The following is a 71,939-nucleotide window of genomic DNA, read 5'->3' as shown; positions in this document are numbered from 1 at the left end:
TGTTTTTCGCAGTCTAAAACCTAGAATATAAATAACATATTTATATCCCCGTTCAGAAAACGTGTTTCTGCGTTTACCGGGCAGCCGCCCTATCGGGTCGGGCGACATCCGCCCGATCGGGCGGTTTTTACTTCTCCCAGTTTAGTTACGCGCCCGGTCGGGCGAAGTTCGCCCGAGTCGTTGTTCGGTACTTCGTCCGATCGGGCAACCAAGCACGATGACATCGGGAGATCTCCCTTAAACTCAATTCTTCAGCTCGTCCCGGGCTCGATCGGGCGGCCTCGTCCGACCCGATCGGGCGGTACTCCAGAAGTGCTTTTCGACGCATTTCATCGAACACATTCAAGGCATAAACTCTTACAGATGGTTGGAGCTAGGGGAGGTCGGTGTGTTTCACTTGATCTTAACCCGACCAATTTTCATCATTACGCCAACTTGACTATTGCCATCAATACTTACTATCACATTTTACTAATAATTAGCAAATTAAAATAAGAATGTCATTTAGATAAATATTAATCTAAATAGCCAAAATTTGGGAAAATACAATCGCAACGAATTGATTATATGTAGCACTACGATATTTCATTGACAATTATCTTATTAAAAAAAAGAGGTTTCTACATAATAGACCTATGTTTCTTTAATTTCTAGTTGTACCTCAACCTTTTCAAATTCTACATTTACTTTTAAATTTATCTTTTTAAAAACACAATGTCTCCACCGTTATTAGAAGTCATTAATTTTGTTTACTTTTATTTAAGCTAGTGGAATTTATTTTATTTTTCATAGTTTGACTCTTGGAGGGAATAGTTATAAGCTAAATTAGTTCTGTTAAATTACAAATTATAAACAATATTGATGATACATAGTTAATGGTTGGAGTGTTTTGCATTAAATAAGGTAACTTAAGGTATTGGGTGTAAGTTTAAAATGATTGCAAGCAACATAGTAATTAGAAACTGAATAAACACAAAGATATGACATAAAAAAATCAAAAAAAAAACATTGACAAATAGTTGACTCTCAAATTGTAACCACCAAACACACCATGACCAAGGACTCTCAAATATTAATCACGAAACAAATCTCATGAGTAATGGGATGGCAATGGGTAGGATCCGGACAGGGTCCTCTAGACTCTAAATTCATATTCATTTTTAGGCAAGGATCCAGATCCTACCCGGATCTATTGGGTAATAAGAATGAGGATCCAAATCCATATTCAAATTCATATGGATCCGGGTCCGAAACGGATCAAAAACATATTCTTGCCTATTTTGTTCAAACTACTCTAATTTTCACAATAGTTAAAGATTTTAAACAATTAATTCATCTAATATCAACCAAAAATTACATTTAATTTTCTGAAAATAATCATTTACAACTATTTAGTTATCAAACTGTAGATTAATCAACTATCTCTGAAAGATATAACAATTATCAACCGATTTTTTGAACTCAATAATCCAGTAAATTGCACATTAATTAGAACAATAACTCGAAATTCAAGCAAAAATTCATTATTAAATGTAATAACTAATATTATAATATTAAATAATAATAATATCCTGGCAAAAAAAATTATATAAAAGGATAAACAGATCTGGATTCGAGTACTAATTTAGGATCCGATTCAGATCCGTTTTTTCCAAGGAGGATCCAGATCCTACCCGGATCCATAGGGTCCAAAATATGAGGATTCATATCCGTAAAAAATGAATCTGGATTTACGAATTCGAAAAGGGGTCATTACCCACTGCCATCTCTAAGAAACTCATATCCCCTTCCCTTCTCCCCCCAACACCCTTTATTGCAACACTAATTGTCTTTTTTTTTTTTTTTGAAGAATTGAAGTTTGGGTTCCTGAAAGTATTTAGCAAGGAACAAAAGGCAAAGAAGAAGAGAATGATGATCATGTGGTTGTTGGTGGATTGGGACTAATTTTGAAAACAAACTAGTTATTAGGCCCGGGCTATGCCCTGGGTAAGAAAAAATTCATTTATTAATATTGTACTTTGATCTAATAGCACTAAATACAACTTGGTCTAGTGGTTAAAACTTTAGTATATGAACTTGAGGTCACGGGATCAAAACCTATACTATGCAATTTCTAATTTTTTTATTGTACATGGATTATTACATGAACTAAAACTCCTTAGGAAGAGCGCCACGTGGCACCGTTCCTGATTTACGCATGCCTTTTAATATATTAGTATAGATTACAAACTTGTGGTTATTCGTAAACATAGATGGGATCAATAACAAAAGACATCCCATACTTGTAGTTGTTCTTGACAAAGTTTTCCGAAAGTTAATAATAGGTCCCTTAATCTGAGCAGAATAACATTAATATACATAGATAAGTTGAAACAAAGTTTCCTTTTATAATTTTTCCTTTCTTTAATAAGGTAAGTTGAAGTTCCTTAAAAGTAGGAGAAAATATAGAGTCCGTTTTTGGAGAGACGGTCTCACGTTAGTGTTAACGTGAGACTGCTGGTGTCATGCTGACATTACGCGCGTGCATCAAACCAGCATTAAAATTAGTTAAGCGCTTGCACTTATTAATTATGCTAGCCTTAAATTGCTTCTGGATGAATTAGTTTAGCATTGAAGTATAATTAGTTAAACGCTGGAGATTATTAGTTAAGCTCTGGAGTATATTAGTTATATCATATATTCCAGATTATAATGCATTTTATTGACCCTAACTTCAGTATCACACATATTCTCTCTTTCTTTTCTAATCCATTCGAGATGTCCTAAAACCTGTATTGTTTTCCTCCTCCATTCTCTGCATACAACCTGCATTGGATGTTTAATTTGGTTTTAAGTAAGATATTTGAGCACGAGTTTGCAATGACAATATCCACAAACACTTACTTTGTTTTTTTTCACTTGATAAGATGTTTATCATGTTTAAAGTGAAAAAAGAGTTTGACACATATTCATCACAAAGGTAATATATACTGCCCATTGTTAGATGATAACTTCACTTGCAAAAACTTTGAAGAAACAAATTAGATCATTTTTGGTACCGAATTAACTTTTGCATTTGAAAGTTTAACTTTTTATTTGAAATACATAACTAATACTTAAATGTTATTAGTTATTAATTTATTCGTAATAGTTAAATAATATGAAGTAATAGTTATGCTGCTAGGATTGTTATATTTTCATGCCTTAAGAATCATGCGCATGCGTTCAATCACAAAAATACTACATAAGTAATGTGCAAAAGGTTGATTAGATATGTAAAGTGAAAAGTGTGGAAAAGAGAAATGAATAAATAAACCAATGTAACCCCAGGGCGATATGAAACCGCGAGAAAATTAGTTTTACAATCTCATTCTCAAAAATCAAGATAATGAAGATGCAAGAAAGACACTCCAAGAAATCTACGAAAATACTACTGCAATTATAAACAAAGTCTTAACTACAAAACAAATCGTAGAAGAACGATGTTCATCAAGTACAACTACATTGGTTATTTTATACTCGTATTGTTCAAAAACAAAGAGAGAAAGTGTAAGAAAGAAAAGTTATTTTGAAAAGACTAAAAAAGTAAATTCCAAGAACCAAACTGAAATTGGTACAATAATTACTCCAAATGCTAGGTTGTTTTCAGTTATTTTTTCAGGTTGTCTTTTTTATTTGATATTTTAGATTTGTAAAAAAGTTATTTCTTCGTTTATATTAGAAACCAAAATAATGCTCATCAATTAATCTTAACTAATTATAGAAAAACACTAACTAATGTATTGAATATGTTAACTAAAAAACAATGAAAGTCTACATAAAGATTACCGGCTCTAAACTATTGTGCTAAAATACTTAACTAATTCGCCAAAAGTATTAACTAATTCGCCAAAATATTATCGTGAGAATTTGTAAGACGCGGTCCGTTTTCTAAAAATATATATCTCTTGGTTGGTCAGATCTCACGTTAAGACTGACGTGAGACCGTCTTTTTTAAGACTTTGTGATTTGGAAATCACCTGCTACTCAGTTCTCTTTATATTTTTTTTAATTTTTTTTTAAGAAGCTCAGTTCACTTTTATGATTGTTCATGAAGAAAAGTGATAATATTCCTTATCCTGTTATGAGACAGATTAAAGGTAATATTACCTTGCTTCAAAGTGCATTTTTTACCATGTTTTCAACAGTATTTGGCGAATGTTTAAAACCAGTATTTGGCGAATGTTTAAAACCAGAGAAAAAGAGAAGTTGGTACGATTTATACCTACAAGTATAAAATCCTAACAGCTAAGACATGAACACGCTCAACAATCATCATACTTCTGGCAAGCAATAGGCACGCCTTCAAAGACAGAACGAAACCTTCCATTAGCAGTAATTTGGTAGATCAAGAACTATTTAAATCTCAAGAACCTCAGTATCAAAGCCAATAAACACACAACGCAGCAATTCGTAGATGGCGTTTCAAAAATGAGATTTGCAAAAGGACAAGAAAAACAGTAGTCACTTTCATCATATTTATAACAGCAGCAAATTAGTCACTCACTGTGAGGGCAAAAGAAATAAGTTTGGGATACTACATTATTAGTACCCTATAAGAAGGCAGCAAACAAATTTGTGCTGCCAGCAAGGGATTGAATTGATGTCCTCAAAAGTAACACATGAACACAATGGCTCACCAAACTTCAGGGCGAAGCTCACCAGTTGCTGGAGGCATCCATCTTCCAGAGTGGTATACATTCTCACCTACCTTCCAGCCCGGTACATTCTTCATAATTCTGGCCTCGTCTTCTAGGTACTTTTTCCATTCTATGACAAATCTGGGGATTATGGTGAACAAAAAGTCACTTAGAATGATGTATAACAACAATTGTAATGTTAAAAATACAAACCGTAACATATCACACACAGAATGAAGCTTACTTACCTTTCATCCTCTTCTGCCTGCAGCAAAGGCAGTATAGCTCGACGAGCAGCATATTTCTCTTCCTTGATTACCCTATGTAGACATAAGTGCAAGTACATATTACATCAATCAACAGCTTTTCAAGGTAATTTATGTAGATGCATATTTTCATTCCAAAACTAGTAATTAGGCCCGGGTTATTTCCCGGGTAAGAAATTTATTAAAATAATATTTCATGATAATAACACTAAATACAACTTAGCCTAGTGGTTACAACTTTAGTATATGTACTTGAGGTCTCGAGATCAAACCCTATACTATGCAATTTCTTAATTTTTTTATTGTACATGGATTACATGAACTAAAACTCCCTAGGGAGAGCGCCACGTGGCACAGTTTCTTGTTTTCGCAAGCCTTTTAATATATTTGTATAGATAGATAGGTACTACTTGTCTTTGTGGTTGTGTATAAAGTGCTTTAAACTTCTACTTTCTATATAACTGGTGATTGGAATATCCTTTTGACATCAAAGTGCTAAACCCAAATATCAGCACCCAATTATACACACGTTTGCAAGGAGGAAAAAGAAGAATAGTGGGACCAGGGGAACTGAGGTCATTAACCAAGGAGCTACAGATGGCAATCAAGGAGTGGACTGAGATAACAGAATCAGTTAGGGGAATCATCACTTGTCAGAGTAGTGGGAGTAAAGGGTTGTAATTAGAATAAATAGGAAAATTGAGGTGAGAGAAAGTTTATCCAGAAATTGAGTAGTTGTTTTGGGAAAGTTGGAGACCCCTTACTTCTCGAAGTGTAAGGATTGTATTGAGAGTTTTGCTGGGTTTGCTGTGTTATACAATTACTATCCACTGGTTTGCCTATTTTCTCTTGTTCACTTTGTTTACTGTCAGCTAGAATACCTGAGTACCTAGCAGTTGGTATCAGAGCGGAAGATTCCGGCGAGTGAAAGTATGGTGACCACCAACACTCAGCGCATCGAACAGCTAGAACAGGGGATAGCAGAAATGCGCGCGTCTCTCGCAGAAGAGGTGGCGAAGGCGGTGGATTCTGCAGTTGGAGCTTTACAACAAACTCTGGCCACGCAAATCGCCACAAGTTTGGAGAAAGCCACCAAACAATTGGGCGACGAAATGGCGAAGCTCCATGAAAGGGGAGATCGGAGATTTGAGGACGGCGAAAGAAGTCGGGGTGCTGCGAGAGAGGGACCCGATCTGCGCGATATGGGCTGGGGAAACGTGAGAAGGAGGAGAAATCGCGATCGGAACCATGGAGAGGCGTCGGAAGGGGAAGAAGAGGAAGTGGGATTTGGGGGTGGATTTCAGGGGAGTGAAATTAGCGGGCTAAAAAGTTGGATCTACCCATATTTTCGGGAAATAACCCCGATGGGTGGATAATCCGAGCCGAGAGGTTCTTTAATTTCTACCACCTTAACGAGGAGCAAGTGGAGGCTGCGGTGGTGTCTATGGACGATGATGCACTTTTGTGGTTCCAGTGGGAAAATCGCCGGCGACCGATCATGCGGTGGTCGGAGATGAAGGCGATGCTCTTGCGTCAGTGCACTTTGCACGAGCAGTGGCTGAGCCACCAGCAAACTGAAGGTGTGGTGGAGTATAGGAGGAGATTTAGTGAACTGCTAGCCCCCTTTGAAGGAATACCTGAACCAGTAGCCCAAGCCCAATTCATCAGCAGGTTGAAAGAGGAAATAAAAAATGAAATGAGACTCATTGGGCCTATGTCTTTAGACCATGCCATGGAGTTAGCTCTTCAGATTGAGGCTAAACTTAATTTTGGGCCTAAAAAGAAATGGGAGCCCAGAGGAAGCTATGTATCCTACGGTGGGCCGAGTCAGAATTATAACCCCCCCCCCCTTTACTCACAAAAATTCCACAACACCCCTCCTTATCAAACCCAAACACATCCAGCACCTTTATCCACCCACGTTAGTTCAACAGCTTCTTCAAAATTCCAGAACTCCACAAACTCAACCACAAAACAGTCCAACTCAATACCAGTAGCCAGACCTTTTGGAGAGATAAGGAGAGTCAGTGAGAAAGAGCTGCAATTCAAGAGAGAACGGGGTCTTTGCTTCTGTTGTGATGAGAAATGGGTCGTCGGTCACAAATGCAAGAGGAAGGAGCTCAGTATCCTCTTAGGAATGGAGGAGGGAGAGGTCGAGTATGGCTCTTTCGAAGATTTGTCACAGTTAGAATCCCCCATAGCCCGATTTCGGAACCCCCAACCCAACCCGAAATATCCCTAAATTCTGTAATGGGAATTTAATGGAGGAGGGAGAGGTCGAGTATGGCTCTTTCGAAGATTTGTCACAGTTAGAATCCCCCATAGCCCGATTTCGGAACCCCCAACCCAACCCGAAATATCCCTAAATTCTGTAATGGGAATTTCTAGCCCGAAAACGCTGAAGATGAGGGGTATAATTCATGGGTCAGCCGGTGATTGTGATGGTTGACCCAGGTGCTACCCATAAAATTGTGTCAACAGAAACGGTGCAGCGTTTACAACTCCCGGTGTCTCACTCCAAGTCTTTCGGAGTCTCCTTAGGCACGGGAACAGAGGTTTTTGGAGAGGGGGAGTGCAAGGAGGTGCCGCTAGTAATTCAAGGAGTACAGGTGGTGGAGGACTATTTACCGCTGCCCTTGGGACACTCGGATTTAATCCTAGGCATCCAATGGCTGGAGAAATTAGGGACGATGGTTACAAACTGGAAAACTCAAACTCTGCAATTTAAGGCAGTGGAAAATACAGTCACCTTACAGGGGGATCCGTCCTTAAACCGAGCTGAAATCTCATTCAAAGCCATGATGCGAACTCTGAGGAAGGAAGGAGGGGGCTATTGGGTGGAGTTTGGGCAGTTAGAGAGCAGGACTACAGAGACCCAGGAGACAACGTTGGTGCCCCCTTGTTTACAGCCGATTTTAGCAGCCTATGATTAGGTATTCCACTTACCTCATGGCCTTCCTCCTAGTAGGGGACATGAACATGCAATAGTGTTGAAGCATGGTACAAACCCACTGAGTGTTAGGCCGTACCGTTACCCTCAATCACAAAAAGATGAGATTGAAAGACTTGTTCATGACATGTTGGGGGCAGGGATAATTCAAACATCACATAGTGCTTTCTCAAGTCCAGTTCTGCTAGTTAAAAAGAAGGATGCCTCATGGAGATTTTGTGTGGATTATAGGGCCTTAAACAACGTTACGGTCCCAGATAAATACCCCATTCCTGTTCTTGATGAACTGTTAGACGAGTTGCATGGTTCTGTGGTATTTTCCAAGTTGGACTTGAAATCGGGGTATCATCAGATACGGATGAGGGACGAAGATGTGCCCAAAACCGCCTTCCGCACTCACGAAGGGCATTATGAGTTTCTAATGATGCCATTTGGGCTCACTAACGCACCGGCAACGTTCCAAGCCCTTATGAATGAGGTTTTCAAGCCGTTTTTGAGGAAATTTGTTCTGGTCTTCTTCGATGACATATTGGTTTATAGTAGTAGTATGGAGCAGCATGTGCAGCACCTAGATGTAGTTCTGGGGGTGTTAGCTACCCACCAATTGTATGCCAATCGGAAGAAGTGCGAGTTTGGCAAGAGGGAGGTGGCGTATTTAGGCCACGTAATTTCTCAAAGAGGGGTAGCAATGGATGACTCCAAAGTTCAAGCAATGCTGGATTGGCAGGTTCCTAATACCTTGCGAGAATTGAGAGGGTTTTTGGGATTGACAGGGTACTACCGGAGGTTTATTCGAGGCTATGCTAACATAGCGCAACCATTGACACAGCAACTTAGGAAAGATGCTTTCAAATGGTCACCGGCAGCTACCTTGGCTTTCGAACAGTTGAAAAAAGCTCTAACTACAGCGCCGGTTTTACACATGCCAGATTTTACACTTCCTTTTGTGGTAGAGGCGGATGCCTCGGGGTTTGGGTTAGGAGTTGTCCTCTTGCAGCAGCGACATCCTATTGCATACTACAGCAAAACTTTAGGCGTTCGAGCTCAGTCGAAGTCTATTTACGAGAAGGAATTGATGGCGGTAGTACTTCCAATTCCGAAGTGGCGCCACTACTTGCTAGGGAGGCATTTTGTAATCCACTCAGATCAGCAAAGCTTGAAGTATTTGTTGCAACAACGGGAACTTGCACCCGAATACCAAAAATGGGTGGGGAAATTGTTTGGGTTTGACTGTGAGATCAAGTACAAAACGGGGGCGAGTAATAGGGTGGCGGATGCGTTGTCAAGAAAATCTAGTACCACTCTCGAATATGAGGCGTTGGTATCATCCCACGCTCCTCCTTGGAATGAATTCCAACTTGTTGTTGCGCAAGATGATGAATTGCAACGTTGGATAGCTGTAGGAACACTCCTTTACAAGGGTTGACAGTTGAGCATGGGGTATTAAAGTACAAGGGGAGGCTGGTTGTTCCTAGGGGCTCTTCCATTCCATCCACTCTCATGAGAGAGTATCACTCCACACCCATGGGAGGGCACTCAGGGGTGTTCAAAACTTATCAGCGCATTTATGCCGAATGGTTTCGGAGGGGAATGAAGAAGGATATCACTGAGTTTGTTCAGAGTTGTCAGACCTGCCAGCAGAATAAAACGTCAACTTTAAGTCCAGCAAGGTTGCTTCAACCCCTTCCTATTCCGTCATTGGTGTGGGAGGACATCTCCATGGATTTTGTGGAGGGGCTGCCCAAATCTTTGGGGTTGGATACGGTGTAAGTAGTCGTGGATAGGTTAACAAAGTATGGTCATTTCATAGGCTTAAAACATCCTTTCACAGCTCCATCTGTAGCGGCTGTATTCATCAAGGAGATTGTGCGTATTCATGGGTTCCTTCTACTATAGTCTCAGATAGGGACCGGATTTTTATGAGTCTTTTCTGGCGAGAGTTGTTCAAGTTAAAGGGTACCAATCTTCACAGGAGTATCGCCTACCATCCTCAGTCCAACGGCCAAACGGAGGTGGTAAATAAATCTCTGGAGGCGTATCTGAGATGCTTCATTAATGGGCAGCCGAAGTATTGGGCCACTTGGCTTCTGTGGGTGGAGTATTGGTACAACACATCCACACATGCTTCAACCAAGTGCACACCCTTCAAGGCCGTGTATGGGAGGGACCCACCTCCGCTGTTTCGTTTCGAGAGGGGAAGCACATCTGTGTGTTCTCTCGAAGAGCAACTTCTGGAGAGTGATGCCGTTCTGGATGAATTAAAATTCCATTTACTAGCAGCACAAAATTCTATGAAGATGCAGGAAGATAAGAAGCGGAGGGATATCAATTTGGCTGTGGGTGATCCGGTGTATTTAAGGTTGCAACCTTATCGACAACGGTCCTTGGCTCAACGGAAGCATGAGAAACTTTCCCCCAGCTTCTATGGACCCTTTCCCATCAGTAAAAAAAATCGGCTCGATAGCTTATCAGTTGGAACTTCCCCCCAGAAGCCAAGATACATCCAGTGTTCCATGTATCTCAGCTCAAAAAAATGGTGGGTCAAGCTCACATTTCTTCTACTCTACCCCCTCAGTTGACTGCTGACTTGGTGCTAGCCACTAAACCTGAGGAAATCTTGGGTCTGCGTACCAGTGCTCCCCACACAACTGCAGCTACAGAGGTCCTAGTCAAGTTGCAGAATTTACCAGACTATGAAGCCACATGGGAGTCCATACCCTTACTTGCAGCTAGGTTCCCAGACTTCCACCTTGAGGACAAGGTGGTTAATTGGCCCGGGGGTATTGCTAAACCCAAATATCAGCACCCAATTATACACACGTATGCAAGGAGGAAAAAGAAGAATAGTGGGACCAGGGGCACTGAGGTCATTAACCAAGGAGCTACATATGGCAATCAAGGAGTGGACTGAGATAACAGAATCAGTTAGGGGAATCATCACTTGTCAGAGTAGTGGGAGTAAAGGGTTGTAATTAGAATAAATAGGAAACTTGAGGTGAGAGAAAGTTTATCCAGAAATTGAGTAGTTGTTTTGGGAAAGTTTTGGAGACCCCTTACTTCTCGAAGTGTAAGGATTGTATTGAGAGTTTTGCTAGGTTTGCTCACTTATACAATTACTATCCACTGGTTTGCCTATTTTCTCTTGTTCACTTTGTTTAGTGTCAGCTAGAATACCTGAGTACCTAGCACAAAGCCTCAGTTTCATCTTACATCAAAAGATTACTATATTAAGAGGTCACAACTTTTGAAAACATAGCAAATTGGAATTCAATAGCTTTAAACACCATTAAAAATGACCAACACAAAAAAAAAAAAAAAAGAATTCTTGGCACTTGCTTGAATCCTATCTAGACTAAATATGTAAACCTTACTGGAAAGATTAATCAAAAGAAGTGGATGCCTAGTCTTCATTCAGTTCCCAACATGTGACATAAGGCAATGTCTCTATGTGGGTTTGCGAAGTGCTTTTATCCTCATTTGTGCAGATAAATACAAAGGAAACAAAGAGAAAGATGAAAACGAGGCAGAGGCATGTCATCAGGATCTCCATCTGCTGGCAGGTTGACTATGTCATCCACATTCTTCCAACAGGCCACCCATTTTTTTCATATCAAAATCTGGATAGCATCATACTATGGGGTGGTAACACGTTGAAACCAAAATAGGCTTGTCCATATTAATATATGCCCACTTTCCCTAGTTTCATTATGACAAAAAAATATGCCAGATAGCTTTTTTGGCATTTCCTTAGTTTCATTAAGATGCCAAATTACACGGACTCATTATGATCCGGATGTCTAATGCTTGGTCTCTAAACATTATTGCGGAAGATAAAAATACTCATATATAAGCAAATATAAAGTTACTTTCCAATATGTCATAGCAGGAACTATATAATTAGGTTTGTATGGGATAATTTCTCCTATCTCCCTAATTTCAGATCATTACTTATTTTCATGTCATCTCAACTTTGTAGATAATTAAGGATCTAGTGGTTGGGATCTTAAACTCTGGTTCCAGTCCTGATTTGAACTATGCCTATCTCAGAACTCCTAAGACCTATGTCACTCAGGGGATTTAAAGGGCATGTGGTTTGAAAGCTAAAAGCTTTTATATAAAGGATCACACTTAAGTATCCATATCCATCTGGGAAAAGTATATATGTTGGACATGGGTACCTGGGCTGACTGGAACTCACTTATATCATAGAAATGGTCCGTTAATTTTCCATCTCCGTCTTTTGGTTAGCCAAGTTGACCAGAGTAGAAAGTAGAAACTAAGGAAGTGACTAGTTTGTAATGGAGAGAGAATTATAAATCAAGCTATGAGCATATAGTATTCAAACCTCTGACTCAGCTAATTGGGCAACTGGCCAACCCATCACAACAATACAGACAACACAAGTGTCCAGGTTTAGTATTTCTACTAACCAAGCACTTAAAGTTCATTAAGATTCATCTATTTAGTTTAAAGTTATAACAATTAACTACGAGGCCTTTCTGACACAAACAAGATCAAGAATCTCTTCAAAAATTCATGACTTCACTTCATTAGGATAAACAAATTTGACAAAATATTATGCATATAAGATAATCCAAAGAGATAAGTAATCACATCTCTCAGTTTTCCCCTTCTCTCGTTTCATTTTTTTTTTTTTGGGGGGGGGGGGTTACTGGTAACTTTAAAATTTTCATATAGTGGCAATGAAGCCAACAAGCAAATTTATTCTTCATACCGTCATACTTTACTATATTACATAATTCTTGACGCGTAAAATAAATACTGTATGATTTACTTGCCTTACTTTATAGAGGGACAAGGATTTTCCAAGTATCAAAAATTCAAAACCTAGCGAATCTATTACACTTTATACGCAGATATTAGATTCCACTAGTGTGTATAAGTATGAAAATGAGAAAGATGTTGCTATCTTGATCCTTCAACATACACATTCTCATGATGAATACACATAAAAAATTGACAGAGTAGAAATCTTTTAGCTAGAAAAACTTCATCAGATGAACAATTAACAAAAAGAATAATCTCCCGTAATCAATGTCAAACCCTCTATTCCCTATATGAGCTATGATGGAGACTATATCAGATGAACAATTAGCACAAAGAACATACTTCAATGAGCCCATTTCATGAGCAACAAATCCATTAGGTTGGCAGCTTCAATAAAACCATTATCCACACCGCGGATTTTACACAGGTTAGCATTCCTTGTATCAGCAGCAAGCAACCCTAAATTAACTCCACCACAAGTACCTCAATCGACTCGAAAGTCGAAATCCAATCACCTCACCTCCCATTAGCTCTTAACAAAATTCCAAATTCCCAAACCACCATTTGACAAAAACATCAAAACCCATGTAATTATGAGCCTATCAAAGGCATTTACACTGCATTTTCCAATCCTCCAAGATAACCCACCAAAACCCGTCTCACTATCTATCTTAAAGGAACCACTTATTATTGACGCTACTTTTCAAGCGACCCCTTTAGCTCAAATAGAGACATAAGAAAGGTTATTTGTAGACCAAAAAACCCACCAAACGAATTACAATCGAATGCCAAAGAAACAAAAATCAACGAGATCTGAGTTCATCGACATATAGGAAAGAAAATAATAAGAATAAGAAGAGAGAGAAAGAGAAATTACCGACGTTTCTTGTTACCCTCGCCAACCTGGTACATACCCCAAGCAAAAGCGCCGAAAGTAGTGAGGAAAATGGCCATAGCACTGGGACCCTTAGTGGGGATCCGACGAGCGTAACGGACGGGTGCGAAACCACCGGGTGGAGGACCATCTTGAAGGAGAGGCATGTCCTTCACACTGGCCATTCCTGGCTTATTCCTGATTACTGCTTCTGTCATTTTTTTCTCTCTCTTCTTTCGCTTACGATCCTCGTCTCTTTGATTTTCGAAACTACGCCAAGACGGAGTAATAGGCTAATAGCTGATGCCTGATGAATGATGATGAGGGCCGAGGGGGGGAGACAAAAAGGGGAATACTGACTAGGTGGAGAGGAAGATTAGATCCATTAACCCATCTTTGTTTACTTTCTCTTCTTATTCACTTTGGGTTGGGTGCGTTTGGTTGGGACTTGAGACTTGGGAGTAGAGATGTCTAATCCTGCGGGCCAATCCACCCCATCCAGCCCAGCCCACCTTGTGGATCGTGTCGGTTGGGCCAGTAAAAAATCCGGTCCAACCCAGCTCAAACCGTGAAATTGGTGGGTGGGTCGTGGGCTAGATTTCTTGAGCCCAACACACTAAAGTCCGCTACTAAAACCACCCATTTCAGATCACGAAACCGGTCCATTCCGGCCCATGAACCAGACCAGTCCAATCCAAGTAAATATTGAACCAAATTGTGTATATTTTATTCAAATTGTATATATTTTAATCAAATTGCATATATTATAATTCAATCAAATTTAAAAATGATGAAATTATTCATTAATATTAATATTTGCATATATTTTGATTCAGTTTAATGATTTTATGTAACAATAATGAATAATTTCAATGATTAAATAATTTTGAAAAAATAATTTCATGTCGGCCCGCCAGCCCGGTCCAGCCCACCAGACCCACGAACCGCTTCCCGAACCGTGAAAACCGATAACAAACCGGTGTGGGTCAAGATTTTTCAGCCAGCCCATCCAACCCATGAATTTCACGGTCCGGTCCTGGACCGTGAAATCTCAGCCTAGTCCGCTACGATCCACGGTCCGGCCTGCACCAATGGCCATCACTACTTGGGAGGAAAGTGTTTTGCTCATTTTCCTCTATTTGGTTTGGATCTGATTAAGGAAGAGAAAATTTGGATGAGAATTCATTTTTCTTTTTAGGGAGGTAAATGAAGTCACACTTTCTCCCATCCTATAAAACGATAACAAAACACAAACAAATGAAAATAGGTTCATAGAAAAGTTACTTTTCTTGCAACCAAACAAAGGAGAATCAATCTATAATTGAGTTTTCCTCTAAAAAATGATTTTCATGGAAAAACACTTACCATTGGAAATATTTTCCATCCAACCAAACAAAGGAGAAATGTTTTTATTTTTATTTTTATCTTTCTCACTTTCTTGTGCACATCTCTCAATGCACAACTTTGAACTTAAATATCTTTCATTATATATTAGTAAAAATTATAATGATTGAATATTAATAATGTACTGATTGAGACAAGTCAAACAAGATCACATATGACTATATTTTTTCTTATAAATTGAGAAGATTCTCTCTAAGTATGAATAGTGTCAAGATTCTAAGTGAGAACGATAAAAAAAAAGGGAGTACTTAACAAATTTAGCTCACGCAATGATATGAAAACACTAAATGAAATTGATTTTACTTTCATTCAGAATAAATTACAAGAAAATGCATAGTAAATTGCTTCCTAAACTACTATTGTGTCTAAAATTGTTCTCAATAATGAGTCTAAAACTAGAATTTGGGGAATACATTTGATGTTTCTCATTCTTCTAATGTGTGTCCAACTTTAGAAATTGAAAATGTGAATGCTTTCTGCGATATTCTTGTCAGCCCTAAAGGAAATGTGAACCTTTTTCATCAACATATAACGAGGGAATAGACCATCTAAACTTCAGATATAGACATAAATCATGATTTTCCGAAGCAAATCCTGGACCTTTTGTCCCACACAATCCACCGTACTTATTATCTAGCCCTTCACTAAAAGACTTGGTGAAATAACTAATCTAACTATCTATATAAAATAAGACCACACTCAAGGTGCCTAAATCCCAGTATCAAAATAAAAATGGTTGCATAATTACAACAATTTAATCGGTGTTTGCTATCTCTAGTATCTCCATTAAATCACACGCCTGACTTTTAATTAGTCAAAAAAATACACAATAATTTTGTACACAAGAAAATTTGATTACCAATCATGATTTTCCAAAGTTACCAAGCAAGACTTGGCCTAGTGGTAAAGGTTTGGTCTCATGACTTTAAAATCATGGGATCAAATTTCACTATTGGAAGTGAGATTTCTGTTGAAACCCATTAAGTGCCCACTTGTGAGTGTCCCACATTGAAGAAAGAGGAGAGAATAAACCACTTTATAAGATAAGGAGTTACTCCTCCTATCACCAATTGGTTTTAGGATGGAACCTCCTAACTTGTAAGTGGGCCAAACTCTCCTCCTTCTTATTGGGTTACTCAGGTCCATTTTCATAAAATCTGAAAATTAACAGGCTATCATAGCCCGGGCTGTGGGTCTACTCCTAACTTGTAAGTGGTTATATGCACAGTGCCAGTCCAGCAGGATCTTTCATCCTACAACTTAAAAAAAACGAGATTTTCCAAAACAAAGGGTTTACCAATGAGAATATAACGGCCCTGGCCCCTGACGTTAAATTAGATTTAGACTAAACCCTCTCTAAGTCTCTGTTCTTTGTTCTCTTTTCTCCATTCTCCCTCTCGACTCTCGAAAATGGAGGTGGTTATGGCATCATCTTCTACAGACGGCGGCGTAGGTTGCTGGGACCTACAAACAGGCGTCGAGCAACTCCGCTACAAATCGTGCTTGTCTCCCCCACACGGTCTTGTTTCCGTCGGCGGCCGCTTCTTCGCCTCCGCTCAGCTCCGCCAATTCTCCACTTTCGGCTCCATTCTCTACTGGTCTTGGCATAAGGTTCTCCCTCTCTCTCTCTCCTCTGACTTCAATTTGACCGTTTCTCTGTAAATTTTGCCTTTTCAAGTTATTTACTTGTGTTGTGAATTTTTTCAATTGTGCAGCCTCAGCCTGAAGTTAAGAGTTTTCCGGCCGAGCCGATAAAACCTTTGGTGTCGAATCGTGAGGGAACTTACCTCATTGGAGGTGGCGCTTCTGGCGATGTTATTGTTTGGGAGGTAGTATTTTTTGATCAATTAGTAACTAGCTATGTACTTCATCTGTTCTAAAATAAATGAAACTTAGGGGCCTAGGGGAGGCACGGGGACTAAGGGGAGGTGTGGGATAGAGAAAAATTAAAAGATCGAAGAGAACTAATGTCAAATAAAGTAACGTTTTACTTGTTATGAAACGATCTAAAATGGTGAGTGTTTATGTTTTTTATATTAGAATAGAGGAAGTATTATTTTTGGTTTAATAATTTTTACTCGTATGCAAATTGGGAACATTTCAAGCTCTGAATTCATGTTATATGTAAATTCATGAGACGTTCCTAATTTATAGCCGTTATGAATGCCTTTTTGTTCATGACATTTTGTTGTGGTATATATAACACAAATGCTGTATATTGAGTCATGAATGTTGTATGCGGAATGACAAATGTTCGAGATGAAATTTAAGGTATCAACATTATCTATGGGCTATGATAAGATGGTGAAATTTTGATGTCAATGTACAACAATTGTGATCTAATATAAAACATTTTGTGATCTATTATCCAATAATCATGACATGTTTAGTTATATTTAAGATCAATTGTTGTATATTGAGTCATGAATGTTGTATGTGGACTGACAAATGTTGGAGATGAAAACAGAATTGGAACATTATTTATGGGCTTCGTTGATGGTAAAATTTTGATGTTGATGTACAACAATTGTTATCTAATTTAGAATAATTTTAATTGATTATCCAATAAATAAATGTTATGGACAGAAATATATAATAATATTTGTTTTTTAGGTCATTAAAATTTGAGTTGGGAGGACTGATTAATGAAAAGACACCAATTTGATCGAAAGTTGGAAGTTTTATGCATCGTTAAGTGTGCATTATTTCTATCATGGTGATGTAACATTAGTATAACAGATGGTGAACTTATTAATTTGTCTTTCTTTTTGTCTCTGTGTGTTCGTTGATTAGGTTTTCACTGGTAGATTACTCAAGAAGTGGCATGCGCATTATGGGGCAGTCACTTGTTTGGCATTGTCAGATGATGAATCGCTGCTTATTTCTGGCGCAGAAGATGGAGGTGTTAGAGTTTGGTCGCTCTTCATGTACTGTTTGAATTTGCTCTTTATCTAATTAATTGAGTTCACTTGTGATTGTTTTAATTGCTCTCTTCCTGATATTTGAGAATCATGATAGTGCCACAAATTAACTTTATCTTGTGGTTTTTTAGGATGTTTGATGATGCCAGAAGAAAGGAAGCTAGGCATGATTACGTGCATAGTTTCAGGGATCATACTTTACGTGTTACAGATGTTAAATCGGGTCATGGAGGATCTAATGCTATCATTATTTCTGCTTCAGAGGATCAAACCTGTAAGGTTAGTTTTTTTTGTAGTAAATTTTTTATTCTCAAGAAAACTCTTAATTAAAGAAGTAAAATGAAGAGGAGAAAGCTAGTTTTGTATGAAGGGGGCATAAAAAGTTAGCTTGATTTCCTAGGGAACAAAATGTGTTGTGAACCAATTATGCCTAATTTATGCAAAGTTCGACTCATTATTATACTGGATGTGGAATTTCTTGTGGCATTCATTTGCGGACCAATTTTGTTGTGGCATTGACGATGTAATTTTAGGCATAGGGATGATTTCAAATGATTATTTATTTTACAAGTGATTTTGAGAATTTGACCTTCACTTAAGTGTGGTTATTGGTTAGAAAGCCTTTTTCTCAACTAAGATTCATGCCACACCATCATTTTGATAGAACTTCCTACTTTCAGTTAAGTAGCATATTCTTTTTGATGCGATTGCGGAAGCTTTGAAACAAAAACAATACAAAGAACACTTAAAGATTGAAACTTTGTACAGAAATGGTCTAAAGGTTCGAACTTGGTAACAAAATAATATAAAGATTGAATCTTTATAGGAATAGGCTCTATATGTTCCCTCGAGAACTAGAGGATCTCTACCTAACCTCGATTAGGAGATGCACACAAACCACGATTTATGTGTTCTTGGTATGACAACCAAATTCACTGAACAAGCACTTGACGTTCTTTAATCAAAAGCAAACAACAACCCAGTTTTATTAATGGTGCTCGTGTAGTTTATATACACGCCTAAGATAAATCCTAGCACACCCTAAATCCTAACACAAACTGACAACTAATAAGATAAACAACAACTAAGGAGATAAACCATAAAACAATAAGACTCCTAGCTAACCTTAACTTAAGCATCACACGCCTAAGTTAAGCATAGCCATGCCTAGGATAAGCATGAACATATCCTAGCTAACTTAGACTCCTAACAAGACTCAATGACAAAGGAATTAGACTCCGAAACATAATATGATTCATTTATCACTCAAACACCCAAACTAAAGAATTATAAAGCAACTAAAATACAAAGTCTACTAACAAACTAGGACACTTCATAAATAATCCTAACAGAATTAGGATTGTGCATTTTGATGCTCCACACACGCATCACTTTTTGTGCCAAACTGTCAAGTTCGTTCTACTTCTACGGATTAGAGAATCTCGTGTTATTAGTTGTTTCACTTGTTGAGTGCCAGATACTTCTTTTTACACAATACTTGTGGTAAATTGGTCTTATAAACGAGAGAAAGTAAGTGAAGTATAATAACTTGTCTTTTAGGAAGCGTCTAAGCCTGGTTGAAAAGGTATGAGTGGATTTGGTCTTTGTCTTCAAATCGCTTCATCCATTCGATACAAAGTTTAGGAGCTTCATTTGACTTATTTATTTAATTTTTGGTAGTTGGCAGTGGGTAATTTCGTTTGTGATTAGTGGAATGTGGGACCTCAACTTTTTAAAGTAAGAGTGTGGTGGTGATGAGAAATAATATAATTTGGTGGGGCCATGTCATTTTAGGAAGTGTATCAATTACCGTGGGACTGGCAAAAATATGAAGTTTATTGATTAATATGGTACGGAGGGAGTATATCACATTGATCTTTGGGCTTTGTCTCATGATACACATGATGAATGATGCTCATGATATTTCTGCTACCCTGTATGCTTGAAGGCAAGTTCAATTATGATGGGCCAGCAATTAAGAAAGGACTAGCCTTTGGGATCACCTTTGTTTTAGTCTTTCTTCATAGAATATATATGGCCTTTTGGCTTCTGTAGTTTCACTTACTGTGAAACCTGATGAAATTTTATTTGCTGATGTATTGTCAAATAAGAAAAGAAATAATTAAGTTTCTTTTGCATAACATGAATATGACTGATCTTTGTTTAATATCTTTCTCATTTTCTGTAATCTCTAGGTATGGAGCCTGGCAACAGGAAGATTATTGCGGAACATTGTATTCTCATCTGTTATCGATGCGATTGCAATTGATGTGGGCGAATATGCTTTTTATGCTGGTGGAAGAGATGGCAAGATATACATTGCTGAGCTCAATGCTTTGACTAGGTGTAGCACTGACTATGGGAAGCATATTCTCGGCTTTCTAACTGATTCAAGGTCTGTCATCTACGGTTTCATATTTGTGGTTTCGTTGGTTGGTATGTTGCTTTTATTTGTGAAATAGTCCATCAAGTATCCTCACTGTATATATATAAATTATTAAATTTGAAAGCAGTACTCCACTTAATTATGTCAAATGTGCTGGACAAGCATGATATGTGGTAAACTTTAGCTTACTGTTCATATTGCTTTGTTGTTAACTGCTCATAAGTTTCTGTTTACGGGGCTTTTTGTCTAGTGTCTATCATGTGGTTTCAAATTTCAAAGTTCTTTCTTTCTATTTCACGATCAGCACAAACACCTGGAGGCAGGGGAAAAAGTTCCAATCTGGAGAAAATACATAGTACCTTTCTACCTTATGTTTAGAACAAACAAGATGGATATCCCTCCAATAGATATAAGTGAAGCTACTTTCATGTGCTTGGAGTCTTATTGGATGGCTCATGGACTTTCTGGGTTGGAACTTGTTGGCTTCTGTCCTCAATCTTCATAAAGTTCTCCCATCACTTGGTAGTGTTAAATTTACAAGTTTACAGCACATTAAAAAGACCATATAAACAATTACATAAGTGTAGAGAAAGTGTTAGGACCCCTTGCATCTGATAACTATCCATGGCACTTGTTACTTGATGTAATCATCTGTTGCATTTCATGTTCAGCATATTTAATACATAGATTATTTCTTTGATGCCAAATATACTCGCTAGCCTTTTAGCTAATGTCCAACTAATTCTTGTCAGTTCTGTGTCTATTGTTGTCTTTCCTTTGTCTATCTTTGTCCTTTCCTTAGGGTTTATCTATGTTCTGAGGAGCAGAATTTGTGTAATTGGGCATCACTCTTACAGATGTTTATTTGCTTTTGAGCTTTTTTTCCCCCCTTCTTTTCTTGTGGTCAACAGTAGGGCTGTTACCTCTCTAGCATTCTGTGCTGATGGAATCTCCTTGGTTTCTGGATCAGAGGATGGCAAGATTCGCATATGGGATACTAGAACTCGTAATATTGTTCGCATGTTCAGACATGCTAAAGGTAATGTTACTTACCACAGACAACCTGTTCATTGACGTGATGTTCTGGAAATTTTGGATTTTGCGCTTCACTAATTTGATGCATTTATCTTATTGCATCTCTTGTCATATTCTAGTTCACCATAGTGAGGAGCACAAGCAGGTAGTTGCAACCTTTCCCTCCCTAGTTATAGGATACAACTCTAGAGGATCCCCCTCCCTTATTTATTCACTCACCAAGTTGGGGCTTTTCATGGTTAAAAGAAATAAGTCTTAGTTTTCAGGTTTGCAACCGTAGTATGCTATTTGTCCCCAAATATGTTTTAGTGTCTGATATCTCTATTACAAATTTATTGTAGTTTCCTATCCTGTAAGGTTGAGAAGTAGCCTTTCAACTGCATTTCAAAACATCAAATACTGTGGTGTACATGTGAGCATTTCTGTAGTAAAAGCTGAAGAGTTTAGAAGCTCTGGGTAGATTTCGGGATGTGGCCAGTGTTTGTATATGTAGTCTTCAAGATGTGTGAAGTTTGTGCTCAATTCTGCACTTGCCAAAATAAAGGGAAAGGTCTTGAAATAAGCAACCCTTTAAATGCAACAGTTTGACTGTGTTATTAACACACAACTTAAACTATTAACATGCTTAATCATCTATTAGTAAAAATTACAGAAAATTGATATTTTGAACATATACTTTGAGACAAATCCTATAATATCTTATATACTAACATTTGTTTTTATATATTAGTGAAAAATATGTTCAAAAGTGATGTATGTGAATGGTGCAAAAGTCAAACTGTCTCATTTATTATTTGATGGAGCGATATCAAATATTGTGTCTCATCCTTGCAAATCTAATAGTGGTAATGAGTAATGACAATATTCAAGCTATTAACATATGAGCTGTTTTGCTTGACAGGTCCAGTGACCAACATTCTGGTGACTAGGCTCTCAGAGAGCGTATTGAAGTCCCAAGCTACGGTTGGAAGGAGGACCTTATTTATGCCTCCCTCACTTGAAAAATATGCAAATTCAAGTGAGGAACTTGTGGGGATAAAGGCTTTTCTTGGTAGTGACAACTCTTCTAATCCAGTTGGTGTTTCTTACCTCACTGAACAGGTGTTAAATAAGCAAATCCAGGAAATTCAGGTTGATATTCCATTTGTTCATTTTTTGTTTATATGTGTGTAATCTGGTTTCTGGTGGTGAATTTTTTTAAAAAAACCATTGTCTCTTTTGTTTAGGAACAAGGCTCGGCTACTGCAGCAGAAATGGAAGTTGAGCGACTAAAGCAGGAAAACAAGAGGGCAATGCAGATGGTCCAGCAATGGAAGAACATGTATGACAATTTGCATCAGTTTTGTGTAAATGAGCTTGTGGATGACAGTCAAGCTAAGCTTAGTAATATCAGATCCAGTTGAGATGTTGCAAAATCATGTGAAGGTAGTCCAGCAATGGAAGAAATCTGGTGCTAATTTGCATCAGTGTTGTGTGAATGAGCTTGTGGACTAACACTCAGAGCAAAACATAGTACTAGAAAATCCGGTTTAGATATTGCCAGTATGTTTATTTCAGCAGGTTCCAAGTTTTGTAGGCTATGTTGATCTCCGCAGTATGCATTTGTAGCTTTTGAGGTATATTAAAATTTTGCTAACAGATCAAATTTAGTTTATGTTAATGTGGACTTTTTTTTAATGGTTAAATGCCGTCATTGTTGCGCATGCTTTCTAAAACTATGTAGAACTTTCAGCTCGTACTATTCTGAAAAGTACCAACAAGGGCTTGCAAGCTTTAACATGGCATCATAACTTGATAAAAAAAATAAGCTGGTTTCAGTTAAGTAGAAAGCGTTGCAAAACTTAAAAACTTGAAAATAAAAAATTAGTTGGATTTGAAACACAGCTGAAAATACAAAATAAGTTGGATTTGAAACAACTGAAAGTACAACGCTTCTTATTTTGAGCAAAAGAGGGGAAAAACCTTGAAAAAATCAGAATAACAAGACCAGAACATAATAGTGGCGATGCCACTCACAATAGAGCAGTGATAAAATGTTCATCATGAGCTTTTTATCACTACCACTCACAGCCATATATTACGAAAATAAGAGAAAAGTGAAAAAAATAGGTGCGTACCCTATAATGAAAGTGACACCTTTGTCAATTTGTAGATTTCTATTAATAAAATATTGTAGGAATATTAAAATAATATTAAGCCAAAAAGTGATATTGACAATTTTTCCTCCAAAAAGTACAATTAAGAACCCATTTTTGTGTATTTGAAACCCTGATTATTGTTAAATCAACATTTGTTTGTGCGTTTGAAACTCATGTTTTGTTAACTCAACCCCTGTTTGTGAAAAAATAAACATGTGATTTCTGTCATAAAACAAAAAATTGCATTGATTTGCGTGTCCCATTCAACTTTTCTCCCAAAAAAAGTACATTCGATTATTGATACGAACTCCTGTTTGTGTATATAAAACCCTGTTTATTGTTAAATCAAGCCATGTTTATGTGTTTAAAACTCATATTTTTGTTAACTCAACCCCTATTTGTGTATCCCTTTTTTCCCTTCCATTCTGTAGTCAATTCCCTAATACTATATTGACTTCATTTATTGTTAAATTACAACTTTTTCCCTTTTATAATTGCTAAATTATGTATTTACCCCTGTGAGTGGTAGTGATAAATTGCTCATGATGAGCATTTTATCACTACTCCTCACACTATGTCTTCTTCCATTGTCTTAACGGCTAACCGCAAGTTTGCGCCTTCCGCGGTAGGCCTTTCAAGAATAAGGCTCTTATTTGCCTCCTCTATTTCCTTATATGTCTACCAATATGCAGCTCTATTACCTTTTTCTTTTACAGTGAGCTTTATTAACTTTAATAATCATGAAATGTAACACCCCGATAATTCTCTCTTTTCCAAAATACATTTTCAATATAAAACTTCGAGAATCATCAAAGCATTAACACCCGTGTGATAATGTATCGGCTAATTCAGAATTTTGCAGCAGAAAACATAACAAATAACTTTACATTGTAACACCCCGATAATTCTCTCTTTCTAGAAAATACTTTTATAACAAATCTAGAGAATTACCCAGGCATTATCGCCCGTGTGATAACGTTTCGGCTTACTCAGAATTTTGCAGCGGAAAACAATTTACTAAAATAAATCAACTTTATTAAACTTATGAAATAAATGACAACTGTTTGGAACTAAAGCACACCAACTAAAAACCTCAAACTTAAGTAAAGATGTCCCTACGAAAACAACTTAAACTATGCTAAATATAAGCCTCTCCATTCCAGATTCCCAATGTGATGCATCTGTGAACCTGTAATGTCAATGCAATACTGACTCTGCTCACCAGAAGGATCATCACAGGATCAATAGGCAAAGCCATGATCACACACACAAACAAGCACGTAATCAGCAAAGCTGAGTACTACATATCAGGTATACATAACCCTAAACATGATACTACAAATAACTTGCAGAATAAATAATAATAAGCATATAACAAACTGCAGATGACTCTTACTGAACTAGACTCTAAACTTTTATTTCTTCTTTAAATGGAATAGTTATGGGACGAGTTGTCTATACTGAAGTAGGAGATATGGGAGCTACCACATATTCCAATTGACCTGCGATATCGAGGAACCTTTGAGCTAAAGGGGAAAGGTGATCAATCCAATCCAGGAAAGCCATGGCTACCACCATGTACTCCAACCCTTAGTGTCCAACTCTAGACGTGCACCAGTCTAAAGTCTATAACCTATCTCGTTTCACTTTACGTTGCATTCATTTTATACTTGTGTTGACACCAACCAAGCACATAACACTCACAACTAACAATCACATAAACATCACAAAACTCCTTTTTAATCTTAGAATCAACAAGTTTCACAACTTATCATTCAAGACTCCTTTAACTTCTTTTATTCTTTACTAACTTGCCTGTTGAACCTAGCCAACAGTAAACTGTACCTTTATATAGGTATAACTCATATTACCAAATAAGATCCACGGTTCTTATAAGATAAATAATAATCTCAAAGAATTTATGTAACACATGATTCCAACTTACTTACATTAATTCACTCACGAATTAATACCAAAAACTGAACTTATCTGCTTGCATCAAACTTCCATACAAACAGTCATACTCATACATATTCTTAGTTTACATGTAGCACACAGGCAAGTAACATGTAAAGCAATTCAGTAAATCATATATATGAACAACAAGGTCCTATACATGATACTAATAAATAAAAACATCCCAAAGCATGTTTCTAACCATATAGCACGTAGACTATGTACGTACCTTGTGTAAACGAAACGGTAGGCCACTTTTATCTCTAAAAGTCCCCTACTATGAATTCTCCGCCTAGAAAATAAAATAACAAAGTAAATACCTTGAACTAAAAATTTACAGCAACTTTAAAAACGTCCCAAACCCTTTTAAACGTCTTTAAAATCGTTTTTATGTATTAAACTTTCTTATTTTTAATCCCTAGTATAGTACAACTATTCTAGTGATTAAAAATCATTAAAAACCTTTAAAATACAAACTTTCTGAAATTCCAGCATTTATAAAAATTTATAAATCTTCTGAAAATATATTTAATGCATATAAAAATCATATTCTAATCAAAACTCATATTCATACTTTAAATATATAGTTTCTAGTGATTTAAAACCCTAAAAACCATATCTTTCATAATAAAAACGAAAATAATAAATCTGAAATTATTATTTTTATACATATGAAAACCGAAATATATTTTCATAAAAATAATAATTTAAACATAAACATGCTAAAAACAATAAAATAATTAAAAACTAATACTTTAATGGAATCTTAGAGAAGAAGAAAGAAAAACAACCAAAACAAGAGGAGGAAAAGAATCAAAAGGAAAAAGGAAGAAAAAGAGTAATATACCGAATTCGCGAGTGAAATATGGCAGCAGAATTGCGAAACTTGTAGAGGCCATAACTAATAGAATAAGAATCGGAATTGAGTGATTCTTGAGCCTAACTTCAATAACTTTTCGAGATATACAACTTTCAAGAAGGAAGTTTTGGCTAAAAATAAACGGAACTATGAGAAATATGGCCAATCAGATTCGGGTGAGAGAAAAAAACGAGTGAAGAGAGAAAAAGAAAGTCACGTGGAAAGAGGAGAGAGAAATAGAGTGTGTAGGGTAAAATATTTGGGTTTTAGGATATTTACATAAAGGCTAATCCTTTTAGGTTTAGGAAAAGAGATAAGATTTAAAAACATCTGATGACTAATAAGATGATCAACTTAGGACTTTAATCATCAACAGGACTCTTTTCCTTTTTATCCTTTTAGGAGTTTCGATTCCATTAAACTTCTTTTTAAATTAATACTTTTAATACTTAAAGCTTTTGTTAAGACATGCTTAATTAAAATATTTTCAATTTTATTAAGCTATGAAAATATTTTTAGTTGACTTTTAAAAATAGTCAACCCTTTTTAAAAGTCAAATCATTTTCCAAACTCATTTGGATTTAAATATAATTACATAAATACTTTAATATATTTATGAAAATCCTCTAAAATTGTGGGGGATTACATATATAATAAACTTAGTCAACTACAATGTGAACTCCGAAAGTTAAACCAACAAAGTCACTTAAAACCAAACCAACTTATAAAAATATATACTCAATGTAAGATAAATAGACTACACAAGCTCTCCAATCGCAAACCCTATGATTCATCATCTTCAAATCTGTTGATGGACAATGCACTATTGATCCTTATAGACTGCTCACCAAAATGGGTCATCACAAGATCATTAAGGCAAGTCATGATCAACATACATAAACAAAAAATATGTAATAAACAAAGTTGAGTACTACATAATAAATAAAGAAATAATCCTAACATGATACTACTACATAACAAACAAAAATAAATAATAATATAATAAACCTGCAGGTAACACTTATTAAACTAAAATTCACAGCAAACATTTTATTTACTTTAAATGGAATAGTCAATGAAACGAGTTGTCTGACTAAAAACCAACCTTCCCTTTAGAAGACGAAATACGGGTGCGACTCCGTATTTCCATGACCTACAATATCGAGGAACCTTTAAAATATATGAAAACGGGAACGATGATCAATCCGAACCCAGTAAATTAAAGCCATAGGCTACCACCATGTAGGGGTGAAAGTTCGGTGTACGGTTTGGATTAAGGCCTAATCCAATCCGATCCGAACAAAATTTGGATTTTAATTTTCCAATCCGAATCCAAACCAATTAGAGTTTGAATCCGATCCAATCCAATCCGAATTTTCATACTTTAAATTGGATCCGATCCGAAAATCCAATTTTTTTAAAATTCTAGTTTCTCGATGAAATAAATCAAGCACAACGGCAACCTAGTAGATTTAGGAAATGAGGAATTAAGTGTTGTTAGGGTTCTAGGGGAAGGGTGGAAGTGCTACCCCTACTAGGCTATAAACTATGCTTCTTTTTAGAAAAAAATTAGTTAAGCACTTAAGCCCAATCAAGATGCATAATACAAGGCATATTACTATTTGGTTATATTGGATTTTTGGATCCAATTACCCTCAATCCAATCCGATCCGAAAATCCAAATTTTCAAAAATTTGTAATCCGAATCCAATCCGAACACATTTCGAATCCGATCCGAATTACTAATTCGGATTGGATTGGATTTTGGATTTTATCCGAATAACTTTCACCCCTACCACCATGTACTCCAGCTCTCTACTTGTTCAACAATTCAGACATACACAAGTCTAAAGCTATTGCTATCCACGTTTCACTTTACATGATTAACCATTCATTACTTGTTATGACTCACAAGTAATACACATAATACAATCATCAAATAATCATAAACTTTCATTTTTATCTTAGGATTAGATAAGTGATCAAACAACTTAATAACACAAGATTAATTTCAACTTCAATCCAATCTTCCTTATTTGTTGAACCTAGCCAACAACCAACCAACCTTTCAAAGGTATGAAATATCAACTTACCAAATAAGGTCCTCGGTCCTCATGATAAAGTTGTGAAATAATAAAAAGGGAGCAACATGATTCAATCATGATCCAAACTAATAAATATATATTAATCCCTCTTATAAATTAATACAATAAAGTTCCCAAATCCCATATGATTGCATCAATCATCCATACAAACATAATATAAATCTCATAAACAACATGTTTCACATTATGTTATAAAACATGCAAATCCAACTTAATAGTAATCACATATGAACTTAATTAGTTCCCTATACATGATACTACATAATTCTCATCCTTAAAATCATGATATTAATTCAATCAACACATAGGTACGTACGTACCTTGTGTAGGCAACACGCGTGGCCACTTTCACAACCTTAAAAGTCGCCTACAACAAATTCTCCACCTAATAATAATCAACATAACCAAAAATCAATACTCAATAAAATTTCAGCAACATTAAAATATTTTAAACCCTCATAAAAAGTATCAAAAACCCTTTTCCATCATAAAAACTTGATTATTAAACCTCCTACTACTCCCTCCGTTTCCTAAAGATCTTCCCTCTTTCCGTTTAAGGGTGTTTCCAAAAGATCTTCCCTCTTTTGCTTTATTCCTTATTTGGCAAAACATATTTCTCTATTTACCTTCTCATGTCACTATCATATGGTCCATCATTACATTATTAATTCAATTTTACTCCCTTTCTCTCTCCTACTTTAACCCCTTTTTATTTGTTTATTTATCTTAACCCCTTTCTCTCTCCTACTTTACTCACACCATGCCCCACACAACTTGATTTTCCTTGGTATCTGTAGGAACAGTAAGTGGGAAGATCTTTAGGAAACGGAGGGAGTATAGTACTACAACAATAGTTGTTAAAAACTCCCAAAACTCCACGTTTAAACCATTAAAACTCCATCAACAATATCCTTTTCAAATTTTCAACAAAATATAATATATTAAAACTCCTTTTAAACATGCTTAAACATAGTTAAAATTATAAGAATAATCGATTTCATAAACTATAACATACTACTATGATTTTCCAATCTTTAAAACGCTAAAAATTCATGCTTTGATAATTAAAAATCCAATCTAAACGTAATAAGTAAATCTGAATTTTTATTTCTTCAATACATAAATTATATAATCTTAGATTCATAATTAAATCATCAAACTAAAAACTTTTAAACATAATCAAACCAAAAACAAATCTTAAAAACATAAACTTTAAATAAAAAGTTGAGGAGGAAGAAAAGTAATCAAACGAAGAAAGAGAAAAGATACACGCCGGCGAGGGAAGGTGACGGTCGGCTGACAGGTAGTGGTAGCGGCAGTCGATAGAGGGGAGAACGACGGTCGCCGAGGAGGAGAAGAAGAACCGTGAGAGAGAAGAAAGAAGAAAACATGAGAGAGAGAGAGAAATAATGAGGGGGGCAAAATTGTGGAAGGAAGGAGGAGAGAGAAAATAATTGTGGGAAAATATGGGTTTATCGGGTTTTATAGGTTTCCCCTTGTGGGCTTAAGGAAAGGTAATTGGGTTCAAATAGAGTTTAATAATTAATGAAATTAGTGTTTCGGTCCCCATATCCAACTAGAGTCCATTTCCGAATTCAAATAGTGTTTGGGTTCCTCATACCCACTTATAACTCATTTTCCGAATCCAAAGAGTCTTTTAAGCTTTTCAAATATTTTTCAAAGCATGCCTAAAGAAAATATTTTAACTTCTTTAAATCATTAAAATAATTCTTTTGACATTCAAATAGTCAACTTTCAAAGAAATGAATCATTTAAATACTAAATTATATTTAAATATAAATAACTATACATTAAAATATATTTATAAAATTCATAAATTTACAGGGGATTACATAACATAACACCACATCTGAAATCTGAATGTGATACAAAATTAAAACATGACAAGAATTCCCAATGTGGTTTTTCCTTCCTTAGAAAGTATCAATATGTAATGTAAATACACACTTGTTATTTATTTTAACCATGGAATTAAAATTCTCCCCTTTCGTTACAGAACGGTCATTGTGTGACGGATTTTGGAGTTGCCATTTTGTGGAATTCTGTTACGGAATGCCATAATAAAAATCACATATTGTGTTGTCTATTTCGTAAAGGGAACTCGCAACGTCAGAATGTTTTTATCCCGGTTACATTCGTTCTTATCAAACGTTCGCCAAAATATTCTATGAAATTATATAGCTGATGAAACATGATATTATGATAGATTTGATTATATTATATTGTAATAATGCTTCATAAACTAAAACAATACAAAGAAGGTTATAATATATTAATGTGATTTTTTTGAAAAAATTCTTCCCCCGTCAGCCACGATCTGTTTCATTCATCCACTACAAGCCGCTTCTACGACAACGCAAATGTTAATGTTATTGTGACCGCATCCACAATTTTTTTCCTTGATTTGAACCACCACCTTGTTTAATCCCAACTCACATGAAGGTCAAGACCAACTCAAGACTATATTCACTAAGAAAAAAAGAAGAATAAATTCCCAAACTTGTGCAGTTATCATATTAAAATATACCACATTGGATGAAAAGGATAACATCTCATTTGATAGATATGGTGACCTTTTCCACCTTACGAATGTTGCGACAGGTTGTTCATTAATTCACTCGACAATAGATGCCAATTTATTGTCTTAAAAGGTTTATAATTTTACCTTGCATCAAGTTATATACCCCCCATGCTACCAAAGGCATCACAATTGCTCCACTTCAATAGCCACCAAAAAATTAGTGTAAAAATTGCTTGATAAGGTTCCAAAAAACATGTTGCCGCCAAATTCTAGTTAATTTCTTTTTCTTTGCAAGGTCCTAATATAAAATTTCATTCTTGCTTCATCCACAACCCATTCACTACCAAACTCATTTTGGAGGTCGACAAACTAGGAGGAAATGCATTAAAGTTTCTTTATTCATACGGTTAAGTATGTTTAATTTGGTTAGGATCAAGTATAGGACATGAGTGACCTAGCTCGTTTCAATCTATATAAGTGAAGACAAGATGTCAAAAAGACATTTGTAGGTTTATAAAGCCCATTTCGGTAACAAATGGTATTAGAGCAGTCTTCAGACTACGTGTTGAGCGTATGGATTACATATATAGCCTAAAGTCAACTGCATAGATATAAGGGTTTGATACAAATTAAAGCCTCATATTAAAAACTTTTTCATATCAACGCCACCAACTTCAATATGCATATTAATCACAAACCAAGTTCGAGTAATAAAGATATACCTTTAAAGTATGACCAATCCCTAAATTTTGAATCAGGCTTAAGTGCATTATATGTGTACAACAATTTTGGATGAAGCCTTCTTTTTTGGTTGTCATAACAAGATTAATGAACACCTTCACTATCTAAGAGAGGCCAAAAATTAATAGTAGCTAATTTCAAGTTTAGAACATCTTGAACTTAATATTTTTATCAATTAGGGTTGATGATCAAGAATTAGGAAGGAAAATGTGCAGATACATATGAGGCACATGATCGTGGTTAACCTATCTTCTTCTTTCATATCCTTAATCATGAACCCTATCTCTTCCATAGGGTCATTTTTAAATCCTAATTCCACTCCCATCTAAGATGTTTTCAGAATAAATTTTGGTAGTGAATAAGAAGATGTCACATGATGGACTAAAAAAATCTAACACAATATGCTAAGTAGTAGTTAACAATAATATAGTATCATATATGTTTTATGTAACAGCCCGTTCTTCTGAACTGCTAAAGGAAACACACTCAACATTCATAAACAAGAATTAACCCTTAATGAAATTACTTTGCAGCGGAAAAATAACCTTTTACATCAGATAACTCGACTAATATTCCCAAAAATTATATACAATGAGATACCGATAACTATTCTCGAATCAACTGTCTAAAATACAAACTTAATCCATAATCTACAACAACATCATAATCTCGCTCACTTCCATTCCGAGCTCACAACACCAAACCTGCAAATTTAGGGAAGAAATACAAAACAAACAAAATTCCAAAATGAGTGAAAAACTCGTAACCTTTACTTCAACCAGTTATAAACATTTTATTTCTCAAATCATTTCTTTTCCGTTACAACGCTGGCATAGCTCACTCTCTCAAACAAATCAGTGGCAAGTACGGGCTTTGGACAAAGGACAAACGCTGCCTCCAAGGTTCGTTATGGAGCCCAGCAATACTACCCCAAGGTTCGTTATGGAGCGTAGCCGACCGTATCAGGTCAAAAGAGTAACCATCCTCCACCCATACCTTGCCCACTTTATATTTTCAGTTCATAAACTAAGCCAGCAAAACAGTTGCATATTCATATTCATCGAATAACGTTTCCAGAATCAACACATTCATAATTATGGTTATAGTACGAACTTAAGTATCAAAAATAGAATTTTTAAATTTTCGAAACATAATTAAGTTCATAATTATAATTAACTTTTAAATAAACGTTTTTAAAAACAGGGCTATCTGAACCCGAACCATGATCACCTCTAATCAGAGTACAAGTTAATTTTATCGGGTATTGTTTGAAAATTTCATAAAAGTCACGTATCCATTTTAAATATCTTAACAAAACTATTTGAAGGGGAATATACAATATAAACTCTGAGGAAGTATTCCTCCATACCCAATAAGGGCCAACTTTTCTCATATCATTTACTTAATATGATTAGATGTAGTCCAAATATGATATTATTGATATGATAAGATAATGTTAAGATATGATATAAGATTTCAACTAAAATAATTCCCAAAATATAATATATGAAAGAAAAATAAATTACTTCCTCCGTTCCGTTTTAAATGAAACGTTTGCTTTTTCACGCAACCCAACGCACTTCTTTAGTCATTAATATCTATAGTTGTGTACACGTAAAAAATATAAAAAAGTTATAATTTGATAGTATGCATCGAGACGAATCTAACAAGATTCTACTTGACTATGTTTTTCTTTATATAATAGCGATAAATTGGAGTCAAAATTGATCAATGAATAGTGTCATTTCATCCAATGTTTCATTTAAAACAGAACGGAGGAAGTATAATTTTTTAATATAATTTTTGTCTTAAAAATTACATAAATGCCATGGTATTGGACAATACCGAGTATGGGAATATCATTGCTGGTAAACTCCAGCTTCATGTTTGATTATTGTTTTCAGTTTTCACATCCATTTCATATACTTCCTCCGTTTTTTTAGATGTTACACTTTCTATTTTAGGAAGTTTCAAATTAGATGTTACACTTTTATTTTGGGTAATAACTTCTCTCTATCTCTCTCCTATCACATATTCACATGGGACCCTTTTGTTTTTCATTCTCTCTATCTTTCATTCTTTCTCCTCTCCAAAAATTACCAGGCCGTGATTTAAAAAGTACTAGCCTTCATATGCACGTCATGCGTGCGTTAATTCCAAAATTTGTTATTTTATTAGATTTTTCATTCGTACTTTATTTATGATTAAACTTAAATGTGAGAAATTCAACAGTTAGATGAATTTAGATATATTCGCTAATGTAAAAAAATAAAAAGGTTGTGAGTGATTGTTAACATTAATTTTTTGTGAATGAATATTGAACAGAAAAAACAAAAATAATGAGTTGGTTTAACGGAATTAAAGAGTATCAAAGGTAGTGAATGTTCATACTTTTCATGTGCACGTTATGTATGCCATCATTTTTTATAAGGTATAAAGATTTTGTCCATTTAATTTTTGATTGAAGTATTTGATGTATATACCATTTTAACTTGTCTTAAATGGCAAGTTGGAATGAGAATTTTTAAATGATTTTGCTTTTGTAATTTTTTTCATTCCATTAATTAATTAGATCATTAAGGGTATTTTAGTCTCTTCAAAAGAGGACACCACACCTCCTCCCTTGGCTTATATAATAGAGATAATATCTAATAAAAAACGGAGGAAGTACGTAGTCCGTTTCCGTGGAACTTAGCCTGGACAGTCAAAAGTAATTGACAATTGAAATGTCTAATTTCTTCCAATCGTCTAGTTTTTTTCTTTCACAGATCGGGCATTTCTTCACTTCTCTTCTATTCTGCCTCTCCTCCCTCCTCACCCCCGCCTCAAAATTCTGTCTCCTCCTTCAACACATCTGTCAATCACAACCGCCATTGAAATCGAAATCTCAATCTCAATCTCGGAGGTTGAGAGGTTGAAGGAGTGAAGGAAAAATGTTCAAGTTTTTGAAGGGAGTTGTGGCGGGATCTGGCACTGGTGTTAAGGATTTACCTTATAATATTGGCGAACCTTACTCCTCCGCTTGGGGCTCTTGGACTCACTCTCATGGCACCTCCAAGGTTTTTCTTATTCTCTCTCTAACTTTCGTTTTCTTAAGCTTTATATTATTATACTTTTTGAATTGAATTTTCTAATTTTGGTGCTTGATCGGATTTTTGTGTGCTCAAATTAGGAATTGCGTGATTTTTGCTGTTTTAATTGTGAATTTTTGTGTTGGAAATTGGAATCTATCCTTAATTTAGGATTGAATTGATTCTGTTGGTGGAAACTCTTAATTTTAGCTGCGTGAATGTCGTTGAAGTTAATTAGCATGGTTTAATGCTTGTGAAGTTGTGATTGATCTTATTCGATTTGTAGCGTCGAGTAGATTTATGGTGAGGATTTTGGTGCGTGATCGGATTTCTGTGATGAAGCTAGTAATTGCGTGATGTTATATGTTTGAATTGTAAATTTTTGTGTTGAAAAATTGGAATCCATGTTTAGTTCCGAATTGAAGTGACTGTGCTAGTAAAAATTCTTGATCATAGCTGTGTGAATGCCGTCGAAGTTAACTAGCAAGGTTTATTACTTGTGGTTGCTCTTATTCGATTTGTAGCATGGAGTTAATTTATGGTGAGAATTTTGGTGCCTGATCGGATTTCTATGCTCAAGCTAGCAATTGTGTGATTTTGTTGTTCGAAATGTACATATTTGTATCAAAAACTGGAATATCTCTCTCTTTTTTATTTTCAGTAGTGATTGGTTCAAGATTTAGCTCAGAATTGAAGTAATGTTTGTTAATGAAACTTATAAGTACGTGAATCTTTATATATGGAAAAGTTTCATTGAAATGACGTTAAAAGGTTTATTACTTGTGATTGCTGCCACTCGATTTGTATCTTTGAGTGTATACATGGTGAGAACATTGTTTTTTGGAATGTTATTGTCCCTTGCTTAATTGTGAGATTGAGTATGTTCATTAATTTTGATCTAGCAGTGATTTAGATCGCCTTGTGTAGTTGGATGATATCTGCATTACTTGTTTGCTGTGGAAGTGTTGGATTTGTGCCAATTGGCAAGCGTCTAGATAGCTGTGTGAGGTCTTTCCGGGTTCTTTTAGGTAGATTGTTAAGCTCATTTCATTTGTTGGATGTGTTGGTTGGAGTAAGAGAGCTTGATGAGTAGATATTGTAGCTGATTACCAGATTCTTTTCTCATCGATAGACTTTTTTGGCTTGATTAGTCAGTCACGGGTAGCGATGGCGTGGGTCGGGTCGAGTGTGGGGTACAGTGACTGGACCCAAGCCCATAAATTTCGATGTGGACCCAGACCCATATGTGGATCCAGCGTGTCTCGGATCTAAAACGGGATTAAAATGGGTCTTGGGCTAGATTCTAGTTTTCTTTGTTTTTTAACTCGTGCTCTTCGCAGTTTGCACATTTTATAAGTAATTAATATGATAAAAAATAATTAATGAATCACATTAATAAGAAGTCTTACAATTTTCAATATAATAGACACCAAAACTGACCGAATCTTGATGAATTGGGGAAGTCAAGAGAAAGGTAGGGGGGAGATTTGCAGCAACAAAAAAATATTGAAAAGCATACTTCAATAACTTCATCCCTGGATTCAGACTGAAGTGAAATTCGACAAAGAAAGGGAGAACTAAATAAATAAAAGAACATGTCATTGACTCATTGTCGAATAAGGCCGGAGGTTAGTATTGAGTAGGCGAGAGTTGCCAACATCCTCGTCTGCCTAAATCCTTATCTGCTGGTTGCTGCGTCACCGTATCTCCTTGGTGGTTGAGTGAAATAACAGGAGGATAGTGAGGAGTACTTAAGTGTTAGAGTGGCTGCATGAAGTATATTGAGGTTTGCTAGGTGAAGTATTCATATTTTTTTATATATATATATATATATATATATATATATATATATATATATATTAGATGGGTCGGTTCTGGGGTTAGTCTAGGTCTCAATACATCAGACCTGGATCCAGATCCGATTTTTAACACCTTGACCCGCATCCACCGAAACCCAATGGGTCTCAAAATTTTAGACTCGGACCCTTAAAAATAGGTTAGATCTAACCGGGTGTACTGGTTCATGCCCATTCCTCGTTATGGCCTCATGGGTGTGTATAAGAGCTAAATTTTACACAAGTATTGTCAACTTTTGCAGCATATAATTGTGGTAGAAAAGTTGGATTGTGGTTTGAGGTTCTTTATTTTTATTAGGTTAGGTATGTGATTTGGGGCTCTTTGTTTTTATTAGGTTAGGTATGCAATTGCAATTTGGGTTCAGTCTAATAATGTCAAATGCAGTTAGGTTAGATTCGGTGAGGCTGGTTGCAGATTGCTGTTGGGTGGTCATCATGCTGAATTTTGGCTTTGGTTGGTTGCATCACAACTTAAGCAAATGCACAGTACATTGGTACAAATAGAATCGTTAGCAGAGCAAATTTCAGGGGAAATATTTCTGAAGAAATTTCTTCAAGGGAATTATATTTTCCTTCTATATTTCAGGATCATTATTAGATTAAAATCCCCCAGTTTAAAAGCCCTTCCACCCTCCTTAGTTTGTCTCTTTTATCTCTTCCTTTCCTCCCAAACTTGGTAATAGAAAAAGGAAGGATTTTTCTGTTGGCCCATAGAAGTTCTCCTTAGGAACTTAATTGAAACCAAATTAGCCAGAGAAGGAAAAATAGAGGGGAAGAAAGAGAGAGGGAGAGATGGATTTGTGGGGGGGGGGGGATAGGCGGGGAGTGAGGGAGGAAAGGAGAGAATTTTCATTGATGGTGCTACTCAAGGTGGAGAGGGAGTTATCGCTGCCTGCTGGATCTTGTTTGGACTTGATGCGAGAGAAGCATTCAGTTTTTAAGGAGCTTCACGTTCATATGGAAGGAAAAGGAGGGAAAGATAGAGAGATGTGGAGAATTTTTAGATAGTCATCTATCAAATGATTGGGGGATAGGGCTCTTATGTGGCAATGCTATATCGTACGATGAGTAGAGGATAAGATGTCCAGATTGCTTTCTATGGTGAATCCTGTATGATTAAATCCAGAATATATAGCATATGTTTATAACAACGTAATGGGTTCCAAAAAGAATTAATAGGTGTTGGAGTACTGGTTAAAGTAAAGCGCCAATATCCATTAATGTTTGGTCTGTAAAGTGTAAGAGTGCAAGAAACTCAACTTGGATTAAGGATTACTTTTTAAGGACTAGCCCAAGTAGTAAATACAACATCACCCGGCTGTCATTTGTCCCTCCCGACAAACATCAGCTCGTGTTAGCCAACAAATTGGTGGACTTGCATCATGGTGTTAAATAACGGTCGCATCAATTCAGTTCGCCTGAGTTGTAACGGATTCCAACTTTGGCGAACAAAATTTGGCCGGTTTATACTGCCTTCTTGTAATACACCGAGATTTTACCCGTTCCACAGCGGCCACGAATTTTCGCCTGCATTTCCTGTTCCAAGATGCGATTTTCAGATTTTTTTTCCAAGAAACAAATCCTAGATCACAATTGAAGATGAAATATGTGATTTCTTTTATAGGAACATTGGGGCTTTTGCTCGGGAGGTTGATTTTGGTGCAAATGTATACATTTCGTCATCGGTATAAAAGTCGCCGGCCATTTCTCCGTCCACAATGAAGAAGACTGAAGTAGCGAAGAGAAAGGTGTACGGCGTACTGATGGGTTATGGGATGATGGCTGGATCAGATCACTTTATATTTTCTCTTTTTTTTTTTAATTATCGTAGTTTGGAAGGGAAAGGGTACCTAGTACCCATGTCATTGCAATACAGCTGTATTTTGAGATATGCAGTACAGCTATGTAATTAAAGCTCTTTCTCTCTCTTAAACTCTTACTGCTTCTTTGTTTTGGCCTTTTGGGTGAAGAAAAGTTACGTGCAAACCATTTTTAAAAAATAATAAGCTAACGTATTATTATATATTATTCGTGCGCAGCAACCGCGAAAAATAATAAGCTAACGTATTATTATATAAAATTCGTGTGCAACAACCGCGACGCGATTTGCGACAAATGTACTAGCTTCGTTCCAGCGAAACCGTGACCGTTCCCGTTATCGCGGCCGAAACCGTATTTTCGAACTATTGGATAGGGCCAGCTGGTTGAATGTGTTGAGTGCTGGAAGTGATTTGGTTTTCTTTAGATCAATTTGGCGATTCCAAGTGTCTTTAGTGATCACTGTTACAAAGAGAACAAGTGAAGTGCGTAGTTGTTTGATATTGTACATATATAATTTTCTTGGCAAGTTGTTCTAAGATCATACTTTGTCGTCCTCGAACTTGTGTCCCTTAATCTCTGTTAAATTTATTAACTATGAATATTATTGATCTCTGTTACAGGATGATGGTTCCCCAGTTTCAATATTCTCACTTTCAGGAAATGTCCAAGATGGTCATATAGCTGCCGGGCGCAATGGGGTGAAGCGACTGCGAACGGTATGGGTTCATATGCTTTTGTTCTTTCCAGCCTATTGAATTGGGTTCATTTTCATGTTCTGTTTTAGATTTCTTATTACTTTTGCCGGACATTCCAAAATGAAGTCTTTCTTTTGGTTTAGATTTAACTTCAATGGTTTGATAATTAATTTTCAGCTTTTCTCTCCATCACATCATTCCTTTTGGTTCCATGCATAATACATTCTCATACCTTTGTTGTTTGCTCTTCATCTACCTCCACATACATTATCTACATTCCACAATCACTTCTAAAATTTGTGCCAAATGCAACTAAAAACTATGTTTTGTTGGGCAGAGGGAGTATAATTTTGAGTGGTTTTTCTTGGAGATGACATCTTTAGTGCCGTACTGGCATTAATATAATCCGTACAAAATAGGGGTTGGGTATGATAAAGACAAACCACAAGTCTAGGAGAGCGAAGGAGATGTAGATGGAAACCCTAAAGAGAAACACTAAAATTGAGGACGATCTCCTTGTGTACAAAATTTAGAAAGGGAACCCTGTAGAGGACCAATAGAGTTGTGCATTGGAAACTATGAAAAAGAAACCAAGAACAATGGAAGGGAACATAGTGCGTAGATGTCACGTCTTTTAATGTGTGCCCAAATTTAGGACGGTTTCCTTGTGTCCAAAAGTGTTACATTTTGGACACTCTCATTCGTAGCTGTCTTCGACAACCTTGCCGGAGTCCTCTGGTTCTTGAAGTTTTGGATAACTGGTCTAATCACTTTATAATTATAAGTTAATCACTTTATAATAATAAGTTAAGAACATTAGTGTCTTGGTAATTGTCACCACATAAGTTACAAAGTAGTAGAATTAGACCCCAATCTAAATGATATTTGCTATTTCAAGATTTATGCGGGAGTCAGAAATTATTTTCAACGAGTGAAACTGAAGGGTGTTGCTTGGCTGGTGTTTGTGGATAAAGTTGTCATTACTAATATATAGCAGTCCTGCAGCCATGTCCTTCTGATCTAATAGGGCTGTTCTATGTCGTAATAGAGGTGAGATAGGTAGACATCTGATTTCACATTATGAGATTACCACTTTTTGTGTAGACTCTTTCAGGTTAATTCATAGAAGTGAATCTGTCAAGCTTCTATCTTATAATGAATATACTACATATCAAAAAGAGTGCAATACGTACCATACAGTGTACCAGTGTGCAATGTATGGTTGTGGGGGTGGGAGAATTGTTAACTGGTCCTTTTTCAGAGTTATCGTTGTAGATATCAAAGTAACACTATTGGTTGGACACAAAAGGGATGTTAACACTATTGGTAGGACACGAAGGGGATGTTACGTGTACAAAAGGAGCACTAAGATTCGCAATCCAGCAGAATCATAACTAGGACATCATTTCTATGATTTCGAGGGTTGGAGTTTTTAGAATGGAAATCCAAGTTTGACTTACCATTTTCAGTTTATAGCTCTTTGATTGTTGATCTGATGCCGATGATGAGCATTAGGGATATGTCAGTAAAATGAGCAAATAGTACATCAACATCAATGCTACCCTAATGCCTGTAGAGAGGCTCCCCCCTGGCAGTACAAGAGGTTGGATGTACTGCAAGTCTGCAGCAACAAAAATATATTTAGAATCGACTCTCTGACGACATGCCGTGACTATCTGCTACTTGATAATAAAAAAGAAGTACAAAAAATCTAGAGGCCTTTTTACTTTAGTTAATTTTTGGTCCAAAGGTTAAATAGGAGCCTATGACCTGTTTTGCAATTTTATTTCATTGATCAGAGTTGGCGGTTATCTAGCTCAACCTCCTTAGATGTGGGTCATGCTGGTTAACCCTCTACATGCGCTATTCATGAGAAAATAGAGTTTTTTGTATGTAAATTTCTTCCTTTCTTTTTGTTTCATGTTCACTCTCACCCTCGAGAGTTAGGCTTGCTACTTGGCTGTCTTCTGAGGTTCATTATGGTTTTCTGTTGCTTTCGATGTGCTCACTGTCCCTCTTTGCTATCGCTCAATATCTCTGCGGTCTTTTCTCGGTGGATTCTGCCAATACTACATGATTTTCTCACCCTGCAGTATTCATGTCAAAGGTTCTTTAATTTAAAAACTTAGTTTGGGCACGACATTGATGATGCGAGTTGTAAGGAAAAGGGGCTATTATGGATGTTTGCTATCTTTTACCACATTCCTGCATTAGGTGTTGTGTGATATGGAGACAATGTGCAAGGCATTAACGTCTGATAAACTTTGATCTGACTCTAGTTGTAGATTAATTGAATTAAGTTTCTCTCTAAGAGTTAGTTTGCTATGATATTGTGAGGACATGCAATTAGAGCTCATTACAAAATAATTTGCAAGGGTTGATTGACAGATTGACAGCATGTGGCTTGATCTCAGTATGAAGAAGGATGAAGAGGTTTGTTAATTGAGCTACTAGTATGTGGCAACAAAGGGACTGTGATGCTAAGAATGTATTTGTCTATGGCTAGTCATTAAGATTTATTCAATGGCTTTGTAAGGTTTCCTGAGGTTGAGGGGAGGCATGTTGGTGTGAATAATTGTGTCTAGAGCTCGTGGTGCATGTGGTATGCATGATCATATGTGCTATAGGATGGTTGCAGAAGCTTACTCAGGTGTGTCAAATTCATGGTGTCAAGATACGGCCGTTTAATTTCGGTTTGCACATTTTGTGACGGATTTTCAAGTTGGCAAACCGATACTTGGTTCACACTCATTTCACACCGGGTTATTTTTTAGTCTGTGATATCGGAAAATATGACTGCACAGCACCCATCTTGCTTGTATTCCACCGAATCCAACCCGACTCGTCTGGATTCTGCCGCATCTAGCATCAGCTGAATTTCCAGATTGAAGGAAGAGAGAAGTATATTAAACATTGGAGGACGATGATTGTGACAGACATTGCTGTTGAGCTTCTGGTAGTGATTTCGGGATGCTGGCGATCATTGCTGGTGAAGTTTTCAGATCAGAATTCCAGCACTCTGTTTTAGTCTCGCCTTTCAACCTTAACTTTCTCTCTTTACTCATTGCCTTTTCTTTGAGTTTCGCTCGATTCCATTAACTTTTGAAGTTTTGACTTTCTCTTTCTCCTTGTGGAGTATGCAGTCTGCTTTGCTGAAACTTCATAGCTGTACAATTCTTTATGTTGTTTTCATTTTCTTATGGTGGGGTCTGCTACTGTGCTTCTGCGAGTCATTTTTTGCTGTAGCCCCCCCCCCCCCCTCTTTTTCTTGTTGTGGGGTTTGCTGGGATCACATTATTAGCTGTAGCTCCCTTTGAATGGTATTGTAGTTTGCAATTATACTATATAAACCTTCAATAATATTTTGGTGGAATCATCAAAAAGATCTAAAAAAGAATAAAATAAATTCGTTGTTGCGACAACCGTGATGTGGTCGATCACCATGACCACAACATCAAGGACCTAGATAGTTTCCAGTGGGTTTCAAATTCAATTTAAGATCATCATTGCATGTTCTAGATTGTATTCCAGAAATGCGCAGTGGCTATTTTGGGAATCTAGCCTTTGATAAGGAATCTTTTGCTGTGCTATAAGCTGAAACTCCTGTCCAAGGAATAACTTGTTTGTACAGCCTAATGCACATCAGTTTTAACTCAGCCTAAAGATAGTTTTCTGATATGTAACTTGAAGACATGCCATGCAGGGAAGTTGTATTACCTTCCATGCATGCTTTGCTACTCGTGAATGTGCTCACCTGAAGATACTCATTTTGCTTTTTTGCAGGTTAGACATCCCAATATATTATCATTTCTTCACAGTACTGAGGTAGAGACGCATGATGGGTCTACTACCAAGGTCACAATTTATATTGTAACAGAACCTGTTATGCCACTGTCAGAAAAAATCAAGGAGTTGGGGTTGGATGGCAAGCAGAGGTATGCGTATCAAACTAATTATTTGTTGATTTAACATTATGTAAATAAATCTTGCTTACTCTAGTATTTATGTATCATTATTTTGTGGTGTTTGACCTATCATACAGCTCTAAGTTTCTTTCTTTTTTGTTAAACTCCAAGTTTCTAGTTACACCAGCTAGCATCTTCTAGAGCAGAAAGATGTATCCTCTTTATCTATTTCTGATTTTTTATTTTCAGTATTGAGCTCATCATCCTTATTGAATTATCTTTCCTCCCTCTTATCCATTGGCGATATTATATACCTTTCTTATGGGTAAATCTAAGATTTTGATTTCTTTCAAAAGAAGAATCACATCAGGCAAGTAGATCCAAGAGGCACAAGCCCTTAAATAGGCAAATGCGGTGACCAATGATGAGGTGATTTTCCAAAGGAATCCTTTGCTTAATGATCCTGAACCCCTCTTTCCGAATTTATAAGCTCGAATTAGCTGGGATTAGCGGATATTTCATTTAGCATTTAAAAGAATAGAGGAGTGTCTTTCAAACTAAAAGTTTACGTCTCACCACTTCAATTTTAGAGTATGTTCTTTGACAGTTGAATTTAGAGGATAAATAGATCATTTAAGCTTATCAATTTAGCTTTGAGCTGGCTATAAATATTTATGTTAGGGGTGCTCCAGAATATTGATGACGATTTCAGCTAGAGCTCGAGCTCGAGCCTCAAATTGGGATCAAGCTCAATAACATACAAGCAATACATAGCTTATGCATGAACATGTAGGCTTGGAGTAATTGCAAGAGGAAGTAAATCTGCAGTGCAAACTCTAATAGTCGTCGAACTTTTCCATATGTTGCAGTTGATTACAGCTTTTATGGTCTATTATTTGTTTTTGAACATTCGAATAAAATACAAACTTATACTCTTTTAGATAATACGACTAAACATATCCCAATGTGATTGACTAATATTGTGGTAAATGAATAACTTTTGAACTTATACTATCTCAGTCCAAAAATAATCTGTCCCAAAGTAATTGCAATAGTAGGCTTCATACATAGTTTAAGGGAAGTTTGGTCGTTGGTTAGAGAATGAATTAATTTATTGTAAAAGTTGATGGGATAGGAGTAGGTCGGGCCTTATTTTATTAAAGTGAGAGGAGCATGGCCATCTTTTGTGAATCTTGTTAGAAAAGAAAATTGGAAAGGTGATAGTGGGGACCCCATTTGAGAGAGAAATAATAATATGTGGGCCATAACCTTTAGAGGAATTGTTGCAATGAAAGGAACATAGGAGTTTGTCACTAGATAGTTCACCAGATAGGATCATCCGTTTCCTACATTACCTATCAATAACGTTCCCCTAGAACAATTCCTTCTGTCGTGTTTCCCCGATTGATGCAGCACCTTATTTTGAGACACCCGAATATGAGATGTGTTGCAATTATCCTAGGTCACGAAGAGTATGTTTCATCAGCTACATAATTGATTAGTACTTTTGTTTCTGGCCAATCTTGACAAAAGAGTGGATGTAAAGGGAAAAAGGCCTTCTAAAATGGCGAGAATGTCGTGCTTTCTATTATGGTATCCTGTGACGGGGTTTCACGGAATGACAATTCCAATATCCAGTACTACTCGGGCATTCAGTAACGCAATGGCTGTGTATTTCGCTTGCTTTTGTCAATGGCAGGTTATACTTGTTGAATTCCTGACATGATAGCTCTGTTGTTTATTTCTTACTATTTATGGAAGTGACGTTATAGTTTTTCCTGCTATAATACTCCCCGTCAGAGATCCTCATTTTGGATTCTACTCTTGACTTTTGGGAACAATGTTTCTCTTCATCTTGAAAGAATGCTACTTGAAGTTTATTGATGTATATTATGTTTTGTTTCCTTCCGCTACTGACGACAGGGATGAATATTACGCCTGGGGACTGCACCAGATAGCTAAAGCTGTCAGCTTTTTAAATAATGATTGTAAGCTTGTAAGACTTCTCTTCCATTACTTGCGGCTTTATGAACTGCCAATGATATAAGTTTTTTTTTTCTTAGTTCTTACTTATTATTCGCAGTCTCTCGGCTTTCATTTAATCTAATTCTTTGCAATCTGCCAAGTTTGCCTTCCAGAACATTCATGAACTTATGTTGCTATAAGATGTTCTTATTAGAACTTAAGGTTTCATCCCATCACTGTGGGAGAGAGGACAGTGGGCTTTATGTTTGCTGTAACTTGCTACTTGCTTTTCTACCCTTTTCCATTTATATTTGTTTTTATTAGTTGCTGGTGATCTCTCTTACAATTTGGCTTTTTGGTGTTGATTAGGCATTCAGATCTCCTTTAATTTCTTTTTAGTTTTTTTGGCTTGTTGCCTTCATATGAATTACCCTTTTGTGTTGAGTTTCTGCAAGAAGAGCTTTCTTCTCTTTGCTGTGCTGTGGAGGCATAAAGTCATAATATTTGGATTTTAGTGTACTTTATTTTTCTCCCTCATGTTTTTTGGGGATGAAAATTTACACAGCATCTTCTTTTTCTTTGGGACCTCTAATAGTTTGCTGTTGAAATTTATAGAACAATCTTGAATGTAGTGGTCAAGGTTTGTCTTCACAGTTACTTCATTGTGTTCAATATCTACGTTTGAATTTGTCTAATGGTGTTGCTTGGTAATATGGTTCATTGTTTTGATTAGCTAGCTTTTGCTGCCACAGATTCATGCAAATGTTTGCTTGGCGAGTGTGGTGGTGACTCAAACTCTGGACTGGAAGTTGCATGCTTTTGATGTTTTATCCGAGTTTGATGGGAATAAGGAAGGTTCTGCTGGATCAATGCTGGTAATGTTTTTCGCATTTTCTTGGTCCCTGTGCAACTTTAAGTTTTGATACAACAATCATATTGTAAAATTATGAATTTCTTGAACTTAATTAGCACTATAACTGAGTCTCTATGGGAAGGGAAATGTAATTATTGAAGGTTTGTGCTCTTATAGTACTTGTAGATGAGCTTCTAGCTCCGCGTGCTAGCATCGAATTCCCTACTGATCAAGTAAACTGTATTAGATCACACTTCACAGGAGAATACACATATAGGAAGATGAAACATTCCCTTGAAGAGAAATGGTTTGGTGATACATATTTGAAAATAGGGAAAATAATATTCTGCTATCGGCCCACCTATCTTTTAGCGCTGAAGATTGAGATGGTATATATGAAGTGCTTAATGATATACTTACTCCATTCCAATATACTTGCTACACTTCCCGAGTATGGATTTTTCACGATACTTGCTACATACGAACATTTTTGCACCTTTAATAGTACAAATCCAGCTTAATTTGATGCTAAAGTATGTATTAGGGACCATTTTTTTGGTTTTGAAAGGGGACTTAACCATCCTTCTTGTGGTCCCTTCTTTTCTTTAAAAAATGGCCTACTCTTTTCTCAAGTTTATGTGGCTAGAAAGCAATATTTGCAGTGTGCACTCTGCAGACTTCTATCTTCAACGTCTTTTCTTCATTACGAAATTTCGATGAAAAAAGGAAGTGCAGATCTAACAAAAGAGTCTCTATACGTGATGTCTTTGTAGTCTGAAGACTCTAGTTTCAGCTTCTTTTTTTCTGTACTTTATCCTGGGGAAATAAAGTTGCTGTCTAGACTTACAAAAGTGTCTTTCACCAGTCTAGTGTAGACTGGTTAGGTTAACTTTCTTGTATGGTGACCTTCCTAAAGGGAGTGGGGAAAAGAAGGGGGGGGGGGTTGGCATCAGTGGAGGCAAGTTTCTTGTACGAAGCTCACAAAAGCAGAAGGTAGAGGAGACAAGCAATTCTACCTGCTCATAAGGGGGGGGGGGGGGGGGAGGGTTAGGCATTACTTGAGACATGGTTGCTATATAATGGGAAAAAAATTGCACCCAATGTCTGGAGGTACTATTTCTGGACAAGCTTCAAAATGTCCTGTATTTTGTGGCTTTCAATGAAAGTGTTTAGAGTGTCTTTGATGATAGTAACTTTTTTTTATAGATGATTCTGTGCTCAGAGTTACAACTTTACATTTACCAGAATCGTGTTTGCTGATCATTTGCTCTCTTTCTATGCAGCAATATGCATGGCTTGTTGGCACACAATACAAACCCATGGAACTGGCTAAGTCTGATTGGGTAGCCATTAGAAACTCTACCCCATGGGCAATTGATTCCTGGGGAATAGGTAAGCACATTTCTTGTTTTCAGCTGCTTATCTTTCTTTTACAATTCAGATGTTTGACCATGATTTTGAAATTAATGACACTGCTAGAGAAATAGCCTGTAAGTAAGTTTTTATCTCTAAGATTAAGATGAGGGATCTACAATGGCAAGAAGAGTGTACAAGGAGATTTATTGAAATGAAAGAATAAAGTGGGTTGCAAAGGCAATGAATCATACTGTTGGTTAAATTTCAAATCAATGACAGCACCGTAGTCCGTAACTGAAAGAAAACTTAACAAAGGAGACTATTCTGCTTTCATTTGACCAGTCTTTGGCGGAATTTGTTAAGTTCCAGTGAGCTTTGCTTGCTTACGTAGTTTACCTTTGTCCAAGTATATAAATGGATAAAAAAATGTTACAGACTTCCCTTCCTATCCCTCCACAAGCTCTATCCATCACCTTCCTTTACAAGCAACAGAATTGTTAGGAGAAGATTTTATCATCTTCAATTCAAAGAAAATAATGAGGGTCTCTTTACTGACTTCGGGTTGGCACATCCCACAGGACCAAGTTCATTGATATTTGGGTTTGTTGGTGCAGCCTGGCAACATTAAGGATGTGTTAGCATTTCAGAAGAGAGGTTGACTGATAAACAGATTGTTGATAATTGAGAAGAAATATTTGAAAGAGGATTAGGTATTCTCTAAAAGAGAATGGAGTAAGAGAGTATGACAACCATGCTTTGCATCATCGTGTCGATAACCGTAGGTTGACCCTAATACAACGGAAGTCAAGGGAAGCAATGTTGCATGAGAACTCATACCCTATGTATCTTCTATCGAAGACGCGTTTGTTTTTCTCTTGGTTACGTGTTGAAGCTATTCAATATACATCTATGATATCAAACATATTGTACTGTACACATTGGCTACATTGCAATGCAAGTAAAGCAGCTGTGCATCTCATTCACACAACACCAAAGATATAATAGCTGTGTGAATTCAGAGTATAATGCTTAAACTTATTTGAACCGAACGTACTAGACTTGATGATTCTGTGTGATGTTCAACCATGTAGGGCAATTGATAAGGATTTGCATGATAACATATCATTAAAATAAATCCAACAACATTTTATATGATCATTTAGTAAATAATACGGTCAAAGTGAGGTGTGTGAATAGTGCAGAAGTCAAAGTGTTGCACTTAAAAAGAAACAGAGGAAGTATTAATTAAAACAGCACATATTCTCCTGTGATTCTTGTTTCAACTCTTCCTATCGTGTTGTAGGCTTGTAACATCGATACCCCCTGGGTTTAAGATTTCAGGAGAATTATGTGTGAGGGAAGACATGTTGTCAAGCCAGTGGTCTGTAAACTGTGAGTTTTTCTGGTGTGTGAGGTTGTTATGGCTTATAGTAATGTTACTTATTTAGGTGGAACCTGTTGCCTTAATGTTAGTTTATAGAATACGTAGTGAGTTTTCTTCAATAAAGCTCATGTATGCTGCTAATTTTCTCTTTTTATTACATTTCCCCTATTGGATACTTTTCTGCTTTTTTTTATAACTTTCGTGTTGTCAATCTTGAACTTGTACTCTTACAGCTCTTAAACACTAACGAAAGCATATGTGACGCCAAAAGAAGAAAAAAGAAAGTATATGGTGCTTTGTAATTATTGCTCTATAATTTCTATGCATATCTAAAAAATTTCGTTGTAATTTTCAGGTTGTCTAATATATGAGATTTTCTCGGGTATGAGGCTAACTAAGACAGAGGAACTCCGAAATATTGCTTCAATTCCAAAGGTATAATATTTGGTCCTTGTGTTGTATTTGATGTATAATTAGTTTATAACCTTAGATCAGTAACAAAATGTTCATAGTGGGTAGCTGACATTTCTTACCTTTTTACGTGTCTTAATTTAGTCGCTGCTTCCAGATTATCAGAGGCTATTGAGTTCCATGCCTTCCAAGAGACTAAATACTTCCAAGCTTATAGAAAATAGCGGTATGTGTTGACAACTTTCTGGATTAGGTGTTCAAACTTGAGTATATATCTTCTCCTGAACTAGCAGCATTGTGCATACAATATCCTGGAGGTATAATTGATTGTAATTACCCCACTATGATGTTTCAGAATACTTTCAAAATAAGCTGGTGGATACAATACATTTTATGGAGGTTCTCAGTTTGAAAGACAGTGTGGAGAAAGATACATTTTTCCGCAAGCTTCCAACTCTGTCTGACCAACTTCCTCGCCAAATCGTGCTGAAGAAAGTACTACTCTCATTTCAATTCCAGAATTGCTTATATATATTTTCGTTGAACCTTTTAATGTTTATTTGATGTTGCCTTTCCACTATCTCTCTAATCACCCAGTTTCACTTTTCCTAGATACTTCCACTACTAGCTTCTGCTCTAGAATTTGGCTCAGCAGGTGCTCCTGCTTTGACAGCATTGATGAAGATGGGCTCTTGGCTTCCACCTGAAGAATTTAATATCAAGGTCATGATATTTCTGGTCCTCCTTTTTGTGCAAGGGGGTTACTTATCTAGTTATCTGCATATGCCTTTATTGGCATTTGGCATGAATTGTCATGCCTCGTGCTTGTTCTTTATATACTGAAATGGCTGTCCCTGTCTTTCATTTCTAGGTGCTGCCAACCATTGTGAAGCTCTTTACATCTAATGATCGAGGCACAAGAGTTGCATTGCTGCAGCATATTGATCAATATGGACCATCATTATCTGCCCAAACTGTAGATGAACAAGTATGAAAAAAATCACAGCTTACTAATTCCTTTTCATTCCTACAGTAATTCTTTTGTGAAATTCAGTTCTTTATCTATTAGTAACTTTAAAGAATGAGTACTCTTTTCCCCCCTGCTTTCTAGTACTAAAGTACTAATTTTGTGCTATTATTTGTGATTAGGTTTATCCTCAGATTGCTACTGGATTCAATGATACATCAGCTTTTCTTCGAGAGTTGACATTAAAATCGATTCTTGTTCTGGCGCCAAAGGTACTAAAAACTCCCAAAATGTGGTGTTTGATTCTGATAGATGCTCCTTTTTACGTCAGAAAAATTATTTGTTTCTCTTTACATTGTTATGTATTTTATATCTTGTGCTTACAGTTGGATGAGTCATTGCTTATCTTATCATTTGTTCTCTCCATTGTCTATTGCTGACGTTTCGTGATGGCTTTCTATGTAATGATTGACTCCTATTACTTCTACCAAGCTTGACTATAGCTGCATTATCTTGCCCTAGCATTATGATGATCAAGTAATAGGCATGTATTAGATTTTATTCGGAATAATGGAATAAGGAGTTTGTAACAATACGTAGAGGAGGCCGAGTTGTGTTTGTATTCTGACATCTTCTCTGAAGTTGTTTTTCCATATATTTATTTGCAGCTTTCTCAACGTACAATGTCAGGATCTTTGTTGAAGTATCTCTCAAAGCTGCAGGTATTACTTCTATTATGTTCTAATAGAATTTACAGTTTTGTGGTCATAAGCTACTCTGGTACGGCACTTCGCTGTATTTATTTGACCTTGATCGTGGTGCTCGATGAGTTCCTTTGCTCGAGTTCCCTCACTCTAGACATCTTTGCTTTTTTTCTTTCCTTCAAATTTCTCTCCTTTTTGCATTCATCAGGATTATTGTAAATTAGGTGGGCTTATTTCTCAATTAGTCTGTCTGACTTTTATGCTTATAAGTTTTGCAGGTTGATGAAGAGCCAGCAATTAGAACAAATACTACTATATTACTGGGAAATATGGCAAACTATCTCAATGAAGGGGTAAGCATTTATTTTTTAGGTTTTGTTGTACAGTCTTCTCATGCTCTCCTCACCACTGAATGTAGTAGATTCTTGTATTGGTGGATTATTGTAAATTAGGTAGGCTCTTTTTTTTTTTTGGATAAATTTAACTTTTTGTTCTTTTAAACCAAGTCTTGGTCTTGGACAAATCTGTTGCACAGTTTTTTTTTATCATTACTATGATTGTCTAATATGAAGAAAGATGACTTCTTTCCAACACTGAATACTTTTTGCTTTTTTAGACAAGGAAGAGGGTCCTCATAAATGCTTTTACAGTTCGTGCATTACGCGATACATTCCCCCCAGCACGAGGAGCAGGTATTAGAGTCAGAAGTTATCCACCAACTTTGTCTCTGTAACTTTGATTTCTGTTGCTTATGTATAGAATATTTTCCACCCCTTTTCTCTGTTTTGGCAGGAATAATGGCCCTGTGTGCCACGAGTTCTTATTATGATGTCACAGAGATTGCAACAAGGATTCTGCCAAACGTTGTGGTGCTTACTATTGATCCTGACAGGTCCCATTTCTTTGAACTTTTCAATGTGTAATGCAACTTTTTCCTTGTATGAGGTGGTCTGGGACACGTAACACAGTGTTTGCCTAGCAAATTTGAGGAACTTAATTTCTTTTGGAACTTATTAACATTTCCTTAGTCTTTCATGGATACGACTACTAGACTAGTACTGTGTCTTTCATGGATAAGACCAGTACTGCGAAATGATGTTTGCAGTCTACAGTCTCTAGTATCATTTATGCGCTACTCTATGTCAGAGAAGCTTCCTAGTGCTGATGAGCATCTTAATTTCGATATGACAAACAAGTAGAAAACAATTATGAAATCTATAATAGGGACATAGGAAAAGATTATGACTTTGGAGTGATGGAAGTGGACAGTAGTTTTTATTTTTTATTCAAACACAACTTATACCCACTAATAAAATATGCTGAATCCTTCATACCTATATATTATGCCATTTCTGATTGCACATTACTATAATGAGTACTATGTGCAAAGTTGTGCAATTAGTGAGACTCGCGGGTCATCAGCCGCAAATCTTAGATATCTTAAGGTCCATAGTATGTTCGTTTTGTATGTTCGGGGTACTTTAATATGATCATAGTGTGTGTATCTGTAATAATCCTACTCCATATGTCTTCTTTTCTTTCTTCTTTTACATCTTAGGTCAAACTTTGACTTAAAAAGTCTCTGGGAACAGATTGGTCAAAATATGATGATAGGTACTTAGATTTGAATTAAATAATTGTTTCATAGTAATGTTTTTCTAAGAATCTTTATCGATACATTATGCGAGAATATTGAGGTCAAGGTTGGACCTAAAAAGGTGAATACACTTTACATATAAAAACATAGTATATGTTATGTGTGTGTTCAGCTCCCTCTGTGCTACTTTAAATGTGTGGTTGATGTAAATAAATTTCAATTTTGCTTATTCCAATATTTACATACGAACTTCCAGTACCAACTTTTGCCCTATTTGGCTTTCCTTTGGATTATTCTTAGCTTGCTGCAGTGATTGAAACTTTCTTTCTTATATCTAGTGATGTTCGATCCAAGTCGTTTCAGGCAGTTGACCAATTTTTGCAGATTGTGAAGCAGTATAATGAGAAGGTATTTGTAACATTTCTCGATTTCCCCTTCCAATTTTGTTTTTTCTTGGGGATATTTCTATGTACTTGGGCTCATGGTTTGAAGATACATTGGAATCAATGTAATAAGGCCGTATTGGAACTTTTTTTTAACTTTCACGAAATAAATTTGACCGTTCCAAACTGGTGGATTTGAATAAGCCGAAATTTTGGCCGAACCAACTGTGACAAGGCATTATTTCCCTTTCCTGTAACAAGACACTACTTTTCAGATTTTCTTCCAGCGATTCCCATTACTCTGTACACATCCCTCCAATAATGACATAAATCAACGTCAAAAGATATATAAAAGAGAATACGAGGCAAGCAAACAGCAGTCACAGAGTCACGGGATCTATACTGTTGAACGTATACGTTCTGTTCCCGCAAAACTGCAACCGTCTCCGCAACCATGACCGAAACCATATATCTGAACCATGCTTGGGCTCGAGTTTGGAATTGTATTGGTATTGGCCCAATTCCAAATTCAATTCCACTGAGTATCCAAACAAGTGAATGGGTACAATTCCATCATTTCAAATGAAATGATGGTTCCCAAACATGCCCTTAGTCCATTTCCTTAGAATCACACTAAATGGAACTTCCTAGGAAATGGAACTTCCCATGGGAACTAAATTCCCATGTATACCAAACAACCACTAAGGGAGATAGGAAAAGTGTGGCTGCTGTATTTTATATGGAACGATATGGAGAAGTTTCAGTTCAACATGTATCTCTTGGTATTTGGCTTGATGATAGAGGGAAATCGGTACCTATATCTTATTCCTTCTCCTTCTCTACCCACTTGCAATTAAGTTCTAGTTTTGCCTTTCACTTCACAGATTCATTTTTGTCCTCCTATTTTTCTACCATGCCCTTGCTCCTTCTCTGCTCAGGAGGGCATCATAATCCGCCAAAGCTTCTGTGCATCCCACTTACTCCCTTCAAATTCCATCGCATCCCTTGGAGTTTCCTCTCTCTCTCATCTTTCTTGGGGGTGGCTAAATCTTACTGTTTGATGGTCAAATTTCACCGAAGTCTTGAATCTAGAGCCTCAAATGGCAAAATATGACAGCCAAAGAATGGCATCTGGGACATCATCACGGGATTAATGGTTGTGGAAGTGTTTTCTTCCCTCTGTCTCTAGGATACTGTTGACAGAATTTAAGTAGCAAAGGATCACTTCTTCACCATAATTGATGTAAATTCTTATCTCAAGGTCTGAAGGTGTGGACATAGGTTTCCTTTCACTCTCTCTCTCTCGCCAAGTGGAGCTTTGGTCAAATGGATTGCGCCTTGAGCCTTTTACAAATATGTAACAGGGGCTCTACTAATTATATGAATGAAAAGGCACGGTTTCAAAGTCGAAAAATAAATATCATATTATTTGTACCTTTAAGATTGTTTTCTTACTAAATCGAGTACATACCTATTCCTTTAAACTTTATGCTTCATATAATTGATGATGTGCCGACTTTTTACTCAAAAAGCAGCACCATCCTAGTGTTTATGGAAGCAAAATCACCAATTATGTTTCACTATCAACTTTCTCCTTGAGATCATTCGCAATTTCTATAAACGCTAATTCATTAAGTAGCAGAGATCATTTTGGTGGCAGCCAAAAAGAAGATCGAGAGAAAGTGTATTGACGAAGCTTGGAGTTTGTCAGATTCATACAAATGAGGAGAAATTTAGTCATTTGATGATTGACTGATTGATGTGCACGTGGAAATAGTGAAATTAATTAAGGAGATAAACGGATTTATTAAAGGTACTACGTCTCTTAATTGTTGCTTTTATTTAAATAAACTATGTAGAATAATTGATGGTGATATTGTACTTTGGGGAATCGATATTGTATTTCGGAGGAGGAGAATGAAGAAGCAAGTGGTGGGTTGAATAGCTAACAGCTTTTTGGATGATGCTTCCATTGCATTGAATAAGCCACGAAAGAGAACTATTGGAGATGAGAGTTATGTGTTTTGAAATCTGAAATTTGGGCCTTTCTCTTTAGAGATTTTGGGCTTTAACTTCATTTTTTTTTTTCCTATGAAAATTGGGTGGCCTGCTGATGCTCTTAGTCTGATCAAAGTGATGTTCTGTTTTATCTATTCCATGTGACTATGTACTTTCGGGTTTTACCATTACCACCACCAGTGCAATATAGGATGGTGTTTGGCACTTGATAGTTGCTCAAGAATAGCATGCCAAAGGGGTGGAGGTCTAAAAGTGGTTGATCGTTGCTGGTGGAGCAGTTTCTAGGAGTAGTATATTTACCCCTTGGCTTATTATTAGTAAGGCAACACCACTATTACAAAATATATAATTTCAAGTGTAAGGTTTACTTGTCCAGCTAAGTTGGTGATTTAGATCTAGGGTCACAGGTTTTATGTCCCTTACTGCTCCTTTCGCAATCTGAGTGATTGGTTAAGCAGATCTTTGCTTATTTCTGTAGGTATCACTTTCATCATTTTTCTGGGAGCGCTTATATATAGGCATATGTCATGCACCTTACATTGCTTTTGTCAATTTCTCTTTTTATATTTTTTGCAATCGTGTCATCTCCATATCTTTTTTTGCGTTTGTTTTCAATGTATCAAGGTGTATGTAGATCTGGATAATTTTCATCATATTTGTTATCAATTTGGTTTATATAGATACATTAAAAAAGGATAATATTTGATGATTGTTAGAGAACTAATTGAGGATTGTGAGTTTATCTTACAGGATTTTCTGTGTCGATTAATCAATTATATTTATCTCATACGAGTGATACCCTGAATATTCTAACTAAGATACCTGACTTGGGAAGCAAGCCATGTAGATTAAAATCGGAAAGAATGCAGATTGATTAATTGAAGTAGGTATTATTAGTTTGTTAATTTATTACAATGATAATAGTAGTAATAATACTAAATATTGTTATGATTAGTATTTTTAATATTATGTTGTGGCATTTTATTAAATTTGGCAGATTGTAAATTATATTTTTTTCCTTGTAATATTAATATTTTCCAGCTACCCTTTCGTACCTATTTCTTTAAATAATTTTTTTTCATTGTGTCCTTGTCTCTGACTTTGTGCAACCTAGCATTTCAGCTATGTTTAAACTTCAAATTGAGTTTACTTTGTAATGCGTCTGGCTTTTGTCCAGTTTATGGTTTATCTGAGTTCGGCTTAATTAGTCTATGCTATTTCAGGTTCTATAAAGTAAAGGTAGGTTACTGTTTTGTTATGATGGCTATTGGGTAGGGATGATATCAAATTGGATGAACTGTTGGGTCGGGTCAATGTCTAGGTTATCGGGTAATTTAGATTTAGTTGTGTTTGAGTCTAGACTTATTCAAGTTTGCTTTCTCAGGTCGAGTCTATATTGAAAATTCTGTTTCTAATCATGTCAACAGAGGGTCTATCACGTTCTTTTGCTTACGATCCTTCATACCTTTTTTTGTTTTTATTTTTATTCCTTTTTTTTTGTTTGGGGGGGGGGGGGGGGGGGAGGGGTGATGGGCCAATCAGGTGAAGGTTATGTTCACTATTACCTTTCTTTCTTGAATACCCCTTAGAAATTCCCCCAAAGTTAAAGCATGAACATTCATGTAGTAATTCTGAAGGTCCTGTGTTTTACTTGTATTATTCACTTGTTTGTTCCCAATGGTACATTTTTACTTAATAAGTTTGATATGCTTAACCAGGCTACAATTACCATTGTAATGTATTTATTGACAGGGTGATACAGGAGATGCTAGTATGACAGATCTTGGAGCTCCTGGAAATTCTAGCTTGCTTGGGTGAGTAATTTGACATGTTTATCTCTATCTCTTGTATCTGTGAAAAGTTATTGCTTTCCTTTTGTTGTTGGAAGGTATAGATTGAAGAATTTGACTGTTAGTGCTTAGAGGTTAGACCTAAGCTTAAGCCATTAAGCATAAATTTTATATCTTTATTGATTGGGAAATCTGTCTGGATGAAATTTAAAATTGCCCCCTTTTCCATGTTGTGTGAACATGTATCAGTTTTATGTTAATGGATGGATGTTCTGGATTTAGCTAAGACATGTTTCCTGAAAATATTTTTTTTAAGGAATGCGGTAACTTCTTAAAGTCTGCTTGATTTGTTTGTTTATTGATGTAACTGAAGACTGAAAGAAATTTTTAGGCACTACCAGATTATGCAAGCTCCCTGAGTAACAATTTAGCAATTTATGTCCTCATAATCATGTTCCAGTGTATCCGAGGTTCATTTGAGCCAAGCTAACTGTTTTACACATCGTACCATCTATTTCTGACATATAGCTTATTGCACCTGGGCCTGGAACTTTTATTATTTTTTATTATTATTATTGTTATTGTTATTGTTATTGTTATTGTTATTGTTATTGTTATTGTTATTGTTATATAAGCCAAGGGAGGAGGTGTGGTGTCCTCTTTTGAAGTGACTAAAATACCCTCTAATAATTTAAGTTTTTCTTTTTATAAAAAATTGAAAAATGAGAATCAATGAAACTTGCCATATGAGTAGGTCAAAAATGAAATATGCAATACCATTAATAACTTGACAAACTAAATTGACACAATCAATTCACGAAATCAATTAGAATCTTCAACCAAAAAGAGTTAGCAACATATTGTGATAAAATAATATTTCATATTTACAAAGTTCAAATGATATAGTTTATTATTGTTAAAGAACTATACTAAAGTCGCTAAAAAGAAATTTATTAAATCATCTACCAAATTTTACAATGATGTTATTGAACCGTAAAAAATTATTTACCTTTAATTTAAAAAGATAATAACATCTACAAAAGAACCTCAATAATTTACATCACTATAAAAATAATTTTAGATAAAAAAAACATGTCCATTTGTATATAACTACATAAGATTATCGAAACACGCATCGCGTGCATATGCAATTAGTTATTATTAAGGAGGGCCACATAATGATTTTTTCCTTACCTTTCAAAATAAAGTTGTTGGGCCTGGGAGATAATGTCAAAGGACACCACTATATTGTCATTTGTTAATCCAATAATTTATGTACTTCTATATTTTGATCTCTTTTTTGTTTATATTTCTTATATGGGTCTTCCTGTTAGACCAATTTATTTCCTTTACTTGGCTGCCGATGTTGTTTGAAAGTTGAGATAGTTGTATCTCTATTCTATATGGGAAGAGGGGTAGGACACCAAAATATTAGAAACCCCATTTTACCCTCATAATATCTCTATTATAACTACTTCCTTTAATGAAAAAATAAAAAAGAAAACTACTAATTAATTTAAAAAATAAAAAAATATTACAAAAAGAAAACCATCAACAATTCAAATATTCTTAATTTATTAGAAATAATTAATAATTAATTTCATTTTCTTCATCTCCTAAAAAAATAATTTTGTACGTATGTTCGCACGCATCGCGTGCATATAAAAACTAGTTAAGATATATGCAAGCATTGGAGCTTGTTTTTCCTGTGTATACAGTAAATGGGTCATATGTTTGCTATCACTTGTTTTATTATCATCAATGTATTAGTGCTATATTGTCCTTTTGCTTTACCTTTTCATTTCGGAGATTGGTTTTGATGCTTAACTATATTTAGAGCTAGTGACAGTTTACGAGCTTTTTTCTCTAAAATATATATAAATGACAAAATTATATTGCAGATGGGCTATGAGTAACTTGTCTTTAAAAGGTAAAGCATCTGAGCAAGTGCCGGTTGCCGTTGGGGGTTCTAGTGCACCACTTGCTACAACAAGCTCTGATACTAGTTCAGGTGTGTTTGTGATCCTGAATGATTTCAAAAGTCGCTCAATATTGACCTTTAAGGCCTGTATAACCTGTGCGTGTTAAATATTTATTTATGTATCTTGAGTGATCTTTAAATAGTTGTCACTTTCCTAGTTCCCTGCATGAGTCCATTGGTTCATGCTTTTTGTGAGACCTATCTGCTTCATTGCCTAGGAGAAGAAAATAACGAGGTTCCACATTGTAAGTTGAAGTGTCTCATTTATGAGTTTTATAGGGCAAAAGCACATTTGGTGTATGTTTTGCAGCATTGCTTGATCGCTCATGCAGAAATGCGTTTCTATGTGCTAGTCCTAAAATGGAGTGTTACTCCGACACCTTCATTTACCTCAAAAATGGGGTGTTGTGTCGTGGGTCAAAATGTTGCCAAATTTTATGCCATGTTCGATGAAGACAATACACTTGCTGAAAAGAGCAAATGGAATGGACTTTTAGATGAATCCATAAATTTCTACCATGTGTTTTAGTTGCTTGTTTCCAGGTTTTTAGCCTTATGCTTAGTTAGAATCTCAATTAATAACGGCATACTAACCTTTTGATTAAGCATCAAGGATTTTTCTCGTTGAGGCGATATTTTTTTTTTTTTTTTGGCAAAAGCTCAATCTACATTCAGTAAAATCCCAACCTTTAGTTTACCCTTTTGCTTTATCATATGATTTGGGATATCCAACAACAGGAACTTAATCAAATATTCACATCATTTGCGACAATAGTTAGTATAGTATATGTGTAATATGTTAACTTGTAGTTATTTTGGCTGTCTATGCCTCCTGCGATTAGTGCTCACTTTATTAATGATTTCAGTTGTGGATGCGGTTGCTACAACTGCAATGCTGACACCTCTTCGGACAAGTTCCAGTATGGATCTAGTTGATCAACCGGTTCCAGCATCCCCGACCTCAACAGATGGCTGGGGAGAACTTGAAAATGGACTTGATGACCATGATAGTGACAAAGACGGGTGGGATGATATTGAACCACTTGAAGAGCCAAAACCATCTCCTGCGCTTGCAAACATCCAGGTTGCTCAAAAGCGGCCAGTTGCACAGCCTAAGCCAGCTTTGTCTCAACCAAAATCAGCAGGTATATTGATCTCCATGGTTCTTGACCCAATAAATATTTAAATTGACCAAGTAACAGAATAGGCCCGGTGCAAAATTCTTTCATGTCCATCTTCTTGGATGTATAAAACCCATGGCTCACTCGTTCATATTTTGTAACTGATGTGCATGATTGCTAATAGTGACAAGGATGTAAATTTTACATAGCTAAGCTGTCAGGCTAGCTATAGAGGCCCTTGGAGGAAAAGTAGGCTCCTCATTTATGGCTTTGGAGTCAAGCATATGTTCTTGAAAATCTACCTTTTTATCATGGGGCTGGCAAGAAAATCTTTATATCACTAAATTTATCAAATAGCAAGCGTGAAAGCCTATGCATTGCTCAGAACCTATGTTACTCAGACTCTTGGTTTCATTCATTCTCAAGTACCCGTGTTGGATCCTTCGACACTCTGGCATGGGTATGGACAATTTGACACTTCATCTTGGGCTGCAATCATGAAATTTGTCCTAAAATGGCCGAGTTAGACACTTGTCCGCGTACCCATGAGCAAAGTCAGTACCCGAGTCCTAGACATAGGTCTCATGCTCATCTGTTGTGTGTGGGGGGAAGTTGGTTATTGTATAATGTTCGGTTAATTATTTAATTGCTTGTCAAATGAACTAAAGTGTTGGGTCCTGAGTCCCCATTGCTGGATCTACTGCTAACTTGCTGTCTTAGTTTCGAGCAAGCATAGCCAATAATTTTTTTTGCGGAACCGCTCAAATAAGATCAACTTTACTGTAACAGATCCATGATTCTATGAGACCTGTTGAATATTTTGTTAATTTATAGTTTATTGGTTATTCGAATAAGTTGAATGATGATAGATGCTTCTAATTTCAGCTTCAAGTTCGCAGCCAAAAAGCACTGTACGAAAAGCCAAAGATGACGATGATGAGTTGTGGGGTTCCATAGCTGCCCCTCCTCCCAAGACAACTTCAAAGGCTATGAGTTTGGGAGCTCCAAAAACCGTCGATGATGACTTGTGGGGTGCCATAGCTGCTCCACCTCCCATGACGAAAGCCAAGCCCTTGTCAGCTGGAAGAGGTCGAGGAGCAAAACCTGCTGCTCCAAAACTAGGTGCCCAAAGGATAAATCGGACATCATCTGGAATGTAGAAATGACAAATGAAAGTGCGAGTTTAAAGCAAGCATAGATGTGAGAAAATTGTGAAGTATCAGTTTTGTATAATCCCATTCTTTTTACTGATTTAATATATAGGAAAGCAGTGTCTCAGAATTTCTGGCCTCAATTATGCCATCAGGTTGTTATATAACTTTTTCCAGCATGTGCTTCTTAAAATTCCTTGTTTCGCCTAGTTCCTTGTAAATGTTGTACGAGGCAGGATCTAGTTGTGGAGACTGAGTTTCTGCTCTAAACTTACCAAAGGCATTCAAGATTTTGGCTTTTGTAGATCACTTTTAATTCCCTATGTATTATTTGTAATCTACAGATACTTTAGTAATGCTCTGTTTCATTGGAAGGAATGGAAGATGATTTTACATGGAAAATACAGTGGGAACAACACCATTGAAGAATACTTTTCCTTTTTTTTTTTTTTTTTTTTTTTGAAAAAGAAAGAATACTTTTCCTTGTTTGGTCTTGCAATTGTTCTAAAATTTATTATATTTTTCTTATGATTTACACTTCACACACTTTTAAAATTAGTTGTTGATCTAAAATTTCTAGATAGGTATTTTGGATTGATATATTATATTTTACTTTCGTTATAAGTCAATCATGGATAGGTGGCGCAATCCCAAAGAAGTAGTAATATTCAAGGTAAATTTGCCGAACTGGTTAGAAAATATAATGCACAACCCAATGTTCCTTGGTATTTAGAAAAGCTTTGGTACCTGATTAATAAAATGAAATTTGCAACTATTTAGTAAATGAAATAAATGTGTATGTTTTACATGTCCGGTTTGGTTAGTTTGATACTTATCTCAATTAACAAAGTGGCAATGAATATTACTTCCTCCGTTTCGGCAACAAATGAATATTTAACATCTCACAAAAAATATCCATATGTTGCATTTAAAACGAAATAGAGAAAGCATTTTTTTTTCTATTTTTTTTATTTTTACAAATGACATTACAAAGTTTTCGTTGTATATATGAATTTATCAAAGTGGTAATGAGATGTACAGTTGTTCACCAATTTGGCTTGTTGGCCCTATGTTTGAGAATTTTGCAATCACAAGAGGTTATGAAAACTTTCTTTTTAGGTCTTTTCATTAGAAGTACTTTGACGTTGAAATTTTCTTTTACTATTTTTCCTAATCTTAAGAACAATGGTGGCTTTGAAACTTTTTCTATTAGTGTAAAAAAATTCCATAGTGCCAAATATAGAATTCTAAAACTACCAAAACATATGAATATTACTTGAATTAAATGTAAGCAAATAAATATATGTTATGTATAGAAAATACTTCATCTGTTTCTTTTTAAGTGTAACATTTTGACTTTTATATATTTACATTTCTTACTTTGATCATATTCTTTTACTAATATATCAAAGCTCTAATGTTTTTTTTTTTTTGAAACCCTTTGGAGAGCCGAAATTCAATCATGCGCTTTAAAAGATTTGTCACTACTCAATAGGCATTGACGGATCTATGTAGTAACAAGGGGTAGCACATGCTACCCCTCGAAATCAGGCAGAAAAAAAAAGAGAGAAATTGAAACTCTGTAATTGTATATATATATATATATATATATATATATATATATATATATATATATATATATATATATATATATATTGTTCAACAAACATGTATGGGAAAACGTCAGTAGCGCATTGGTAGAAGTTTTAATTTAAGCTTATAGCCATGTTAAGGTAGCGAGTTCGAAACAGGCTACCATCATTGTAGCCATGTTTTAACTCCTTTCATTTATTTTTTTTCTTTTACCTCATTTATCATCCTTTTTTAAAATTTTGGCCTACACTTTCTTCATATTTTTCTTAGCTTTATCTTTTATTGACCTTTTGACTAGCCTATTTGTGATTATTTCTTAAACTTTTTTTTACTACACTTTATTTATATTTCCTTTCATCTCTCATTACCTCATTCTTTATTAAAAACTTTAGACTACATTTCCACAAAAAATATTACAATTGCACTAAAATTAGATTGTTATTCAAAAAATATCATTCACTTTATGAATGTGCTAAATGTTAATTCAAGGCAAAATAATATACAAACACTAGCCATATTTATATTCCCGTTTAAATTTCTTTATCTAGTATTCTATTCTAATTATTTTATTTTCTACAGAAATTTGGACTTTACCCTTACAAAATAACTCAATTGGAATAAAAAAGAATACTTTTTCTTAGAAAAAATACAAATTGGTATTGCTATATTTGTTTTGGGTATAAAAGTTGATACAATTGTAAATCGGTTTCTGAAAATCGAAAACGCGTCGTAAACAATTGTAATTTTCTCTTTGAGGTTGTATTCGGATTTTGTGACGTTTTTAATTTATTAGTTACATTTTTTTTTGATATTAAATAGTATTGTAAAATTTACCCTATCTCTCATTCAAAATCCTAAATCCGCCACTATCAATAGGCTGTATCTATGTGACTATTGGGTCGGGTTGATGGGTAAGAAATTAGAATCACGTCACCAACTATTTACTAACAAAATAAAAGAATCAAAACGAAAGATCTTATACCTTCCCTCCTGGAGTTCCAAATTCCAATGAGAACCTCCAAAAATATCTGGCAAAAATATCTCTCATAGCTGGACAAATATCATGCCATGTTGTCAACTCCAAAAATATCTAGGTAATACTATCTGCTGTAGATGTACTAATATCACGCCAACGCAACAAAAGAAAAAAAAATCCAAAAAAGTAGTTGTAACTGTGTAGGCCCGCTGAAAACTGGAAAAAGCATAAAAAACAAAACTGACAACATGGACTCCTCTCTCATACGGTCATACCACCAGATATTTTTATAAAGAGTCAAGTCACAAAACGATAAACGATGATACCTTAACAAAGAAGAAAGCCAAAATATACATCAAAGACCCGGATAATCAATTTGTCACACTACTACATGCAATGGTTTCCAAATTACTATTGGACATATATGCAAAAATTTAAATATACTCCTAGATGATGATAATATTTGACAATTGTGTGATTTTACAGAAATTGAGGAGTGTTTTGATTTTTTAAGAAAATTTGGACGTATTCCTAATATAAATTACCAAAAATGTTACTATTATATACAATAAAAAATAGAACTTGCAGTCTAGCTTAGGCCTTGTTTGGTTGACAAAACAAATCATGGGAAGTGCAAATTCCTAGAAAGTAGAAGTATATGAAGTTGTTTGGTTGGCAAAACTATGGGAATTTGCACTTCATAGGAAGTTCTACTTCCTCCAAAATGGAGGAAGTTACTTACATTGGTCCCCCTAGGTAAGTAGAGCTTCCCATTGTCAACCAAACAAAATTTTACACTTCCTAGGAATTTCAAATACATGGGAAAAATAACTTCCTAGGAAGTATGACTTCCCATATACAACCAAACAAAGCCTAATTACAAATATACTCTAAAATACTTCCTCAGTTACAAAACGGTTTGCTTTTTCACGTTTACCAAAACGTTTTCTTAAACGTTAATATCTCTGATTGCATATAGGTAAAAATTATTAAAAGTTGATATTTGAAATCTTCGTATTAAAGACAAATTTAACAATATCTCACTTGACTATGTTTTTTCTTATATAACGATGAGAGAAAACTTGTTAAAGTTAATAGTGACCAAATGCCAAATTGTGCAACTATTTTGAAAGAGAGAAAGTAAAAAACAATCAAATTTTAACTTTTTCAATAATAGCTCAAATCATATTAGAGTTCATTCATCATAAACTGATATATAAACCATATACTTCCTCCGTTTCTTAATAAGTGCAACATAGAGAAAGTGGGAGAATACCAAGAAATGTAGAGAGAGAAAGTTGGGACCACAATAAAGTAGAGTAATTCAAGTGATGAAACAAAAAAAATTGTGGTCCCCTCTTGCTTTTTGGTGGCATATTTGTAATAATATTGAACTTTTTTTACCATTTTGAGCTTGGTTGCACTTATTGTGACTATTCCAAATAAGGGACATGTTGCACTTATTAAGAAACGGAGGTATTATATAATACACATAAGATTATATTTTACTATCTGCTCATCTAGAACCTTCTCTATAAAAACATTTTGCTTTTCTTTTTCAAATGATACTGTATCCTGAAGGGAAAGAAAGAGAGTACTAGTACACCTGAAGAGAAGTGAATGATGATAGGATGGATTGAAAACAAGTAAACAACAACTTATTGTTGTTAATACTTTGATAAGTCGAGATTCCCAACATCAAAAATCTCACATCTCACACTTATCAATAAAAATAAGACATCGTGTCACCCACGTGTCTTCGGTCAAAACTTTCTACTAATTTCCCCCTCCCTCTATTTTCATCGAATGGGGCCAAACTTCCATGTTATAAAATAAATAACAAAGTTTCTGACCAAATTCGTTCATCATCTGAAAATGGCGAGATCAAGTATGTTGAGGGCGGTGGATAGTATAAATGGTGAGAAAAGGATGAAGTTAAATATGAAAGACAATAATACTATCTTCATTAGAATGACGATGACGACGACGACAACAATGACTTTGGAAAAACAGCATCAACGACGAGGATTATGGCGAGAAGAGATAGAGAGAGGAAGTAAACAAGAAGAAGAAGATGAAGATGATGATGATGATGATTTAATGGTTTCTAAATTGGGTGAAGATATAGTAATGAAAATAATGGAGAAATTAGATGCACGCAGCTTGGCACGCTCTCTTCTCGTGTCTCGTTCTTGGTTTTCTCTTGCCTCTTCTGATTCGCTTTGGTCTCCCTTGGTAATTTTTTTTTTTTTCTTCTCTCTTTCTAATTCTTTTCTATTTTCATTTATTATATTGAATTTCCGTTATAAAGTATATGTTATTTGTAATCTACTGTCTATAATCTATATGCATAAATCATAATTTGGTCCTTTCAAAATAAAAAATATATATACTTCCTCGTTTTCAAAATATAATTTTTATTTCTATTTTGGAACTCAAATTTTATAAACTTTGATCAAATATTCTTATTATTGCACAGAAAAAAACATATCCGTGGAGTTTAGTTAGATTTGTCTCAATGCGTACATTCATAATATATAGGTTAAACATGCGTGTTGGAAACTATATACATAATTTTTTTTGCCTGGTAATAGGCTGGTAGTACTATGCCATTAAAATTCGAAAGTCTTGATTTTAGAAGATGAAAGGTTTAATGTTTTTTTACCCGGAAAATTAATTGGCTTTTAAGTTTTAATGCTATCTAATCCCGTTTGTTATTTAGTGGTAATATATGCTGTTTGTTTTTTCTTTTGAGTTTTCCGAATAAAATGGTAAGCAATACAATTTTTTATTCTATCTAAGCCAAAATGATAGGGATAATTTGGTCTTTACTCAACAATTAGCCATTAGGAGATGTAAGGGTAATTTACTAATTCCTTCCGCATGCCCACCGCTTGGTCCACCTTGGCTAGGCAATTTATTTCACTTCCTCCGTTTTTTATATGTTACACTTGTTAAATTATGGACTCCTAGGTTATTTTTGGAGAGAAGAGAGATAGATAGAAAGAAAACAGGGGATCTCATGTCAACATGCGATATGAGAGAGATAGAGAGATGTTATTATCCAAAATAAAAGTGTAATATCTAATTTAAAATTTTTTGAAATAAAAAGTGTAACATTTTAAAAAAATGGAGAAAATATAAGCAAAGTTCATGTGGTTGACTCGATGGAATTTCTGTAGATTTATATATAGAGCGAATAAAAGTTTGTTTTGTGTCATATATATAAATGGCTGAAAACCTTTGTTGTATTGACTCGTTTAATTAAACGTGTTGAGATGGTATCGAGGATAATTGGCTCAAGTGGTGAGTTTTTCCATCTTTCCTAGCAAGGTTGATTTAAGGGGGAGGGGGTTGGGGGGTGTCTGGCTTGTAATAGACCTCTGGGTGGGGCTCTGTGCAAGGCAGTCCATAGGAATTCTTCTTATCGTGTTATGCTACTTTTTTTTTGTTAATTCTAAACAATTTGTTTCTATGAATATCCTATATTTGTGAAACTGTTAACAATTGGGTTTAATGGATTCAAGTGAGTCATTTTCCATATTAATATCCTAGTGTATATTTGAGAGGTTCGAGAATGAAAAGACATTGTATACTGAGCTACTTAAATTGTCTGAGAATTCGAAAAATTCTTATAGATTAGAGATGAACATGAACTTAAATTATCTACTGGATGTCTCTCATATGAGGTTTTCTACGTAAACGAGTTCTGTTCTTAGTAGAAGGTAAGTTCATTTGTAAAAGTAGCTATTTCTATTTGTATGGAGTTTGAAACCCAAGTTGAAGTCAACCCACTTCTGAGGTTACTAGTCACTGACAGATGAACTCTTTAGTGATCACCTGCCACTGGAAACTAACTTCAAGGAGGCCATTTTTTGGAATTCTTTTCTGCTTTACGTGCTTATGTGCCTTTAAATTATAGACGGCGGTCTTCTAGAGTCATGTTCATATGAACTGGGATACTTCTGGTGGGTTACTTGGATCTGGTCAGTTGTGTCAGACCCAAGAATGTGTCCAAGGGTCAGACTCGGCAATTTAATTAAAACTTTCCATGGTTTTTTGTCCAGAAAACTGCTGAAAATATGACATGGGGACTTGAGGTCAAATGAAGAGTTCGACTAACATAGGTGGCAGTTATCTTCCGTTCTATCATGTCTCTTTTGATAATACAGCTGCATGGCTCTGCTTCGGTGCTTCCTGTGGCTGTGCTGATTTCTGCACTTGTGATGTTGTTCCTTTATTAGGAAATGGAGTAATTATTCTGACTAGTGTACTTCATCATTTCAGTGTAAGCAACTGTGGATTGGGAAAGCACATATACCTCGGTGGTCGAAAGTTCCAGGATTGTCCAAATTGGCTTGTTTTTCCCGTGCAGTCATTGACAGTAAGCGGGTGAGTCTTCCATTTCTTGCCCCCATTGGTTTTAACCTGTCCCCCTTCTTTAAAGTAAACGCTGGTGTATCGAGTGCACTTGTTGATTCTGTCTTGTCTTGCTAACTTACTGACCTTTTCTGCATAAAGACCCGTATCATGAGGGACGATCTCTGGGACCATTCTTGGGAGTTCCATTTCACTGAGGTATGTTTCTACTTCTGATACAGTAACTTTTTGTGATTATGTGCATATTCATTTCAAATGTGTGGATTTCTTGTGAACTGTCTATCTGCATTTATAACAGTACGAATCAGATCTTATTTTTTACTTTGAACCTTTTTGGAAATTAACCTTAGAACATTCTCTCTAAATGTGGGTTGTGTTGCGTGTAAAGCTGTATACCAGTAATCCAGGATACAAATATAGAACAGGAACCATATTCATAATGTACATAGCGTTATGTTTAGGACGTGTTCTCCGTACCTTAAAAAATAAGTTTATAATTTTTGATAGTTCATATATTTTCTAACACCTTATTAGAAAATTGTTTCTATAAGTTCCTATATGTTTATGTAAGTTTCTAATAAGTTCATATATATTTCAATGAGATCATTAAGATAAATTCAGAAGATGAGGTGAAGAGAATGCATCATATATATGGCCTCATTATTTAAATTTATAGTCTTGCAACTTACACAGATCATTGTTATTCACCCTAGTTCATTGAGTAGAAAGAGAACTCTGACTAAATTTAAGATTCTGTTTGATTTTGTAAATCTTGCATACTTTTTAGTCTTATGGCTTGTGAATCACAGACGATCTTAGCTCCTATTTGTATTCGAAATATGGCAATTCTCTTTAGAACTCAACAATGTCATGTGTGTTCTATCATCAGGCTGCCCCTGATTATTGGAAAAATCTGGACCCATACTGGGGAGGTGTAGGCCCTCCTATGCACCGTTACTTCCATCCGGATGGGAGCCAGACTGCAGACCCTGAAGACAAGGTATGGGGTGGGCATGAATGTGCTTACACAATCGTTACCGGGTATGCTGATGGAAAGGTCAGGCGAAACTATGTGAGAATAAACCGTTGGCCTCACTTGAATGTTTCGAGGAGAGATGACTGGGGCTGGGAGATGTCAAATGTTGTCTTCGCGTACTCCAGTATCCCAGATGCAGATAAAGAAGGCGGGACTGGACCTTTGTTCTAACTTATATTTGCAGGAGAAGTTTGTTTTTTTTTTTTTTACCCTGTATTTAGTAATTAGTAGCCCAGTTTAGGAGTCAAAGTTTTATGACATCTTTTTAAGATACCTGATTATGCAAGCAGATGATGATGTTTACTGTTTACCTGCTCTTTGTTCTTGTTTTCCTTTGTTTCTTAAAATAGCTTTTTTATGGTTTTGTTTCTTTAATAGTTGATTTTTGGTGTAAAAGAGAACAAGAGTATAGGAATATCTATTTGTGTGAATCAGCTAGGGGTGCTGGTTTAGTTTGGTTATAGGTGTGAGTTGGAGTTTATATTTCATCTGCCAATGTTTATAAGACTAAAGAGGATGGAAATCTCTCATAGAGACTGTGCAACTTTTAATTTGTCGATCATGATTGTCGGAACCCTCAGAGCTATTGCTCTAATTTGGAATATGATGTTTGTTTTCCTCTCGGTATGGTGCGTTTAGTTTTTCCGTCGAACATTTCTAATTTTTCTTTGGCAATTCAAAATTGTTATTGGCTATAAAAAAAATAGGTGAACAGACGAGTACAAGCTAAAGGTTTAACACACCCCCCTCCACCGAGGAGGCAGAGGAGAAGCCAGTACAAACTAAAACCCAAGAGAGGCAAATTGTTGTTTAAAAAAAGATTGATTCTGCAACAATAGGTCGTATATGTGAAAATTAAAAATAAAAATCTTTTCTAGTGAATTTAAGTGATCTGAAATCAATAAAAGAATGAAAAGAAGGATCGAAGACTACGGAAGTAATTAAACAATGCCATGTCCATGAACAATGAAATGATATGCATCATCAAAACTAAAAAAAAAAATCAGTGCAACAAGTTAATAATTGTGCTACATTTCACAATATAGAATCAGTTCTTAGGTCAAGTAAAAAAAAAAGGAGCTCCGAATTTCAACAATCATTTAGCTCAATTTTATTAATACTTGCAAAAACAAAATCTTGAATTAGATCGATAAGTATACAAAAAGAGGAATAAATTAAAAAAAAGGAAAATATTGAAAACAAAAACCTAAGGAACAATCAGTTAGAGTGATGCCGATCCTCCATTTTGATTGATTCGAACTTTCGAAGCCTAGATTTAATCCAATCCAACAAAATAAACATATAAACTTTGTAAAAAAAAAAACAAAACCGACCAAAATAAAACACCAAAATTTGTAAAAAAAAAAATTGAAACCCAGACTGATTGTAATACCCCGAATTTTCCGAGCTCAAAATACAACGATTAATGTAGATAGGATTGCATTCTAGTTTTTTATTATAACTTGAAAGGTATCATCACTACTTAGCATCCACTATTCCACATTACATCCAAATAAGTAATTATCAAAATATAGCTGCTAAAAAAGGCTAATAAAAACAACATATCAAACTAGCCATTTATTAAACACGTTTATTGTTTTCACAAATATGTAGCTTCTGTCAGTTTCGCTCTCAGCTTTTTGAAGTATAACAACATTTGGTGTTGATCAGGAAGGTTGCTCTTGATTTTTGGAATTTCCTTAAAGTTGTTGAACCATTTATACAACTTGGGAAAATTACTGGCTTCAAAGAATTTGACTTCCATTGTAAGCTCAACAACTTCCAACCAGTATATTACACTCCCAACTGCTAGGTCGGCTATTCCAATGCTTTCACCTCCAAAAAATGAACTTTTTTCTAGGTCATACTCTTCTAGAGTTGTTAGCATATCTAAGCAGTCTTTTCCAGCTTTGGCTTGGTCATCCATCCCCGTGGCTCGAAAAAGTATCCAAATTGCTATGCCCTATGATATTGTATATAATTCATAAGTTAGTTTCTAAAAAAAAAAGTCATATGTTAGGTTGTCCCAAAGCAATAACTGTGAGATTTTGCCGGATTCCACCTAATAAAATCAACTTTTTGTGAAAAAACTACTTAATATAAAAATTTTGTTGAAAACTACATTATAAAACACTTAAGATTGTGAAATACTATATTACGGAGGAAAACTTTTCTACCGCCCCCAATGTGACTACGTTAACCCCACGTGCGGCTCACGTGACCCTAAAAAGAAAACATATATTCACCCTTTTTCCTTCCATGTTGACTTTTTGAGGATTTTTTTGCCAAATGCAACCCTTTAATGGCCACTTTGTTCAAGCATCGTCATCTTATAGAGGACAACTCATGTCCTTGGGACTGTGGTGAAATTAAGAGGGATGGCCATGCCATCTTTGGCTGCCCCCCCTTCTTAGATCTTTGGAGGGGATGTGATTGCCCCCTACACTACCATACTTTATCGCATTTTTTTTAATTAAATACAATCCTGAAATGAATTATCAATTTTTAAATAACTTGAATTTAAAAACATTACAAGATTTTCACCTATAACTATCAATTATTTTACCATAACTATTCCTTAATGGATCTTGTTCTAAAGTCTGTAAGTTTGAGTGATTTTCCAAAGTAAAAACCCTTGTTAGAATTGGTTTATAATAACAAAATCCAAAATAAAAACTACTTTTAAGTTTGACCGAAGTTGTATTAAACCCATGCATGGTTGCAAAAAAAAAAAAACAGAAAGGGCTAGAAAAGGAATGAAATTAGTGATTTGGTAGTTGACATTTCTCATATGTCAAGTGCATTCTGAAAATTTTCAAACATGTTATGGATTTTAGAACATGATGTATGTCCTTTTAGAACATGATGTACTTGGTTTAGAACATGTTACTCATTATTTTAGAACATGATATACATTGTTTTAGAACATGATATACATTATTTTAGAACATGATATACATTTTGCATAAATTGATCATGTATGGTGATAATGTGATTATAATCGAAATGATAATAATGTGAAATATCGAAATTTCAATCAATACCACAAGAATTCCATACCAAACGATAATCAATTCTAATATATTTCAATCAATACCCAAAGTCGAAAAACTTTTAAGAAAACTCCATTAAAATCAATGAACATAATTGAACTAAAACTTTGAAGAAAACTCCGTTAAAATCAAACAACAAAAATGAACTACAATTTACAAGAAAATCAAACTAAAATCAGCAAGAAGAGTTCTAATAATACCTGTTGAATTCTGGAAAGAATAGTGTGGAATTCGAAAATAATCGAACT

The 71,939-nt window shown here is 35.6% G+C and overlaps 5 protein-coding genes across 6 annotated transcripts in view; 3 read left to right on the top strand and 2 right to left on the bottom strand.

Moving 5' to 3' along the window:
* Positions 1-4,464: 4,464 nt before the first annotated feature.
* On the bottom strand, positions 4,465-13,920 carry LOC104884570 (NADH dehydrogenase [ubiquinone] 1 alpha subcomplex subunit 13-B). Its single transcript, XM_010669247.4, has 3 exons — positions 13,540-13,920; positions 4,907-4,978; positions 4,465-4,799 (listed from the first exon to the last, which is right to left on the bottom strand). Exons 1-3 carry the CDS (start codon positions 13,752-13,754, stop codon positions 4,655-4,657), a joined length of 432 nt encoding a protein of 143 aa, XP_010667549.1. The 5' UTR covers positions 13,755-13,920; the 3' UTR covers positions 4,465-4,654.
* A 2,346-nt stretch (positions 13,921-16,266) lies between these two features.
* On the top strand, positions 16,267-22,959 carry LOC104884571 (protein ROOT INITIATION DEFECTIVE 3). Its single transcript, XM_010669248.3, has 8 exons — positions 16,267-16,551; positions 16,656-16,769; positions 17,734-17,867; positions 17,993-18,140; positions 20,057-20,256; positions 21,159-21,286; positions 22,184-22,413; positions 22,509-22,959. Exons 1-8 carry the CDS (start codon positions 16,351-16,353, stop codon positions 22,683-22,685), a joined length of 1,332 nt encoding a protein of 443 aa, XP_010667550.2. The 5' UTR covers positions 16,267-16,350; the 3' UTR covers positions 22,686-22,959.
* An 11,398-nt stretch (positions 22,960-34,357) lies between these two features.
* LOC104884573 (uncharacterized) lies at positions 34,358-61,009 on the top strand. 2 transcript variants are annotated; one of them, XM_010669249.3, is made up of 21 exons: positions 34,358-34,682; positions 38,992-39,087; positions 42,850-43,001; positions 44,895-44,967; positions 45,689-45,811; positions 47,073-47,181; positions 48,885-48,964; positions 49,085-49,166; positions 49,296-49,435; positions 49,553-49,663; positions 49,812-49,928; positions 50,090-50,179; positions 50,576-50,629; positions 50,890-50,964; positions 51,228-51,303; positions 51,404-51,503; positions 52,547-52,616; positions 56,363-56,424; positions 58,302-58,411; positions 59,248-59,526; positions 60,388-61,009. In XM_010669249.3, the coding sequence occupies exons 1-21, from the start codon at positions 34,557-34,559 to the stop codon at positions 60,660-60,662; spliced, it is 2,400 nt and encodes a 799-aa protein (XP_010667551.2). In that variant the 5' UTR covers positions 34,358-34,556; the 3' UTR covers positions 60,663-61,009. The 2 variants fall into 2 exon arrangements, with proteins under 2 accessions (XP_010667551.2, XP_048497479.1); XM_048641522.1 differs by lacking the exons at positions 34,358-34,682; positions 38,992-39,087; positions 42,850-43,001 and having other exon boundaries at positions 44,895-44,959.
* A 3,795-nt stretch (positions 61,010-64,804) lies between these two features.
* LOC104884574 (uncharacterized) lies at positions 64,805-69,260 on the top strand. The gene is made up of 4 exons (XM_010669250.4): positions 64,805-65,457; positions 67,510-67,614; positions 67,744-67,800; positions 68,492-69,260. The coding sequence occupies exons 1-4, from the start codon at positions 65,098-65,100 to the stop codon at positions 68,807-68,809; spliced, it is 840 nt and encodes a 279-aa protein (XP_010667552.2). The 5' UTR covers positions 64,805-65,097; the 3' UTR covers positions 68,810-69,260.
* Positions 69,261-69,996: 736 nt separating this feature from the next.
* LOC104884575 (glutathione transferase GST 23) overlaps positions 69,997-71,939 on the bottom strand; it is a 4,533-nt gene continuing 2,590 nt past the window's right edge. Inside the window, exon 2 of the mRNA XM_010669253.4 lies at positions 69,997-70,601. Within this exon, the coding sequence (XP_010667555.2) occupies positions 70,239-70,601 (363 nt within the window). The 3' untranslated portion in view covers positions 69,997-70,238. The remainder of the gene's footprint in view (positions 70,602-71,939) is intronic.

The sequence above is a fragment of the Beta vulgaris genome, chromosome 4 (genome assembly GCF_026745355.1).
Source record: "Beta vulgaris subsp. vulgaris cultivar EL10 chromosome 4, EL10.2, whole genome shotgun sequence".
Taxonomy (NCBI): Eukaryota; Viridiplantae; Streptophyta; class Magnoliopsida; order Caryophyllales; family Amaranthaceae; genus Beta; species Beta vulgaris.
The sequence above is the reverse complement of the archived record's forward strand: the minus strand, read 5'-3'. Positions and strand labels throughout refer to the sequence as shown.

Bases quoted from the DNA above. Each gene is read 5' to 3' on its own strand.
- LOC104884574 (XM_010669250.4), top strand. From the start codon at position 65,098: ATGGCGAGATCAAGTATGTTGAGGGCGGTGGATAGTATAAATGGTGAG. The intron at 67,615-67,743 runs GTGAGTCTTCCA...TTCTGCATAAAG, and splicing joins CAGTCATTGACAGTAAGCGG to ACCCGTATCATGAGGGACGA. The intron at 67,801-68,491 runs GTATGTTTCTAC...TTCTATCATCAG, and splicing joins GGGAGTTCCATTTCACTGAG to GCTGCCCCTGATTATTGGAA.
- LOC104884570 (XM_010669247.4), bottom strand. From the start codon at position 13,754: ATGACAGAAGCAGTAATCAGGAATAAGCCAGGAATGGCCAGTGTGAAG. The intron at 4,979-13,539 runs GTAATTTCTCTT...ATGTCTACATAG, and splicing joins GAGGGTAACAAGAAACGTCG to GGTAATCAAGGAAGAGAAAT. The intron at 4,800-4,906 runs GTAAGTAAGCTT...CATAATCCCCAG, and splicing joins CAGGCAGAAGAGGATGAAAG to ATTTGTCATAGAATGGAAAA.
- LOC104884573 (XM_010669249.3), top strand. From the start codon at position 34,557: ATGTTCAAGTTTTTGAAGGGAGTTGTGGCGGGATCTGGCACTGGTGTT. The intron at 44,968-45,688 runs GTAAGACTTCTC...TTGCTGCCACAG, and splicing joins TAAATAATGATTGTAAGCTT to ATTCATGCAAATGTTTGCTT. The intron at 48,965-49,084 runs GTATAATATTTG...GTCTTAATTTAG, and splicing joins ATATTGCTTCAATTCCAAAG to TCGCTGCTTCCAGATTATCA.
- LOC104884571 (XM_010669248.3), top strand. From the start codon at position 16,351: ATGGAGGTGGTTATGGCATCATCTTCTACAGACGGCGGCGTAGGTTGC. The intron at 17,868-17,992 runs GTACTGTTTGAA...GTGGTTTTTTAG, and splicing joins AGAGTTTGGTCGCTCTTCAT to GATGTTTGATGATGCCAGAA. The intron at 21,287-22,183 runs GTAATGTTACTT...TTTGCTTGACAG, and splicing joins CATGTTCAGACATGCTAAAG to GTCCAGTGACCAACATTCTG.